General features: G+C 38.5%; 10 protein-coding genes and 1 long non-coding RNA gene across 18 annotated transcripts; 6 read left to right on the top strand and 5 right to left on the bottom strand.

Annotated features, from left to right (window-relative positions):
* Positions 1–7,820: 7,820 nt before the first annotated feature.
* LOC137712463 (uncharacterized) lies at positions 7,821–9,236 on the bottom strand. Its single transcript, XR_011065222.1, has 5 exons — positions 9,127–9,236; positions 8,827–8,871; positions 8,500–8,748; positions 8,289–8,343; positions 7,821–8,177 (listed from the first exon to the last, which is right to left on the bottom strand). It is a non-coding gene; the product is annotated as an uncharacterized lncRNA (long non-coding RNA).
* A 636-nt stretch (positions 9,237–9,872) lies between these two features.
* On the top strand, positions 9,873–12,374 carry LOC137713658 (GDSL esterase/lipase At5g62930-like). Of its 2 annotated transcripts, XM_068452986.1 has the most exons (6): positions 9,873–10,043; positions 10,115–10,192; positions 10,633–10,773; positions 11,320–11,396; positions 11,515–11,679; positions 11,979–12,374. In XM_068452986.1, exons 1-6 carry the CDS (start codon positions 9,945–9,947, stop codon positions 12,145–12,147), a joined length of 729 nt encoding a protein of 242 aa, XP_068309087.1. In that variant the 5' UTR covers positions 9,873–9,944; the 3' UTR covers positions 12,148–12,374. The 2 variants fall into 2 exon arrangements, with proteins under 2 accessions (XP_068309087.1, XP_068309086.1); XM_068452985.1 differs by lacking the exon at positions 9,873–10,043 and having other exon boundaries at positions 10,109–10,244.
* A 983-nt stretch (positions 12,375–13,357) lies between these two features.
* LOC137712459 (transcription factor MYB98-like) lies at positions 13,358–15,340 on the top strand. The gene is made up of 3 exons (XM_068451528.1): positions 13,358–14,028; positions 14,108–14,234; positions 14,693–15,340. Exons 1-3 carry the CDS (start codon positions 13,358–13,360, stop codon positions 15,338–15,340), a joined length of 1,446 nt encoding a protein of 481 aa, XP_068307629.1.
* A 7,809-nt stretch (positions 15,341–23,149) lies between these two features.
* On the bottom strand, positions 23,150–27,038 carry LOC137712534 (triose phosphate/phosphate translocator, non-green plastid, chloroplastic-like). The gene is made up of 9 exons (XM_068451614.1): positions 26,481–27,038; positions 25,975–26,097; positions 25,751–25,903; positions 25,406–25,491; positions 25,182–25,266; positions 24,671–24,790; positions 24,512–24,580; positions 23,710–23,839; positions 23,150–23,584 (listed from the first exon to the last, which is right to left on the bottom strand). The coding sequence occupies exons 1-9, from the start codon at positions 26,871–26,873 to the stop codon at positions 23,508–23,510; spliced, it is 1,236 nt and encodes a 411-aa protein (XP_068307715.1). The 5' UTR covers positions 26,874–27,038; the 3' UTR covers positions 23,150–23,507.
* A 4,827-nt stretch (positions 27,039–31,865) lies between these two features.
* LOC137713670 (uncharacterized) lies at positions 31,866–34,882 on the top strand. Of its 4 annotated transcripts, none has more exons than XR_011065325.1 (7): positions 31,866–32,345; positions 32,439–32,552; positions 32,655–32,735; positions 32,978–33,150; positions 33,313–33,384; positions 34,065–34,097; positions 34,184–34,882. XR_011065325.1 is itself a non-coding variant. In XM_068453001.1 (7 exons), exons 1-7 carry the CDS (start codon positions 32,031–32,033, stop codon positions 34,187–34,189), a joined length of 819 nt encoding a protein of 272 aa, XP_068309102.1. In that variant the 5' UTR covers positions 31,866–32,030; the 3' UTR covers positions 34,190–34,878. The 4 variants fall into 4 exon arrangements, 3 of the variants coding, with proteins under 3 accessions (XP_068309102.1, XP_068309103.1, XP_068309101.1); XM_068453001.1 differs by having other exon boundaries at positions 33,288–33,384; positions 34,184–34,878; XM_068453002.1 differs by having other exon boundaries at positions 34,065–34,882.
* A 5,642-nt stretch (positions 34,883–40,524) lies between these two features.
* Positions 40,525–43,528, top strand: LOC137713750 (uncharacterized). 2 transcript variants are annotated; one of them, XM_068453098.1, is made up of 8 exons: positions 40,525–40,658; positions 41,476–41,839; positions 41,989–42,022; positions 42,107–42,340; positions 42,445–42,534; positions 42,677–42,742; positions 42,852–42,943; positions 43,051–43,528. In XM_068453098.1, the coding sequence occupies exons 2-8, from the start codon at positions 41,508–41,510 to the stop codon at positions 43,214–43,216; spliced, it is 1,014 nt and encodes a 337-aa protein (XP_068309199.1). In that variant the 5' UTR covers positions 40,525–40,658; positions 41,476–41,507; the 3' UTR covers positions 43,217–43,528. The 2 variants fall into 2 exon arrangements, with proteins under 2 accessions (XP_068309199.1, XP_068309198.1); XM_068453097.1 differs by lacking the exon at positions 40,525–40,658 and having other exon boundaries at positions 40,671–41,839.
* Positions 43,529–43,946: 418 nt separating this feature from the next.
* Positions 43,947–48,905, bottom strand: LOC137713278 (uncharacterized). The gene is made up of 5 exons (XM_068452568.1): positions 46,906–48,905; positions 45,450–46,433; positions 45,080–45,305; positions 44,783–44,925; positions 43,947–44,567 (listed from the first exon to the last, which is right to left on the bottom strand). The coding sequence occupies exons 1-5, from the start codon at positions 48,631–48,633 to the stop codon at positions 44,340–44,342; spliced, it is 3,309 nt and encodes a 1,102-aa protein (XP_068308669.1). The 5' UTR covers positions 48,634–48,905; the 3' UTR covers positions 43,947–44,339.
* A 1,309-nt stretch (positions 48,906–50,214) lies between these two features.
* On the top strand, positions 50,215–54,259 carry LOC137712700 (M phase phosphoprotein 10-like). Its single transcript, XM_068451834.1, has 13 exons — positions 50,215–50,911; positions 51,012–51,064; positions 51,326–51,509; positions 51,625–51,735; positions 51,861–51,998; positions 52,315–52,383; positions 52,487–52,528; positions 52,678–52,746; positions 52,832–52,903; positions 53,012–53,065; positions 53,190–53,331; positions 53,724–53,798; positions 53,881–54,259. The coding sequence occupies exons 1-12, from the start codon at positions 50,249–50,251 to the stop codon at positions 53,780–53,782; spliced, it is 1,656 nt and encodes a 551-aa protein (XP_068307935.1). The 5' UTR covers positions 50,215–50,248; the 3' UTR covers positions 53,783–53,798; positions 53,881–54,259.
* A 208-nt stretch (positions 54,260–54,467) lies between these two features.
* On the bottom strand, positions 54,468–57,292 carry LOC137713707 (uncharacterized). 3 transcript variants are annotated; one of them, XR_011065328.1, is made up of 6 exons: positions 57,082–57,292; positions 56,597–56,701; positions 56,194–56,449; positions 55,936–56,013; positions 55,663–55,850; positions 54,468–55,325 (listed from the first exon to the last, which is right to left on the bottom strand). XR_011065328.1 is itself a non-coding variant. In XM_068453047.1 (5 exons), the coding sequence occupies exons 1-5, from the start codon at positions 57,127–57,129 to the stop codon at positions 55,717–55,719; spliced, it is 621 nt and encodes a 206-aa protein (XP_068309148.1). In that variant the 5' UTR covers positions 57,130–57,292; the 3' UTR covers positions 55,367–55,716. The 3 variants fall into 3 exon arrangements, 2 of the variants coding, with proteins under 2 accessions (XP_068309148.1, XP_068309149.1); XM_068453047.1 differs by lacking the exon at positions 54,468–55,325 and having other exon boundaries at positions 55,367–55,850; XM_068453048.1 differs by lacking the exon at positions 54,468–55,325 and having other exon boundaries at positions 55,367–55,850; positions 57,100–57,292.
* A 1,127-nt stretch (positions 57,293–58,419) lies between these two features.
* LOC137712360 (uncharacterized) lies at positions 58,420–59,884 on the top strand. Its single transcript, XM_068451449.1, has 3 exons — positions 58,420–59,245; positions 59,436–59,489; positions 59,785–59,884. The coding sequence occupies exons 1-3, from the start codon at positions 58,420–58,422 to the stop codon at positions 59,829–59,831; spliced, it is 927 nt and encodes a 308-aa protein (XP_068307550.1). The 3' UTR covers positions 59,832–59,884.
* Positions 59,885–59,913: 29 nt separating this feature from the next.
* Positions 59,914–62,952, bottom strand: LOC137713625 (anthranilate phosphoribosyltransferase, chloroplastic-like). Its single transcript, XM_068452947.1, has 10 exons — positions 62,607–62,952; positions 62,349–62,492; positions 61,474–61,635; positions 61,300–61,383; positions 61,002–61,190; positions 60,815–60,905; positions 60,652–60,711; positions 60,454–60,572; positions 60,227–60,361; positions 59,914–60,141 (listed from the first exon to the last, which is right to left on the bottom strand). Exons 1-10 carry the CDS (start codon positions 62,817–62,819, stop codon positions 60,112–60,114), a joined length of 1,227 nt encoding a protein of 408 aa, XP_068309048.1. The 5' UTR covers positions 62,820–62,952; the 3' UTR covers positions 59,914–60,111.
* Positions 62,953–66,559: the final 3,607 nt, after the last annotated feature.

Genomic DNA, 66,559 nt, shown 5'->3' with positions numbered 1-66,559 from the left:
TTGAATTTGAGGGAAAATCAACCGGGAAATGGCCAATCATTTCGGATATCTTGAGAATCTTCAAAGATAGGATCGAGGTTTTCAGGGATTTGGGACGCACGATTGCATGCGGCGACAGTTTTAATGCATTAATAAGGAAGAGATGTTTCGACGAGCGCATGTTTTCAAGGGCCATGATTGAGAGTTGTTAGGTTTATCAGATAATTAACACGTGGCAGTACGTCGGGAGTAACAAAGATCGTGCAATCATATTCCCTAAATGCGCATGGTAGTGGTTATTGAGAACAATTAAGTCTAAAGGCAAAAGATGTTTTTGCTTCTTCAAGGTCGAGATCCGACCAAAGGTTGGCGGTTAGCGGTCGACGACCTCAGAAGCGAGGGGGCAATGTTTCGGCCCAAAATAATATTGTTGGGCTGAGTGTAGGCTTGTGCTCGGCCCAAAGCCATGTCAAAAATACTATGGGCTGCCTGATGATTCCGGACCATTTAACAGGGATGGTCGAGTTTTATCGCAAGAATGAGTAGTTCAGATAAGCAAAGAGGGTCGAGGAAGTCCTGGTGCAATTAGGATTCTCGACCAACAATGAATAGAGCCCCAAAAAGGGGTGAGTTCAAAGTCCTAATGGGAGTAGGGTTGTTTGAAGCAAAGTTGGAACGAAATAAGAACTCACAATCTAGATAGGAGTTTAATTCAATCTCAAGAAGGAGTTGGTGCTATAAATACAAAAAATCATGCAACAATTGAGGACCTTCAATCCAACACACAATTGCCCTGCGCAAAACCTCTCAGACATCTTGAGATTTTTTTCATTTTCTTTTTCTCGCCGACACATCTTCAGTTTGGATAAACAGCACTGTGGAGGCAACCGGCGAACATCTTCAGTTTGGATAAACACTGTTGCCGTAGAATTAGCCGACCGATGAGCACCTTCAGCTTGGATAAACAGCACTGTGTCAAGGCCGACTGGTTACCAATCCAAGTCTCGGCCGAGAAAGGTTTTCGAATCCTTGTTGGCGGAGGTCATCTTATTAGCCTTTCGGCGAAATAAGGTGTTACGAGCTACGACATTCGAGGTACTAGACGCCGAGTGATTTTATGATTGGATACTCACAAGTGAGTTTCAGAGTTCAGCATTCTGACGGCCGAACCACATTCACCATCAAGACATACATCACCTTTGAATACTTGTGTCCGTACAGTCTGGTGTCGATTCGACGTGCTTATACTCTTATGAATATAATCACGGTGACCGAATCGGGCACCGACGATTTGTGAACTTCGCAGAACTAGCAGCCTTGTCTTCAGGCTCTAGAACCCAAAGACCGAGAATGTTCCTTCCTTGGTCGCAGTCGCAAGATAAAGAAGTTAGCAACACGCTCAACGCAACATCAACGAATTTTATTCCTCGGCCAAGCTCGACCGACGAGTTGGCACGCCCCGCATTCAACCGAATGACTTAGTTAGCTTATTAGTTACTCGGCACGTACGCCGCATAGGTTTTGTAATTTTTAGATTCAACAAATGGCTACAACCATGTTCGCATAGACGAATCCAACATGGAAAACTGTGGAAGTTTATGTCAATAACATGGTTGTGAAAAGCAAGAGGTGACCACCTAGAAGATTTGGCGGAGTCATTCGACCTACTTTGAGTATCAAATGCAGCTTAATTCGGAAAAATGCATTTTCGACGTCCAAAGCGGAAAGTTCCTGGGGTATCTGGTAACGCAGAGAAGGATTGAGGCCAACCCTGACCAAATAAAGGCAATCATCGATATGCAGTCCCCTAAGACAGTGTAGGAGATTCAAAGCCTCATAGGAAGAACGGTATCACTCAACAGATTTCTCTCTAGGTTAACAGATAAGTGCAAATTTTTTTAATGCTATAAAAAAAAACATGGGGCTATTGTGGGATGAGGAGTGCAAACAAGCATTCCATAAACTTAAGGAATATTTGTTATCCTCACCACTTCTTCTCTTGAAACATGTTCCTGGGAGGATTTATATTTATATTTGGCAGTATCTGAGGCTACAGTAAGTGCTACTCTAGTCCGACAAGACCCTGAAAGGCCAGAAGCCAATATATTATGTGTCGAAGGCTCTTTTCAGACCAGAAACAAGATACCAAAAAATGGATAAGCTAATCCTAGCACGGGTCACGGCAACAAGAAAATTGAGGCTCTATTTCAACTCATTTCGGATCATGATCATGAAAAGGTTCCCATTCCCACGACCCCGATAGTTCTACAAGAGTCAACAAATAAGCCATTGGGTTGGGATAACATATACTAATCTACAAACCAAAGATTGCCATCAAAGTTAAGCACTCGCAGATTTCATTGTTGAGTTCACTCTGGAGTCCACAGAAGTCCACATAAATAAAGGGTTTCATTCTGCAAGTCTTTGAAACTTGCAACAGATGGCGCTTATATGTAGGCAACCCCAGATGGGGTAAGTCCTCAATTTTCCTTGCATGGAGAACTCGTGCTGGGAGTAGGCAACCCTTGTGGAGGTCGACGCCACAATAGAGTTGTCCAATTCACATGCATCCAGAGCCAAGTAACTTTGTCCATCACCAGAGTGACTATAAGGTAGGAATCTTGCCCCAGAGCAACGTTACATCAATGTCGTTTATTTTTTGGAGCGATCCCAAGGGAAAGAACTGCCTTTTTCAACAAGGACAGTCCGACTACTAGTAGATTCCATATCATAGACTCCTTATTTTCCTCCTTATTGAGTCTGCTAGCTTCTACGGATTCAAGTCCTACTCCAACAGTTTGACCTTTTCACACACTCAATATTCACTTCGCCAGTAGGATTGAGCATTAACTTCGTCAAACCCACCTCACCTTCAACACGTACAACTTTTTCACCCCCCTCAACAACCTCGGTAACCTTAGCATCATTAGCAACACTAACAGCTTCAACCAACTCAACTTTCTTTCTCTTCGATTCGCAACGACCACATTGTTGCTCCTTTCAAAGTTGTATGAAGTTGTATTTTCCTTAGAGGTACGTGATCTTCTAGATTCGCTTCTTCTCCTCCAGCAAGTCTATACTCTAAGGCTGGCAGTTCTGCCTCTAATTCTGCACCACTTTCCACAACGCCACCTCACTTACACAAATTAACTTCCTCATGAACTCTTCCTCTTGACGATTTACCTTTTCTCCAAGAAGATGCAACAGTTTTCCTATTCACGACCTTTGACTCTGACTGATCATCCCTAAAAGCCTCAATGACCTTATCCAACTTTTTCATATAAAGTAGTCACCAACCCTTTCAAGCACCATTTCTTCTAAACATCGCTTCACAACGTCTTTCAAACCGTCAGGCGAATCCTAGTTTAGATGGACGATCTAGGACCAGTCTCAAGGATGTTAGCGAATTGGATAATTTCATGGTGGCATCAGCTTACATTAGAGCTGCAAGCCCGTACCTTCAACCTAGTGAGGAAGATAACAGACTTGCCATACTTGGGATTTCATACTTGGTATTTGGTAAGTTTCATTAACTCGTCATCTTGCGTGTCTATTGCAGAGTATGTTCAATTTATTCCTTTCACTTTGTATTTTGCAGGCAAATTTGTGTAATGAGGTTGAATGGATGAATTATCAGCAGAACATCCGTAGGTTGGAAGCAACGCTGGCAAAATTGAAGGAGGAAATGGTGGCATACGAAGCTGAGTGCGAGCACTTTGCCAAGAGCTAAACTCTGCTAAAGTGGTCGCAGTGAATTGGGAGAAGAGAAGGTTATTCGTGAAAATAAGTCGCAACTTCAAGCCTCTGTAAGCTAGATCGCAAAGTTTTGGAAGAACTCTATGTAAAAGCTGTCGAAATTACAAAGATAAGATTTCTTGAAACGCCAGGTTGGGGAAACTAGAAAGATCTGTGAAGATTATGCTCGTGAGAAGATTTTAAACTTAAATGAGCACTTAAATCAATACGAGGATGTTGCCGGCTTCTTTTCAATCGAGCTTCAAGGGACCTCCTAAAGGAATACCGCCACGTTTAGCTGTTCTACCTCTTCGTTACCGCAGTGATAGTCTGCTGGCTCTATATGGATGTCGCTATGATTACTTTTCTGTTATGTTTTTTAGGTTTTTTTTTTTTTTTTTTTTTTTTTTTTTGTAATGGCTTTTGAACATTTTATATCTCACTACTTCTTGTTTTGGATTTCAGGCATGGCTTTAACTATGGTACCTCCACTGACCTTAATGTTTATTTTTCCTTTTGGAATGGATGTCTCTTATTAATTATTGGGTTTTCCAACATTTCTGTGGTTTTGCCCCATTCCGTATTTTGTTAAGGTAGCTTTGCTCTAAAATGACCAGTTGGCTAGTGACCCATTACCCTGCTTATCCGGAGTGAATAAACCAGATTGACTCCACATAGACAATTTGGATCCTCTACTTGGGAAATTTTCAGTTTGCGATAAAGTGGGGTGGTGTCTTTCTTGCCCTTAGACAGAGTAATATTTTGGTGCCTTTAGGCTATGTGATGACTCTCGCCCGCTAAGTGGAGAGACATTTCTCACCCTTAGGCGGAGTAATGTTGCCACGCCCTAAGAGGATGCAGTCACTCTCGCGCTTGGGCAGATCATTTATAACTTGTTACCCTTTTTGTAAAAATGCATGTGCCTAATAGTTGTGAGTCAACATTTCATTTTTAAAGGTAGACTTCGGCTTCTAGTGTTCTTGTCACGAGGTGGACTCCGAGCGAAATCGGACTGGACTCTAACTGCTATAAAGGTGTCTATCGAATAAATTCATCTTGTAGGGATTCGAAATTGCTTGTGCTCTCTTTGAACCTTGTCGAGCAAGCAGACAAATGCCACAAAGATATTCATGTGGTGGTTTAAGATGAATTCTACTTGCGCAATCAGGATTGGACCCAACCACCTTCACCTAGTGCTGGAGAAGTTCCCTTAAAAGATGCGGTCTGCGAAATACCTTTTAAGGAAAGCTTTCAGCAAGGCTTGGATCAAGTATGTGCGCTTTAGGAAATACATATGAATCATACACAATTATTTTTTACAAAACTTGACGTATTAGACAAGAAAGAATGGTATGTAAAACCTTGCGTACCCTCCATAGCTAGGTCGCGATTACAAAAACTCCCAAGTTGGCATTGAGAACGCACTGTTTTTATAGGTTGTCCCGGAGTGCATGCCTTGGTTAGCCTGGAGTAATGTTTTAGCTTGGAGATTCCAGCATTTCTGTATGGGTGATTCGTCGAGAGTGGCGAGGTTGTAAGTTTCTTTGCCTCACTCCGACAATTTGATAGGGTTTTCCTAGTTTGCACCTAGTTTTCCCTCTCTTGGAGTTGGGTGTTCTGAAACACTTCATGCAGCACCAGGTGTCGGACTTAAAATATTTGGGGTTTAACCCTCTTGTTGTAGTAGGACTTGACTTGTTGTTGGTACGTAACTAGGCGAATCTCGGCAATCTCTTTTCTTTTCTCTAGGAAGTGCAAGTTTTGTTGAATGATGTCGGCATTTTCCATCTCAGTCTACTCTGCAGTATGGAAAGTTAGAAGGGTTCTTTGAATGAGGATGAAGGCCTTGATTTCGAATGCTGGCGAGAAAATCGTATCACATATGGCTTTGCGCACCGTTGTTCTATGCCCGTAGAAGTCCGAGTATTTCATCTGGCCATGCACTTTTGCTTGCTTCGGGCATCTTCTTCAAACATTTGAGGATACTTTTTGTTCGATACCTAGGAGTCAAAATGAGGCGTCAAAAACCCATTATCGGAGATGATGGTGTGCAGGACATCGAATATGTAAATCTCTTCCACATAAAAGCTTTATGGCAGCTCTAGTGATTCGAGAGTGGCTCAGCCTTGATTCACTTGGTGAAATAGTCGGTTGCAACCACCAAACACTCTTTATTGCTCCTGCCTTGCTTGAAGGGTCCAACCAGATCGAGTCTACACTGTATAAATGGTCACGTACTCATAATCGGATTCAGCTCATCAGCTGGTTGGTGAGTTATCAAGGAGAATCTTTGATATTTGCCACATGTTTGAGCACAGTCCTAAGAGTCTTTGATGGCCAGTAATAACTAGTTGTGAAGGCTTTTTAGGCAAGTGTTAAGCCTGCGAAGTGACTACCACAAACTCCAGAGTGTATGCCCATTAGGATGCTCAGTCTTTGCACTAAAATAACACAAAGCAAGTGTGGTCGACCTTCCTGGATGCCCTTTGGACAATCTTCCTCGCCAGGCCCAATCATCTGGAAGGGTGCCATGTCGAATGTAGGCTAATATTTAGTCCATCCGGCTCTCACGCATGTCCACCATTACGACTTATTGTGAAGTTGGCCTCGTAATACTTGGAGCTTCAAAGTATTCAAAGAGCATGCTTTGGCGAAGCCGGTGGCCTACAGAGGATCCCAGGTTAACCACTGTGTCTACATGGCAGTTTTCACTTCACGGGAGCTGATGAATATCATACTTGGTGAACTTAGCCCATAACTATTTGGCCTTCTCTAGGTACATCACCATGATCGGATTTGTGAGCTATGTATTCACCCGTGACTTGGTTTACCATTAACAAAGAGTCGCAAAGATAACTATCTATTTTACCTGAAGCTTGAGGGTGGCCTTTAGTCCTGCTAGTAAAGCCTCGTACTCAACTTCATTGTTATTGGCACAGAAACTTCAGTGCTTGCTCTAGAACAAATCCATCTACGGTGAATAAAACTAGCCCAGCTCCGACGTCATTCGGGTTGGTAGACCCATGAACATATAAACGCTAATGCGCGTTGGCTTGAGAGGGCGTTGAGGCGGACTCTTCTGCAGTCTTGGATTCCGGAGTAAACTCAATAATGAAGCCTACGAGTGGTTGTCGTTTAATGGTGGTTTTAGATTTGTAGATCAACCCATGTTGTCCCAACTCAATAGCCTACTTGTTAACTATGGTGGAGCCGTCAGGACTGGTGGAGAATCGACTAGAGTAGGAATTCAGTCATTACCATGATCCGAAATGAATTAAAGTATGGCTTGACCTTCCTTGCCACCATGCTAAAATCAACTTTTTCTATCTTGGGATATCTTGTTTCTGGTTGGAGAAGAGCTTTCGAGACATAATGTATTGGCTTCTAGCCATCTGAATCTTTTCGGACTAAAGGCAATCTTTCGACGGCGGATGGCGAGCTCACCAAGGCGCATGTCAATGATCGAATCGGTCAGGTTCTCGAAGACAAAAGATGATCTTTCGGCGACGAATGAGATTCGTGTGTGGTCGTCTTAGTAGATGTTGGAATGGATGGTGTGTATGGAGCAGCCAGTTTGGCGATGGATTTTGGTGGATAAGGGAAAATAGAAGTTGCGGGTTTGCAACGAGGAGTGGTGGTTAGAGCAAGAATGGGAATCTTTAAGAGAAACCATTCTCAAAGCTTGGATCCTTACAACAAATTTCAAAATTTTTCATATGTGATTTAAGTTTTTGGGGAATTTGAATTGGGGTTTTGTATTAGAGGTACTATGGAGTAGAGAAGGAATTCATGGTGCAAGGAAGTGTAGAATTGGGAGGGAGGGAGAAAGAAGATTGAACATGTTTTCATATAAATTTTGTATGTTTTAGAAGAGATTTGAGTGTTGATCGGAGTCGAAATTTTTTGACCTTCTTCCTTGTTAGAATCCAGTTGTGATAGTGCAACCCACGGGAAGAAAGGAGGGAGAGTTTATTTTTTAATGAATTTTAATTGTTAAATAAAAAATTAATAATTTATGAATAATTAATTAATTTTTTATTCCAATTGGCGAAAGGGTGGGCCTCGCTTTTGCCCCTTCATCATTTAACAACCAAATTGACAAAAAAATTAATGGAGGTCTAACATTGCAACGAATTCATAAGTTAAGATACGACATTGCAATGTTTAAAATACGAGGTATGAGATTGTGGTTCAACCCATAGTTGAGGTAGTTTTGTGTAATATACCCTTGAAAATAACTAATAGATCTTAAGACTAGTGGAGATAATTGACATATGAAGGCTATTTTGTTCTTTTTCAGATTGCATAGAGAAACATGTATCGAATTCACAGGAACAACATACTACACAATCATGTAAATAAGATAGTTACAAGGAAAGGGCACGCTAGGATTTAACATTCTTACCAGGAAGGATCTCCTCGATGATAAATTCACAGTTCTAACGGCTGTGCCCATTGAAACCCTAAAAAGATACAAAAAATACAATACTAGATCAATGCAACAGCAAGGAGCTTTAAACCTGCACACATCTTTATTAGCATCTATAGTTACCTCCATCTGTATGCATATATACCATTAAAGCAGCTGTGTTCTCCCGAGTCCATACTTGGTTAACTGCTGCGTAAGTCCTGAAATTAAAAGGGGCAAACAGATATAATTCCTCCCTACAATCTAGATGGTTGCCAATAACGAAACCTTAATGTTCTAAAACAACTTAGATATTGATTAAAACCATAACATTCGGTAATCGAAATGAAATTACACAGGTTTAAAACCTCAATTACCTGCTCCCGACATCGGCTTTAGCAGTGTCACTTTCTGTATAAAGCTTAAAAACTTGGGACATTAACTGCTTAAAAAATGGGAAAACGACGTCAGAAATTAATAAACAAAGAATTGCGGTTCCGCACCACTTGCCCGATCGTACAAACTTGGGACTACAACAACTTGAAACCAGCAGAAGAACCAAGAATTCCGGTTCCGCACCACTTGCCCGATTCTGCCCTATGCCGCTTCGCAGATGTCAGAATTGCCTTCACCCAAAAGAAACACCAGAGAAAGATCAAAGATTGTTAACCAGGAATCGAAAATCTTAAGGGGTTTTATCTGACCTTAGCAGCCAACATTTTGCTTCGCTTTTCAACTGCCAGAGCGCTCTGTCGATGATCCAATTTCCAGAATGACCCAGAGAATTCCAGTCAATTCAAGCTAACATTCAATCCAGAAAAGGAACGCTAAATTTGTGAAAACTAAACCCTAATTTTTTCAAAAGAACTTCAATTTTGTACAAACGGTAAAATTCAAATTTCAAGACGCATCCCTGATTGAATCGATCCTTTGACTAAATTCGATTTATAAAGAATTAAATGGAAACGATAATTTCTTGCATAGATTCGTTGAAGGAAGCGTACCTTCCACGACGTCGTCTGGAGATATCTCTTGCTCTTCTCGAATTCTCATCTTCGGAGTTGAACAGTCGACCGTTGCAGAGGTATGTCTGTTTGATTCATCCTGTTATTTAAAGCGGCGGCCTTCAATTCTTTCGCTTTTTGAAATAAGGATCCGATTTTACGTTACTAACCCTTTCCTCATTTGTTTGGTCAACTGTTTTCTTCTTTACTTTCTTTTTCAATTTTGAAAACAAAAATAAAAACTTTTACATAATTTAAACTCACGTTAATAAAATTTTCATTGTCAACCACAAAACAAAATCACAGGCGATAAAATAAATTCACACAAACCAAATTTTATAGTTTTTTTCCAAAGTCTCACTCAAGAGTGATCATAACATCTTCTAATTTTGAAAAATACAGTATAACAATAAAAACTTCTTTCTCTAATCCACATTCATTTTTTCCCCTTCCATTTTTTTTCTTCTAACAAACGATATTATGTATACTAAAGGGAATGGGGTGGGCTAGTAATAATATTGTTCAAATTCGTTTTTAATACTAAGTGGCTGCCAAAGGCGAATTTGAACCAAATTATTTCTAACTCATTGTGAGGCTAAACCCACCACTTCCCCATTAGCGTAGATAATATCGATTGTTAAAATAAATACTACTAAATTGTAGTACTAAGTGACATTCCCATTTTAAAATTAAAATTATATTCACACATAAAGTTTGTGGCATATGCCGGTATGAAATAAACAAAACAAGAGTCTCAACTGTCACCCGAGCGAGTCAACAGAAAAAAGCGTAGGAGCAGAGAAGAAGAAGCAAGGACGATGAGGCCTGAGATTATGTTGTTCGGAGACTCAATCACCCAACAATCCTTCCGATCAGGTGGCTGGGGCGCCGCTCTAGCTGATTCTTACTCCCGCAAGGTCTCTCCCTCTTTCTAACTGTTAATGTAAATCAGGAAATGTTGGTAATTTTTTGTGATGGTGTTTGATAGGCCGATGTAAAAGTTCGTGGGTATGGCGGGTACAACACGAGATGGGCACTGTTCTTGCTGCAGCACCTCTTTCCCTTGGTAAATTCTTATGCTGCATCCTCTGCAATTGTTTACTGTATCGTCTTTAAAGGTAAAAGCTTTTCTGGTTTGTTGGCATTGGAGTGCGTTTATTGGGTTTTATTCGAATTACTTTTTTGGTAGTTAAATTGGGTTTTTGTTCGATTTCTCGCTCTATTGCTTCACATTTCTGATTGTGCGTTTGATTTCAGAAAGTCAATGTCTTTGTTTGCTAGTATTTGATAGTATTGCTGATAGATCAAGTTATCATGTTGAGATGTTAGATTAGATATGTGATCAGTATGCATATGACTCGTATGATATGAGGGAAATAAGTGTAGGTTTTGGAAGCGTATGCGAAAATCGTAGAAGTGATGGCCGCCATTATGTGACAAAAGGATAGGATTTGATTGATGCGGAAACGTTTATGGAAGTGACAGTATCCCACTTTGAATGTGCAGGATTCTAAGAAACCTCCTGCTGCTGCCACAATTTTCTTTGGGGCCAATGACGCGGCTGTTTTAGGCAGAACAGGCGAACGGCAACATGTTCCCGTTGAAGAGTACAAGGAGAATCTCAGAAAAATTGTTCTTCATCTCAAGGTTCAAATTTGTTTACCTTTCTTAATGAATATTTTAGTTTTGCCAATTCAGTCTTTATCCTCATTGTCTGATAGATGCTATTTTATGCATAATACCGACATTGTGGGTAATTTACTTTTGGAAGGACCGAAGGAGCTATTTATAACTACCAATGGTATAAGACTGATAACGGAACTTCTACAATTTCAAGCATCAGCTCGTTATCTTGCCTGTGAGTTGTATTCACATCATCGCTTGTCCAAGAAACCATAACTGCCGCCGTCTCTTTCTAAGTGTTCTGTCAATACCATAATCTCGAGTAGAATATGTCTTATAGTACTGAAGTTTAGGAAATGCTTAAGGCTAACCAATTGCTTGGACCTTGTTTTTGAATCACACGTAGAACTGCTAATTCATTGCATATGATCACATATTTCTTCCCGTGAATTCAGGGTCTTTGATTTCCAGAATGTGTTCATATATGATCTTGGGACTTTCTAAGGGGCAACTGTTTTCAGGTCAATTGTTTAACCTATTTCTCATCGAATATAGGAGTTTTGATTGCAGGAGTGTTCTCCCACCATTTTGATTGTGCTTATTACTCCACCACCTGTTGACGAGGATGGCCGTAATGAATTTGCACGGTATGATTTACTCTTCTCATTTCAGAACTTACTACACACATAATTGTCTTATTGTTGTTCTTCGCAATGTTCATGTGATTGGTTCCTAACATTTTGATTGTTTAATTGGGTTTCACAGATCTTTATATGGTAAGGATGCTAGTGGACTTCCAGAAAGGATGAATGAAGTGACAGGAGTTTATGCGAAGAAGTGCATTGAGCTGGCTGAGGACATGGGTCTACGCTCCATCAATCTTTGGTCCGCAATGCAGGAAACGGAGGGTTGGCAGAAGAAATTTCTAAGGTTTGCCATCTTATAAAGCTTCAACTTGTATAGTTTATGGAATAATTGAGCATTAAGTGGTTGTAACCAGATCTTCCCATGCAAAAGAAGCACTATTTACTGATTAATGTCTTAGATTCGGCCATGATAGTCAGATCAAGATCATCTAATACTTTTGTGATCATTAAATGGGGATCAAAGTTATACGACGATAGATATACTCTAAATTAGTCCTAGAAATACTTAATTTACATCTGATAAGTGTTTGACAGTGTGAGAGATTGAATAATCTGTCTTAATCCTTTTTTTTTCCGTCGCAGTGATGGGTTGCACCTAACACCAGAAGGCAATGCTGTTGTCCACCAAGAAGTCATCAAAGTTTTCAGCGAAGCATGGCTTTCTGCCGCGGAAATGCCTTATGATTTCCCTCACCACTCAGAAATTGATGGGAAGAACCCTGAGAAAGCTTTCCAGCAACGATGCATATAACATAAACTCTTCGATTGCTTCAAGTTTTACAATTTTTCACAAGCAAATGCTATATTAGCATTCACCCGAAACACATTGCTGCTTCTGAAGATGTGACATAGAGAAGTGCCATTATTCTTTTCGCTATTTGCTTGATTAGTATGTACAACAAAACTCTCTTTGGGAAACTTGAAATCTTTCCATATCTTGTTCATTCAAAATTGTAAGAGTGAATTCTTTTTCGTATTCGGAGATTGAGTTGCGGGTTGCTTGGCAATTTTTGTTGGTACAAGCGATATTGGGGAATCCGAACAGAGGCCCTTGGGTCAAGGTAAATGCTCTTAGGGAAATAGTTTCGAACTCCATTTTTCTTCCCTGCACTATGCTCTTTTGTTGTGAGCCCTCGATTCTCCTTTGATTTATTCAGTCCAAGGGGCTTAGAACAAAAGAGAAGAATGAGAAAGTGAAACGGGGGCGCAAAGTCATTTTCCGCACCCGTAAATGCAAACCAAACTCATTTCTGTGACATTCCTAATTTTTAACTTTAAATTTAATAAAAAACAGTCAACCAAAAGAGGCAATAAAATGCTTGGCGTTATGCAAACCATTACAATTAATATATTTGACAGCTTCTAAGAGTGAAGTCTTTCTTAACGACTTTTACCAAATTAACTTCATTAATTGGAGTAAAACCGATTTTTACTCTTAAATTTGTCCTAGTTGACTTTGACTTTCTTTGGCCATGAACCAAAAGATGACTCTCTTTTCTTTCTGCACACTCGTGTTAATTTTAGTCCGTTAATTCTCGTTTAATGTATTTAATCAAAGGGCCAAAAATAAAATGGGTCACTAAGATGAGAAAACTGGGGTGTCAAAATCATTTTCTGCTAAATAAACATCACATAACGCCATTACATACTTAAGAACTTGAGTTAATGGATTTAATTACAGTCGGGATAATATCCAACAAATTAAGGAGAAATTTATAGGAGTCAAATTTTGAGACCAACAAAGAAAACCCTAGTGGCAAAAGTATGTAAATTTAGCTCCCGCGACCAATCTTGACCGTTGAATGAAGCAAGATCAACGGTCACGATCTATATTTATAATAAATGCATTTCCTCCTTCACCTTTTAAGCAAGCAAGAGTACAATGGGGACAGCTCCCAAAACAGAAGCTACCCCATTTTCCCACCACTAAACTCTAGCATATTTTGCTTAGAGCATCTTTAATGGAGCTCAACAATCTCAGGGAAAACCTCGTCTCTCAAATTTACGTTCCGTTGCTCGCACCGGAGAATTATGTCAAACCTTGTACCACAAAAGACGAGTTGCTTTTTGAAGGGTCTTCGTCTTCAAAAGGAAACTACAATTACCTTCAAGATTTTCACCACCTTGATCATCAATTTCAGCTCAATGTCTTCTCGTCAAACCCTATGTTTGGGACCCACTCCCCATGTTTTGATCCGTACAACGACACATCCTACCCGTACGATCAAAATTCATCACATCAAGATGTGAACTTTTACGAATGTAAGCCTCTAAATGTTGCAGAAAACAATGGGGCCCATGGCCAAGTTTTGGACAACTTCCAAGGTGGGTCCTACTTGAAATTCTCAACTCATCCCAGATCATCAAATCCGTTAGATCATGTGGTGGGAACTTTATCTCATATGACTGCCACTAATTTCCTGCCGTTGGATTGCTCTCAAGATATTAAACCCGTGAACTTTTTGGTGCCGGATGAGGTCTCCTGCATAAACAATGCAGACCAAAATGCGTACTACAGAAAATTTGGGATGAATGGTAGAAGCAGAGTTACCGGAGTAACAAGAGGGTCAACGGTGAAAGGTCGAAAGAAGTCAAATGTGGTCAAGGGTCAATGGACAATTGAGGAAGATAGGTAAAAACTGATTAAAACTTTAATTGCATTTTTGGGTAGCTTAAGATCTCTAATTAATGTGAAATTTGTGTTAATACAGGCTCTTAATTCAACTTGTTGAGCAATTTGGAGTGAGGAAATGGTCTCACATTGCTCAGATGTTGCCTGGGAGAATTGGGAAGCAATGTAGGGAGAGATGGCATAACCACCTAAGGCCTGACATCAAGGTATTCGATAATCGACTGACTTATACTTGTTTAGCATTGTTTTTAGAAGAGCGAAAAGCGCTTTATAACAACCAAAAGTACTTTAGATTATGTTTGCTTGAAAATTTTATGGGTCATAGGATTGGGAAGTACCTGTCACGGAATTACTTCCCAAGTGCATCTTCATGAAGTATTTGAATTTTGAATAAAAGCGCTTACAAGTGTTTTATAAATAAGCAATCCCAAACATGAATGATCATTATAGAACTACACATGCTAATTACATGAAAATTGTTTTTAGGTTGCAATACACTTGGCGAGTAATGCTACATGAATCACAAGTACATTCATGTCTAGTTGCGTACCGCGAAATTACTAATAGTTAGTGGTGTAGTAACGCGTGGTACAAATCTAATAAAAGAAAGTGATGCAGATGGTTTTGTTTTGTTTTATTAATGTCAACTTTATTCGTTTTGCAGAAGGACACATGGAGTGAGGAGGAGGACAAGATACTGATACAAGCTCATGCAGAAATAGGAAACAAGTGGGCAGAAATTGCAAAGAGATTGCCCGGAAGGACCGAAAACTCCATCAAAAACCACTGGAACGCAACGAAAAGACGACAATATTCCAAGCGAAAATGTCGATCAAAGTGCGCTAGAAGCTCCGTTCTGCAGGAATACATCAAGAGCTTAAACCTAGACTCGGCAAGCAACAGCACAGGGCGGCAGCGAAAGAACAGTTCAGCTAACAACAACGGTGTCAGCACCAGCACCAAAGCAGCTGCAGCTGCTCATCAGCCACAAACCAACCTGGAGTTTTCATCCGCAAATGATCAGTTGGTTCCGAGCTACAACGATTTCAATGAGGACCCCAATTTTTGTTTCGACGAGAACATCTTCGAGGAAGGGTGTAGCATCGACTCTCTGCTCGATGACATCCCTTGCGCTCCCGATGTTGGTGAGAAGAACAGTAACTTTGATGGTAAAAATCAGATTGACTACGGTAATGTTGACAAGGGTAATTTTGATGAGAAGGATTTTGATGTCGAGATGCAAGTGGATTGGGAGAGTAATGAAGTGAAGAAGGAGATGGATTTGGTGGAAATGATATCTCAAGTGAACTAATTAAGCTAAAGTTTCATAGAGTTGAAGAAAGAGAGAGGGAGGCAATCATCTTTGAAGTCGATCGAGTTTTGGTTATCTGTGTAGAATTTTGAATGTAACGAGGAGTATATTTCCGTTTTTTTTCTCATCGTATGATCATCACATGATGAGAGATAGAGAGAAAGAGGAGTAGCGGGATTACACGGTTTTATTACAATAACATAATACAGAGGTTAATATATGGTTTATGCATGGAGGTGAAGAAAAGTATACTTTTAATAATGATTAATGAATATGTACTAAAAAAAATAAAAATAATGATTAATGAATAAGGGATACGTGATTTTATTCATAATATATATACGTACTCTTGCTGATAGCTTTTGCATGTGTATTATGGTTTTGAGTGTATCACGTACGTGTTCTTGCAGTTGTAATAATGTTTTCAATTATTAATTAAGTAGGGTTTTAAAGTGTTATATGTTTACTTAATTGAATTTTTTTAGGCCAACTTGAAGTGACCTTAATTTGTACTTGTGCCACGTCAGTCATAAGTGGATCCTAATTATACCACATAAGTAAACTTAACAATTATTTGGGCCATCTCCAACCGATGGCTGGTCAGAGGGCTCGTTTTAGCCCTCTGGTCCTCCAAGATTCTCCAAGATATTAATATTTTAATGAACAGTACAAGGCCATATTTGCCGCCATCTCCAATCGAGAGCCAAAGGGCCATAGGGCTCGTTTTAGCCCTGTCACGAAAAACCGTCTCCAACCGAGGGCCAAAGGGTCATAGGGTCAAACATAATTCATTATTTAAATTTAAAAACTATAACAACTTAAATTCAAATCCAACAACTTCAATTTAAAAACTACAACGATAACTAGCCCAAAAAACCAAAAAAATTAGAACTAAAATTTAATGAATGGTTTAGGTATTTATAGGGAAAAAAAATTAGAATTTTTAAGAATTTAAAAAAAAAAAAAAAAAAAAAAAAATTGGCCCAAAAAACCAAACAAAAAAAAAATTGAATACACTGGCTAGCTGACTAGCCGTTGTATTCAAATTTTTTTAAGCAATTCTGTTGGTTATAATCGACAGGAATGCTCTATTTTCTGGCCAGCCCCGGGCTGGCATGCAGCCAACCCTCCAGCCCTCTGGCCTAGCCCTCGGTTGGAAACGGTTTTCTGACTATTTTCGGCCCTCTGGACAGTTCAATTGGAGATGGCCTTAATGGAGTAAAGTGAAGACTTTTGAGTTTCAGAGACCAAAGTGTGATTGAACTAGAGTTCTAGGGAGCAACATGGTGACTGTTGAGTTTCAGGGGTAAAGTGAGATCAAAGTCCAACTCTTGGAGCAAAGTGACGACTTTGGAATTTTAGGTGCAAAGTAGGATCAAAATCGAGTTCTAAAGTGCGTAGCTAAAAATAAGCCTGAGATTAAAGCAAAGTTCCAAGGAACATAGCAACAAAGAAAGCCAAAAAGTAACTCATGATGTGAACTGCCTGCTTTGTTTTGGGACAAACTGTTTGGTTAATCTAGGGTTTGCTCTAAGTGCACCGTGACCGTTGGATGAAGTAGCAGGAAGCCCAATTAACGACAATAAAAGCAAAAACAACCCAAAAGATAAGATATAAGGCAAACAAAGCAAAGCAGCCAACAACACGACGGCTTGACGAAGAAATTAATGTTTCGTGCATGTCAAGTAATTAATACTTAATTGTAATCTCTTTAGGAATCTTTCCACAAAAGAATTTAGCCTTACTCTATCTATTGTAAACTATCATACACACATGAAGTAATTCAAGGAGTCATATTTCTACAATTTGTTTTGGATCGATAAAAAAGTTTGAGTTGTTTTCGGGGTTTAGGGTTACCGATTCGAGTAGGGTTACCGATTAGATTGTTTGGTTAGTTTTGTAGAAAATATGGAAGAGAATGCTTTTTCTCATTAATTTTTCTCTACAAGATTACAAGGATATATATACATGATACAAATGTGTAGGTAGGACAAGGTAGCCGTCCTAGTGTGTAGGTAGGACAAGGTAGGACGGCTGTAGAGGACAAGGTAGCCGTCCTAGTGTGTAGGTAGGACAATGTAGGACGGCTATAGGACGGCTTGACGGCTGTAGGACGACTTGACGGCTGTAGGACGGCTTATTCTTCCAATAATAATATAATATACAATTACACAAGGACTCCAACCATATTCTTTATTTGTCTAACACTCCCCCTCAAGTTGGAGAGTGGATGTCAAGAACTCCCAACTTGCGTAACATACCCGAAAACTTTTCTTTCCCAAGAGGTTTGGTAAACAAGTCTGCCAACTGTTGTGCCGTACCCACATGCTTGGTCTCTATTGTGCCATCTACAATCTTATCTCGCATAAAGTGACAATCCATCTCAATGTGACGAGTTCGTTCATGAAAAACAGGATTGGCAGTTATATGTAACGCTGCTTGATTATCACAAAATAAAATGGAAGGACCATCCAAAGGAATGTTCAAATCCTTCAACAAAAAACGAAGCCAAACTATCTCGCAACAAGCACCTGTCATGGCCCTATATTCCGCCTCTGCTGAAGAGAGCGAAACGGTTTTCTGTCGTTTCGTCCGCCAAGAAATCAAAGAACCGCCCAAGAATACACAATACCCAGTAGTCGAACGGCGAGTGATAGGGCAACCTGCCCAATCAGAATCACAAAACGCAGTTAACTTGGTCTGGTTGTCAGAACGAAATAATAAACCTTGACCTGGAGTAGCCTTCAAATAACGAACAATACGAAGCGCAGCATCCATATGAGATATCCTTGGCTCGTGCATAAAACGGCTTAGAACATGCACAGAATAGGTGATATCCGGCCGAGTGATAGTGAGATATATTAACCGACCTACTAATCGTCGATACTTTTCAGAATCCTTGAGAAGTTCTCCTTTATCAGATAATTTTGTGTCATCCATAGGAAAAGCAATGGGTCGTGCTGCCAAAAAACCATAGTCCTTGAGAATCTCTAATGCATACTTGCGTTGAGAAATATAAATCCCTTGTTTGGAACGAGAAACCTCAATACCCAAAAAATATTTTAAATCACCAAGGTCTTTTATCCGAAAATGATCACGGAGAAAAGACTTCAGAGAATTAATGGCACTAGCATCATTGCCTGTAATCACAATATCATCCACATAAATGAGCAAAGCTGTGAAAGAAATACCAGACTTTTTAGTGAACAATGAATAGTCAGCTTTGGATTGTTGAAAACCGGCATAAATGATGGCACTAGTGAATTTGGCAAACCATTGGCGAGAAGCCTGCTTAAGACCATAAAGTGACTTGTGAAGGCGACACACAAGATTCTCCCCCTGTCGCCGAAGACCAGGAGGAGGAGACATATAGATTTCTTCATGTAAGTCACCATGTAAGAAAGCATTATTAACATCAAGTTGATGAAGAGACCAAGACTGACTAGCAGCAAGAGCAAGAAGACAACGCACCGTAATCATCTTAGCAGTAGGAGAAAAAGTGTCAAGATAATCAATACCTTCAGCCTGAGTGAAGCCTTTAGCAACCAAACGAGCTTTGTAGTGGTCAATAGAGCCGTCGGAATTGTGCTTGAGTTTGTACACCCACTTACAACCAATGGGAATTTTGCCAGGGGGCAAGGAAGTTAAAGTCCAAATACCATTAGCATGTAAAGCTTGAAGCTCCTCAGTCATAGCACGTTGCCAATTGGGGTTAGTGGCAGCCTCGGCAAAGGAGGAAGGCTCCACAGTCCGACTGACAGAGTTAATGTAAGAAAAATGCCTGGGAGAGTAACGGTGATAAGAGAGAAAATTACAAAGTGGATATCGCGTACCTTGTGTAGAACCGGGTTGCGAAGTCGAAGATGGGTGGGATGGCAGAATCACCTGCGAGCAAACGTAGTCTTTTAAATAGGATGGAGGTTTATGGGCACGGAAAGAGGTGTGGGGAAGGGGAGGATTAGTAGGTAGTGGGGGGGTAGGGATGTCCGTGGGTAAAAGGGTGAAAGGTAAGGAAGTAGCAGGGGGGAAGGAGGGGATGCCGAGAGGGCAGGGGCATGGGGAGGAACGGGTAATGGGGCAGCAAGGGAATCTGTGGGAGGCGTGGAAGGGGAAGAAGGTGGTGGGTTATATGTAAAGTCCAGAGGGGGTGGGATGGGTAGGGTAGGCGAAGAGGATGGGATAGGAGGGTGAGAAACGGCATAAGGGAAAGTAGTTTCGTGAAAGATGACGTCTCGACTAGTGAAAATGCGGTGATTGTCGAGATCGTAAAGGGTATAGGCCTTTTGTCCATGAGGATAACCGAGAAAAATGCAACGATGAGCCCGAGGGGAAAATTTGGTGGTGGGAGTGACAGAGGTGGCATATGCCAGACAACCAAAGACGCGGAAGTGGTCATAAGATGGGGTTTTCGAAAAGAGAACCTCAAATGGGGATTTATGATGGAGAAGACGGGTAGGGAGACGATTGATGAGATAAGTAGCGGTAAGAACACATTCCCCCCAAAACTTGATAGGAAGATGGGATTGAAAACGAAGGGCGCGAGCGGTTTCAAGAAGATGACGATGTTTTCTTTCAACAACGCCATTTTGTTGGGGGGTATAAACACAAGAAGTTTGTAAAAGCACCCCATGATCAGAGAAAAAACTACGAAGAGCTAAAAATTCACCACCATTGTCAGTACGAATGCATTGGATGGTAGTGCGGAATTGGGTAGTGACATAAGCAAAAAAATCCTTAATTAATTGTTGAGTGTCGGATTTATGTTTCATGAGGAAGACCCACGTAAAGCGAGAAAAATCATCCACAATGGTTAAGAAATAATGAGCACCAGAAAGAGAAGATTGACGATTCGGGCCCCAAATATCACAATGAATTAAAGCAAAAGGGAAAGTTGATGAAATTGAACTCAAAAGAAAAGGTTGACGAGTTTGTTTTGTCAACGGACAAACATCACAAATATGACTAGAATCAAAAGTACAATTAAGAGAGTTAGACGCTAAAGCTTGCAAACGAGTGGAGGAGGGGTGACCAAGACGCCTATGCCAGAGAGAGGAAGGGATGGTAATGATGTTGCAGAGAGGTTGACGGGTGGGGAGAGAAGAGGTAAGGGCCACAAGGTAATACAGATCGCCACGTCGCTTACCCACACCAATCATCGCCTTCGAAATCAAGTCCTGCAAAACACACCAAGAAGGAAAGAAGGTTATGGAACACAATAATCCATCTGTAAGTTTACCAACCGATAAAAGGTCCACTCGGAAATTAGGGACACATAAAACATCCTTCAAAGTAACTGATGAATTTAAAGGAAGAGTGCCGGTAAAAGTAATGAGAGCGGAAGCACCACTAGGCAAAGAAACAGGCGGCAAATGTGAAGGAGAACGATTAACCAAACATGAAGCGGAAGAAGTAATATGATCCGTAGCAACACTGTCAAGAATCCATTGACCATGACGAGAGGTGACAGGTAACAAACCTTGGGCAAAATCAGTAGTGAGAACGGCATTGGCCTGAAGAGGGGTGGTGGTGTCACGTAGAGCAGCTAGAACACGGAAGTGCTGCTCGGCAGAGAGGTCAGGCATGGCAAGCTGCAAGTCATGCAAAATGGGCTGGGCCCCGTGCACTTGGTGGGTCGCTGGAGTAGAAGAGGAGGCGGGGGCCTGGGTGCCTTGCACGTGATGGGCCTGGGTGAAATTATGGGGCCGGGAAGCAGAAAACCGTGGCTGCCGGGGAGGACTGGAAGGTGCATGGCTGCGGGAAGAACTGGAAGCAGTGGCACGGCGCGGTGGTCGCCACGGTTGGCTATGGAGGGGATGGCTAACGGGATAGCCATGAAGTTTATGGCAGGTGTCTCGGGTATGATAATCAAAATTGCAGTAGGTGCAGTGGAGGGGAGGACGAGCAGATGAGGGACGGCACGGGTCATGAACAGCCATGGGAACGGCAGAGAAAGCTGCCGAAAAAAAAAATTAGGGCTAGGGTTATAAACCTGCTCTGTATACCGTGTAGAAAATATGGAAGAGAATGTTTTGTGGAAAATATGGAAGAGAATGTTTTTTCTCATTAATTTTTCTCTACAAGATTACAAGGATATATATACATGATACAAATGTGTAGGTAGGACAAGGTAGCCATCCTAGTGTGTAGGTAGGACAAGGTAGGACGGCTGTAGGACGTCTTATTCTTCCAATAATAATATTATATACAATTACACAAGGACTCCAACCATATTCCTTATTTGTCTAACAAGTTTCGGGGTTTAGGGTTTCCGATTCGATTTGTCTGGTTGATTCTTTCAACTATCATATTATTATTAATGACGGCGATGAGCCAAAACCTAATAGGTTTCCCGCTGTTTCACCAAGAAAAAATAAAATAAAATAAAATCCAATATGCAGTATATCGTATAACAGAAACATGAATACTATTAGGGCAACAAATATTAGGCCCCCCTGGTTCTGGTTGCTGGAAATATGGAGAAAACTAGATCATTATGTTCTCCAACAGCAGATGCAAACTTTGTTGCAGATTCTGGGATTCTGGAATTGCAGGTACCGCTGCTTCTGCTACAGCTTCAACCTTCTGCGCCCGCAAGGTAGTACTTTTTTTCTTTCCTCAACTAGCCTCCGCACGTGTGGCAGATTTTCAAGCCTACATGTGGACAACAATTGGTGACGTGGAGCGCGTGTGGCCGTTTGGCTTCACACGAGGACAACCCGCTCTGATACCATGATGAAATTGGGGTTCCACCGTAAAACCAATTGGCAATATGAGGAGTAGCCAAGACCATATAAGCACATAACAAACCTTATCCCTCACCGATATGGGACAACTCTCAACACTCCTTATCCTGTGGATCATCCCATGAATATTGCTCCTGCCGTTTCGCCGTGGATTAACAAGGAAACGAATGCCAAACTGCATCTTGTGAGAGTTGTTACTGCTTTCGAGCGGCTCTGGTTTGGTTATTTCCGTCAACTACAAAGATTGGAGGTGCTTGATGGGGGCGTGGCCAAAATTTACGGTGCAGTTGTTGAAAGCAAATCCGGCAGCAGCGATATGAGGCTGGTAAACTTTCTGGGAGTGGAAGGTAACTGTTTTGTGCTATATATGTTAATTAGCTTGTTAATTCATCATTACAAATTTAGTTGACTATAAATGTTAACTCTGACGTCCAGCTACAGTATCAGGTACTTAGTGTTTCCAAAGAGAGAGGCTACCGCCACCCACCTTAGCTTTTGGCCTTAGTGTCGGCGGCAATCCTTTTTGTTTCTTTCTTTCTTTTTTCTTTTTTGCTTTTAGTAGTGGTCATTGTCTCGCTTTGCTCAAGAGAGCTTTGTGGTCGTGATTGAGGCCACTAAGCCACTCTCTTTTTTAGGAGAGCCTCTTGTAGCGGTTAGGGCTGATTACTTAATTCCGGATCAAATTTGAGGTTACGAGGAAAAAAACTCAACGTTTGTTGGAAGTATTTCATAACAAGAATTATTGCATCAGTATAATTTTGCAGTAATAAACAAAGCAATCGATTCCAAAATTTCCAATATATTCTGATAATCCAAAATTTCGAAATTAAAACATATGTAATTCCAAAACCTTGTTGAATCAACATTTGAATGCTTGTTTCCGATCCAAAAATCACCCCTTGCCCTAGACTATGAAAAATCGAGTGAGAACTTGAAACGAACCTTGTACACCAATGACGATTAGCGTTTGGAAAGACTAAAGCTTTTTTACAAGATCGACTTTCAAGTGTGACGGTCACATTATCATAAGCATGTATACTTACGCTTACTTTTATCACACAACCAATTAACGAAGCCATGAAAGTTAGAGAAAATGGATTCCAACAACTACATTCCTACACAACCCCTGCCTTCTTCTTCAATAACTAATCCTTTTTCGGGATTACGTTCTACAATCAAATCGTGAACCCCTGGAAAAATTCAGTTACAACTTGAAACCAGAAGACAACCGAGGACAGGATACTTCTCGTCACATCATGCGGTCCAGAAAATATGAAATTCTTAAACAAAAGCAAAATACAAGAAGAAACCAACATGAAAATATTAAAGGCCAAACCACTAATTAGGTTCCTGCCTGACCTACAATTAAATTGGAAATTTTCATCTAACTCCATCATCAAAGAGCAAAATCTCATCGCACTACATTAAGCGCTCTTCGGCTTTGCTTTAATACGCTTCACCCTTGAATACAGGAAAACTCCGGCAAGCGCCAGTCCAGTGCCTGCATTACATTGAAACAAGATTATACACTTCTGTCCCAAGAAAGACTTTGCTCGTAATTAAACTCAATATCCAAGATGCAAAACCAATATTTAAATCCTAGCGAAAACCAAGCAAGCATTTTACCGAAAGAGTTAACAGCTGAAACAGGTGTCTTGAAGAAGAGAACCGAGCTGACGATAACCACCACACGCTTCACACAATTACCCACAGAATGGGTAACAGGTGATACCCTCTGCAATATCATGTATGAAACCTGCATTGTTCACCTCACCAATAGTCAGCAACTTACATGAGAGTACTATGCTGAAAACAAGACGAAGCATCAATGTTTAGGAAAATCGAGCATCAAACAGGAAGCTTTCAAATACAGTTAATACACTTACAACTATCCCTTGCATTTTTTGCACCCAGAATTTGTTCGATCTGATTTCGTATTTTTACTCTATTCTAATCCAGAGTACCAAATATCTAAGGTCTTATGCTAAGGGTGGCTCCTCAACCCCATCCCATTCCCAATTTTAGCAGCCCCAAAGAAATCAAAATTTGAAGTCAGCACGAGCACAATTCTGACAGTGTTTCAAGATAGTTCATAAACAATCCTTGAAGAAAACATAAAAGGTAAGCAGTTACGAAGAAATTTCTGGTCAATTTGACTTGACAAGAGATTGAAAAGAAATGCACAGTGCACACGCTGTTAAAGCGATATTGAATATAGTGACCAATTAGAAAAAATACTAGAATGTTTGCTCAGAAACATGGATTAGTGACTTTCCGTTACCTAAAAATACTTTTTCAGTACTTTACTACAAGTATGCTGAACATCACAATGAACTCAATGCAATAAACAAAAGCTAATGAGAAGCCCAGGAAAATTGATAAATAAATGAAAATGATATTAAACCACGGAACTAGAAAAAAGTCTAACCTGCTGATACGCATGGAAGCAGAGTGCAGCAATGAGAGACCTAATATATACTTGTTTTACATTCAGACCCTGTAATTGGAGAGAGAGCTAATTAGTTTTGAGTATAATCTACAACAACTCTGTTGCAATGCAAGCTTTCGCTCATAAAAAGATACTCACAGCGGATTGCATGACAGTTGGCATAAATTTCACTCCTTCCATGAAGATGGCCACAGGAGTTAACAAGAAAAAGGACATGACTGTTATAATTGAGAAGAGTGTAATGTTGTCCATATTTGCCTGCTCAAAACAAACTGAAGGTTACGATGCCAATTGAAGACAAGTAAGAAACACAAAAGAAGTAAAGAAATAAAAGAAGAATGCAAGGCAGACATGTGAATCCATTCAGTCAATGAGTCCAGTTCTCAAGTGACCAAGGATTCATGGTCAGCCACCCTAAGATTTGATATCAAGAAATGGGATTAAAACATTAACAGCATATCCATTTAGTCTTCACCCTTGATATCAAATCCAAGGGTGAGTAACCATGCATTCCTTGGTCGCTAGGTGACCTGGAGAACATTTCTTTTCAGTCCATTTTCTTACCAATCATAAATTACCACATCACTACCACTACAACAATAACCAACACAACAGTACTTCTGACATAAAATATGGAAATGTATATTACCTCTTTCTTAACCATGACCTTTTTGCTAAGCACGTTACGAGATTGGTTTGTCAAGTTGGAAGCCATAGCACTCCAAAATCCAGCCCTGTTCACAAACAAAACAATAATTGTATTAAATAAACATTAATGCATGCACAAAATTATTGATTCATCAATCAAATCTAGACATTGTGGTTCTTTGTCTCTTTTTTTGGCATGATTTTGAGTATACTATAATTTCTTACCAATTAAACGAGGCCTCAGTAATTGATGCAAGTCCCACTCCACCAACGATTGGTATCAAGGAAGCAACCACCCATGGAGTAGGTATCTATATGAGCATCAAGACATATAAGATAAATTGGACAACCCAATTGACTATCAATTGAAAAATAGAAGTCATAAAATCCTACAATTGGATTCTCATGGTTGATTATGCTTGGATACAAAGTCATCACAATTCATACAAATTTTTTAATTTAGCATTTGCACTAAACAAAAAAGTTAAAAACTGCTCAACGTACACACAATGAAGAATTTTAAAAGAGCATATAGACAGATAATGGGGCAAAACTTTATGAAATCCTTACCTCCCCGAGGAACATGGCAGAGAGGATAACTGAGAAAAAGGGTTCACTAGCTTTGATCGTGTGGGTAAACGAGACAGCCACTTTCCCAAGACTCATATTAGTAAAAAGGTTACCCAAAGTGTGCACAATCGCCAGTGGAAGAATTGCTGCAAGCTGTTGACAAGTTGCTTAAAATAAGAAACAACCCATTTATCAGACACTCATTTGATCAAACTAGTACGTACCTGTGCACCGCTAACTTTTGGCTTCTTGTACAGATTCAAACCCCACATAAGCAGAACAACTACAGTCCCAACAGCAAATTGTATTCCGGTGACAGTTACTGGGTATGGGAACACCTTCAAGACCTGTAAAGAAGAAGTTTCCTTAATCAAACATAATGTACTCTTATCTGAATCGTTATATTTCGGACTTGTTCAATTTTTTTAATGAATTGAAATAAATTGCATGCTAAAAGCTACATATTCCCTTTTTACCACCTTAAACTAAATCACCTTCTATTCAGTAAATGAATAAAGGATCCAGCTTTTACATCTTCTTTCATTTTCTATTCAAAAATGAAACTCCGATTTCAAGCAAACTTTACGCCAAGCCAAACAGAATCTACCCAAAAAAATATGGATTCTAACAATGCATTTCACTAAAATCAAACAAATCTACAGCAATAGCACATCAAGCAAATAAGAACACAAGAAATCAAACAAGCAGAAGCAAAATACACAAAAGCTACCTGCTTGTTGTAGATATTGAACCAGATGTTGAAGAGGTACCAGAGGCCAAATAACGCCCCGAGCTCAAGCGTTTTGAATATGCTGCTGCCGGACTCGGAGCTCTCGCCGGCGGTTTCCGCAGTGGCGCGTACCTCAAAACGCTTTGTTCGGGCATCGGAATCGACTAACGGCACGGAAGTCCACGGCCTGAGCTTGAAATCAGAGGAAGACGAAGAGAGAGACCAGGATCGGCGCGGCAAAGAAACGGAGACCGCATCATTGAAATTGTTCGGCTTCGAGGAGGCCGAAACACGTATCGGATCGAATCTAGTTTTCACGGCGGAGCTCACTGACGGCCTCCGAAGCTTCGGAAGGCGGAGTGAGGGCGTGAGAGTGAAGGCAGCGCTCTGCATTTTCGAAGCTCAGAAATGGAGATCTGAGAGCAAGATGCAGAGAGAGAGAGAGAAGGGGAGACGGAAGGCCTCGCGGAGTCCGTCGATGGATTCAGAAATGGAGGCTTCTGAAAATGTCGGATTAGGAAAAATAATTTATTAAGATTTTTAATTTCAATGGAAATTAGAAATTGAATTAATATTAAAAATTTATGCTGAATCCGAAATTCTTAATTGTCGGATATTCTATGCGGCAGTTAGATTTCTGGTAGGTGAAGCGCTCGTGCTTATAAATGTTTTGAATTTTTATGTTTTTTCTTTCTTTTATGTGGTTTTTTTTTTTTCCTACCACATGATGTTGTTGGCTTGCTTTAAGAAAAAATAATGGGGCATTTTGGTGGGGGTAGGTAGGCGTTTGGTAAATTAGATTTGACTAGCTATGAATTTTAAAATAGTATAAAATATGTACTATGTAGTTTGGTATTGCTGTATTTAAAAATTAAAAAAAAAACTGATTCTGATGTGCTATAAGAATAAATTCATTTTTGCTGTTTCATGTTTTCATCTTTTTTTATCCAAAACTGTGAAAAAAAAATTGTTTTTAAGTGTTTACCAAACACTTTTTGAGCTCAGCTTTTTCTTATATTCACTTTTTATAAAAGTATATCAGTACCAAACCAGTACTTAATTGGAGCGCTATAGAGAGATACGGTAAGTATAGAGAAAGAGAGAATTGAGTGAATTTCTGTAGTCTGATTTCTCATCTCATCATGCATTTATTTATAGTTGTAGGAGGTAAATTCCATACCAAATAGGTATTACAACTTAAACATGATATTATCTAAAAGATATGATAGAATCCTATAAGGATTTACTAATATTTACACAATAACATTATTAACCTAATCAAGACTGCAACACTCCCCCCTGAGTGTATAAATATTCAAGTAAATGGTGCATCAAGTCTTAAGCAATGAAGTAAGTTCGGTTGATAAAGTCGTCAATACAATGAGCAAATGCGGGCCTCAATTCAACAAAAGAATGCATAAATTTAAAAAAGAAAATGACATTATTTATCCTTGAAAAACAAAATAACCACAACTACCACATAACACTACAAACCCTAACCTCTTACACTACCATTGTCATTACCACCTTCATTGTTGCCACCACCACCATACCACAATCGCATCACCACCACTACAACCACTACCACAATCATACCCGCCACCACTACCAACACAACTAACATTATCATCGTTGCTGTCATTGCTACCACCACCATCACCACCATCACCATTGTCATCACAACAATAACCACAACCGCAACTGTTACCATCGTCGTCCCCACCACTTTTGTTACCTCTGAAACCACCATTCCCCTTTATTGGCACCACCACTACCACCATCAAAACCATTACCCTCACCACCATTGTCGTAATCATCACCCACACTGTCATGTCCATTTTTTATTTTATACATTTATGACTTTTACATTAAAGTTTACTTATAACAACCCGTCTCAGAGTTTACGTTATAATTGTATAAAATTACAAAAAATGCCCCTAGCGGTGAAAATGTTGACTTTCGTTGACTCTAGTGTCATGATATGTAGGAATTATTCTTTTAACATATTCACATTGCCCTTGTCAATACAAACGCAGAGGCGCGAGCAGAATTGAATTCAGAGCTAAAACGAAGTTTTTACGAATTTTTGAACGTCAAGGGTATTTAGGTAATTTCACGTTTGAAGATATTTTCTCAATTTGGACCCCTCATTGTTTGACATGGGGCCCTATGTCCCTATTTTTCTGGTTGTTTTCCCTTTGTCTCGAGAGTTCCTCTCTCTTTTTATTTTCTCACTATTTTCTTTCCCTCACTCATCTCTCCCACTACACTCACTCGCCTCTCTCGTGTTCTCTCACCCTCCCTCGCCTCTCTCGTGTTCTCTCACCCTCCCTCGAACTCCCCCTTTCCTCTCGTACACGGCAGATCACCACCATCACAACTACCTTAGCACTACGGCGAGCACTGGACGAGATCACTCTCTTTTCCTTATTCTATTTATTTGCACAATAATGCCTTTACTATGCAACCTTTTCTCCGAAGAGTTATTGCCGTCTCTGGTGAAGGTAAGCCATGAAACTCCTTCGATCTTCCTCCCTCGTGGTCTAAAGTACATGATTATTGAATAAAAATGGTTTTGGTGAAGGTTTAATCACGAAAATTGCTTAGATAAGCATTTTCCAGATTCCGGGGAGTTCCCACTATGGCTGTTTGGCCACTTTCAAGTCATTTTTTCTGCCAACTTTGATCTTCATTGGGTCTCGAAAGGGTATGAATCTCGTCCTCACATTTCTAACTTCATTTTGACGTTTGAATCACTTGATTTGGAGTTGTATCGAGCTCGGAATGAGCTCTGGAAGTTGGAAGAAAATTCGAAAAAAAAAACTGCATAAATCGGGGAGGTGGCGAGTACCCTTGTATTCATGGCGCGTGGGGGATGTTGTGCTCGACGTGTGAAACATATGCACCTCCATCGAAGGTACTATGCTCCGCCGCCATCCACGACGGCGACCACGGCGGCATCAACGACTATTCCAGCCAACTTTTCGATGACCCAACTTGACGAATTCGAATTCGGCATCGGCAATTGTTCCGATCAACTTTTTGACGACCCAATTCGCCATATGTTTTCCCAAATTCTATTGTTTCAGTAGAGTTTTAACAAATGGTGCCTAATTGTGTTTAGGTGCGTTGGTTGGAAGTGATCCTATCATCCCTAGTTCGAACGGCTCTTCGGTAACAGAATATTTATGAGTGAACCCCTTTTCAAATTGCATGTTTTTATAAAAATATTAAGCTTGCATTCATTCTACCAGACCACCACCACCCTCTGAATCTCGTCGTCTCGAACCCAAGCCAAGGCCTTGGGGACTCCGACAATGGCAGAGGCCACTGTTCATCCTTTCTCGATGAACCCCCGAGGAGTTTTCGCCATCTCCAGTGCAAGTAAGTCCCTAGAACCTTTTAGATCGTATTTTAGTGTTAGATTAGAGTAGTTTTTTAAGTGATAATCACATGTTGGACGCATAAACAACTCGGGAAGCTAGTTCCCAATTTTTTGGCGAGGACCACGATTTTTGCAAGTGTTTTCCGGCCAACTCCAACCACGACTCAGCCTCTTTTCGGTACGAATCTCTTCTCCCCATTCCGAGCTTCATTAACATCAGTTGCACAAATGTTAATCTTAAAATAAATAAATAAATAAATAAAACAAAACAAAACATTAAGCTATCATGTCCAAAATACTTCCTAATCCAAAAAATCGTCCAAAATAAATGTGAACATTTTGGAACCAAAAGTTTCAATTGTTGCTCGAAAATTTTCTATTGATTGAATAATTTATTTTAAAAAATATCCTAATTCATGGGGTTTGAAATAGGGTTGTCAAAAATAGAATTTAGATTAGTTTAGTGGGTAGGTTAGAGGTAAATAGATGTGTAGAAAGTCTAAAATACCCTTGAATATAACAGTTGTTTAACGGAATAGGGTGAAGTGAGACCAAAAGAGTTGAAAATTACAATTTCAGAGGGAAAGTGAGATAAAACCAATTTCAGAGGGTAAAGTGATACTAAATGACAGTTCCAGAGGATATTTAAATTAATAAGCCTTATTTTAATTAAGAAAAGACATTATAGTATTTTTATGTTAACTTTTGGTTGGCATTATAAAAAGTTATAATGATTTGATTAGAATTCTATTCATGGTTAATATTTGGATGGCTTTCCAAATTCCCAAAGGATACAACCTTCACGTAATTTTCAATTTGAATGTCTGATGATTAATCTTAGAGAAAACTAATGAAAATAGCTTGAAAACTTTGAGTTTTAACGATAAGGACAAAATAAAGGCTAAAATGAATAGTACCAGGTTTGATTTTTTAGTGTAAAAATGTGGTTTTTCGTTAAAGTGAACAGTACCGCAGACTTTTCTTGCAATTAACATGGCAATTCTTCCTAAATTAAATAGGAAGTTTTGAGAGTTACATTTTGAATAAAATCAATAAGGGATTGATGAGGGGTGATAAGAGAGATTTGAATAAATACCATATTGATCACTTTTGACTCTTCCTTGATTGAGCCGTTATTTTCTTTGCATACGCATGAGAATCTTGGTGTGCCTCGAGGGTAATTTTGTTCTTCTTGTCAAAAAATTCACGTCTCACCTCCACAATTTTTAAGATTATTTTTTACTCCACATTATATGCATTAGGTCAATCATTGTGACAATATCTTAAACTAAATACATTATTATATGGAAATAAGTGGCATTGCATTAGACATTTAAAGTATTGCCACGTTACTATTTAAAGTATCTCCATATTAATGTATTGGTATTCTAGAGGCATAAATAAATCCCTCATCTTGCAAGACAATGACTTACACGACATGATTATTGCCACTAACATAATAGTTTGTGCCAATTATACAATGAAATATATAAGTTTATCTTAATAGATTGCATCATTGATATAAAATGTTTTAATCATAACTTATCCGTGCTATCTTGATAGAGCACGTGCAAGAGAAGTAGTGTGAAACCCAAATACGAAGATACACCAATTGAACACACATGTAACATTTTATTTAAAGAAAAAAGTACGATATTCATATATAACAAGCAGAATACATACATCATGGAGGATTGAATGCATTCAGTGGGCCTCGTCCATAATTAGCAAAACAATCCCCAACCCCTCAATCTGAGGTCCAGACACACTACACCTCAAATATCACAAGTGGCAAAACCTAAAATATCCCCTAATGTCAAATTCTCCAAAATACCCCTATAAGCTGTCCAAGGTGCAGCCGTCAGCATATTTTAGTAGGGCTAGTTTAGTAGTTTGAAGTCCAAAAATAGAATTATGGATAAAACGAATTAGTTAATATAGAAATTAATTACGATTTTTTTAATGAAAATTAATTAGGATTAAGCATATCCTTAAAAACACGTGCAAGCAGTGGGAATGTAGCACCGCTCCAATTCCCCTCAGTTTTCGCTCCAATACGGAACCCTCCAATCCAAATCGCTCACTATACAAGTTTTCCCGAGAAAATCTTTCAAATTTTCCAAGCGAGAAAGAAAGTGAGGGAGAATCGGAGGTAGAAGAAGATAATGCATTCATTAAGCCTCAAAGTCTGCAGTAATTGCTGTCCGGGGACGACGAGGACGTGTTTGCCGGGGCGGGGGAGCTTCGGCGTCGCGAATTCGGAGGTCCGGAAGTTGAGAGTCGGGTCGGGGCCTGTGGATTTCGGGAAATCGGGTGGGGTCGTGGCGTGCGCCGCGGAGAGGAGCGGGGGGAATGGGTGGAGTGGAAGTCGGAGTTCGAGTCCGAGTTCCGGTGCGGGTCAGAAACCGAGTTCGTTTCTGTCTCGGAGTCAGAGCTGGGCTTTGTTGAAGCAGCAAATGGAGGTCGCGTCGAAATCTGAGGTGAGTAAATTGTAAATTTTAAACTTTCTTCACTTTCCTTCGTTTTCTCGGAATCCAAACAGAGGATTATGGTTTTTAAGCTTGAAATTGTAGGATTACGAGGAGGCGGCGAGGATTCGGGACTCATTGAAGTTGTTAGAAGAGGAAGAGCCGGTTTTGTGGCTCCGAAGAAGGATAAAGGAGGCAATTGCTGAAGAGAGATTTGAGGTAAATAAATTGAGTTAATTTGGAGGGTGTTTATTGCTAATTAGCATTGAGCTGAAAAATACAACACCAAATTCATTAAAAGTCTTGATTTGATGTGCCCAGGACGCCGCGAAATATCGAGATGAGCTAAAGGAAATAGCCCCTTACTCTTTCTTGAAATGTTCAAGTGATGCAACAACTTTGGTATGAGAATATGCAGTATTTCATCACATAATTACATTTCTGTTTTGATTTAATTTGTTTCTTTGACTTTTAGAACTGTAGTTATCGTGACTGCGTGCATTAATTCAATTGGGAAATAAGATACCTTTAGAGCGGATAACGTGAATTTTGGTAGAATGTGAGCAAAAGAAAAATAATTTGATGGAAAAGTTCACATGCTAATTTAATTGGATGAATTTGAAATGAAATCTTTGTTTCTTCAGGGTATTCGGGTCCAAGTTAGGAGTGTGTTCATAGAGGGCAGAAGTCAGCCTTCGAAGGGGCAACACTTCTTTGCATATAGAATACGAATTACCAATAACTCAGATCGCCCTGTTCAACTTCTTAGAAGGCATTGGATTATCACGGATGCCAACGGAAAATCCGAAAATGTCTGGTGAGTTAGTTTTCTTTTCTGTGATATCTCTTATCTCTTCTGGATTATCTTATTTTTGGTTTCCTGCTCGCAGTTAATGGTAGGATATTTCTTCTTCTTTTACCAAATATATTGTGTATTACTTTCGCTCATCGTAGGGGGATTGGTGTTATTGGTGAACAGCCAGTTATTCTTCCTCAAACGAGTTTTGAATACTCATCAGCTTGCCCATTAAGCACTCACAGTGGTAGAATGGTAAGCATGAAATCATATTCATAAAATACATTTAATTGGTTTTGTACTTTGATACAATCCGAAATAGAAAGGCTCGAACTTTATTTAATGTGGCTTGTGCGGTGAGATACCCTTTTCAGTTGCAGATTAAGGCATATCTACGGTGAAGTTTTACATTTATTAATATTTCAAATAAAGCATCTCTATAGCTGGAACATTGAGAAATTAAAACGAAAATGTTATTTTCTTTGTGAGTTTTTTTTTTTTTTTTTTCAAAATACTTCCAACAGTGCATATATACGATTAGAAAGAATTTCAAGATGGTACCTAGTTTTTTATCAATCACATTATCACTTCCAATTACAGCATTCACTGATTTGCCTATCTTTTGGGCATATGTATGATGGAGTACAAATCCATCCATTCATAATTGAGTAACCTATAGGTGTGAACCCCATCAAAAGTCACTTGGCATGTTGCACATACGAGTCACCTCCAGCAATGCTGTGTCGTGAGGCTGGCCCCTGGTTTTTCTTCTCAATTATTAGCTGAAGCTTCAATGTTTTCTTTTTATGTTTTGAACTTTTGATGCAGACAAACTTAAATTAAACAGACATACATAGATATCCTTTGTTTTAAATCCACAAATCCAAATGCAACTTTAAAGAAATTGACGTACATTTTGTTTTCATACAATGCAGGAAGGTGAGTTTGAGATGAAACACATCAATAGGGTAAGTTCACAATCGTTTAACGTGGCAATTGCTCCCTTTGCCCTCTCGATATTGGAAGATGACATTGACACCTTTTGAATTGTCAGAAGTGAGTCGTGGCATCCCTACGGAGGACAGCGGAATTTTATTCCGTATTGTATCCAGTAATTTAAGTGTAAAAATCATTTCTGTTCCTGAGGAATTGGCACATAAACGAGTAAAGTTCTACGTAGCAGATTTAGGACAACGATTAATTTGTAAAGATGAAAGTATATAGGTTTTGTGACAGTTTTGTAAGGGAATATGTTTGTGTAAGATTCTCAGTAGCCTAGAGGTTGGATGGATACAAGTAGTTTGAAACCAAGCTTAGGTATCTAGTAGGCTTATATGACAGTCATTCTTCATTGGCATCTTACGCTCGATCGTTCTTAATGTTTCGGTGGCATGGTGCATGATGTGAACACAAAAGTGCCGAGTATGTTCGGAGAATTGCAGGATGAAGAATCAGGTTTGTTGTTTATGCAATGTCGAGTTTAGTTGGTCATCTGGTATCACGTATGTGTTTAAGTTCTGTTAATTTGTTTGACTTGTATCCTATGATGCTGTTGCTGGTGTGATGTTGTGTTGCCTCGCGCTTATGAGTTATGTCCTTGCAATGTAGGGTAGTGCTATCCACTTACCCATTTTTACTTCTCACACACTCCTCTCAATTTTCGGCTGGCGGATTGAATGTATTGAAGAAGATAAACGGCTAAAAATCAATAAAGGTGTGTGGGAGGTAAAATAGGACATTCCTCAATATATTCATGACAGAGACAATAAGTCACCATGTATTTACTGGTTTGTGGGGAGCTCATGTTTCCTTTGGAGTCAAATGATAAGTTTTTACCATTCATATTTTTAGCTCCATTTTAAAAAAAATATTCGTGTCGAAAATGAGAATATTGGGAAATGATAATCACACCCTATCTCTCCTCCTACACGTTCCTCTTTGTTTCCGACCATCAAATTGATTTAATCAAATGAAGCAACGAATATGGTTATTTGGACAAGGTGGATGGGGGCATATAGGAGAACAACTGACCTACACGAGGGTGCATACGTCTTTTTCTCGTAAGACTCAAGTTACGCAATGAGTGCTACATTAAGAGAGTATACACCTAGGGACATGCAAGTGTTTTTCGTCGCATAGGTTAGGTTTTAATAAGTGTAGTGTGAAGAGGCTTTTGAAACACCAAATTTCCCATAAAAGAGGGATAGACAAGCGTATGGAAGTCCCATCTTCTGTCTTTTAACATTCTTACACTCAACAATTATTGTCATCAAATTCCGCCCCTTTTTCATGGTCATGCAGATTGTATTTATAACAGCATCCTACACCTAACCAATTGAGAAAATTTTCAAGTTATCAACCATTTATATTATTACACTTGGTGTATCAGGTCCTATTTTCAGCACACTAAAAATTTTCTCTAACCAATCATTTTGCTAGCCTTCCTTCTACAAATACTACCACACTTTCCAAGACCATTTTGTAATCTCTGTAATATTAGTCACTTGTTTCAACTGATTAACTCATCGGCTGCTTCTACCAAAGCACTTTTGGGATCCCTCATCACCATGAGAAGCTTCATAATCGGTCTGTTTCTCTCTCTCTCTCTCTCTCTCTCTCTCTCTCTCTCTCTCTCTCTCTCTCTCTCACATTGTTCTTTGGTTGGAATATGCATCATGTTTTGAGCATGGGTCTGGTATTGAATCACTTGCACTTGCACCCATTAAGGACAAAAACTAGGTTGGAAAAGAAGATTTGTTAGATTTACTGAACTATTATCTGTTATATTTGAAGTTTGTTTTGAGGTTGTATCACGCTATGAAATTCGAAAACTCGCAGATAAATGAGTTATGCTAGTTGGTTTGGGCTGTTTGCTCATCTCATTGCACCCAAGTTTGAATCTCTCACTTCGGTAGTGTAGAACATTAAAAAATGCTTAAAAAAGCCACATTTATGAATTAGATTAGTTGGCTCAGGCAGCATACGTATGCATGCTTTTTTAACCCCGTATTTGAATATCTCTTTCCGTAGACTAAGAGTAGTTTAGAATACCAAAAATATGACTTTAATCCCTCAAATTTAATTTTTTCCATATAAAATCCGACATAATTTTTTTACTCAAAAAAAAAAAAAAAAAAAAAAACCCCAATGACTAGGATCCATCTAAGTGAATTCATTAATTAAATATTAATTTACACATTTTACATTTTTTTGGATGCCTAAAATACCCCTATTGCATATTTGATGTGCACAATTAATTCTATGCAGATTGTAAGGAGAGAGTTAATGATTTTGCAAAAAGAAAAATAAGACATTAATGTTAAAAAATTCATTGCATATTAATATCAAATATGAGAATTGTTGGCTTAATTCTATGTATCTGGCATTATGTGTTCATAAATATATTTTTACAAACAAAAAAAAAACCTAATATATGTAATAATACATAAAATAAAATAAAAAGTAATTTACCTACCATGTACAAAAATCTTATTTGATTCAAAATGTGTATAAATATATATATATATATATATATATATATGTGTGTGTGTGTGTGTGTGTGTGTGTGTGTGTATTTATATAATTAGACCATATTAATTTACCTACCTACTATTTGAAATGTTCATTTCTAATGATGCAAAATATTGTATACCAACAACAAAATATTGCATAAACTTAGGAATTGGATCATGCTTATGATTGTATCTTTTTACCTACAAACAATTATATACATATTACCTTATATATGTTTACCAAAAAACGTCCCTAATAGGCTAATATATGTAATAATACATGAAAAGTAATTTACCTATCATGTATACAAAAATGTTATTTGATTCAAAATATATAATCTAGGTTTTCTCAAAAAAAAATATATATATATATATATAATCAAGGTGTAGTATATATATTTTTTATATAATTGGAACAAATTAATTTCCAATAATTTACCTACGAAAAAATTATACCTCATGTGTAATATAATATCTTTTTTTTCACTAATACATGGAGAATAATTTACCCATAACAAGAAGAAATGTAATTTGATGTATTATATTGAAAAATATTATGTCATATCTATATTTATACAAGAATAAAATGTGCCTAATATATGTAACAATACATGAAAAATAATTTACCTACAAGTTAGAGAAGTATTATTTGATTCAAAATATATAATATGGATTTCGTATATTTTTTTTTTAAATAATTTGGAGCAAATTAATTTACTTCCCAATTAATGCAAAATATATATATCACAAAAAAGGTAAATTTTTGGTATGATATGGATACAATTAATGCAATACAACAGTTTGTATATTTTATTTCACTTTTTCTACAACTTTTAATTTGGAATAAATTTAGGGATTTGGAAAACTGGCATGGGTGTAAATAAATTGTATTAGAAGGTCTATAGTATTTTGATGTGGCTGCATATTTTAAATTTGGACTTTTATTGGACGTTGATATGTAGATAGATTTTTATCTAGGAATCATTAATTAATTGTAATGGTCAAAATCTAAAGCATCCTTCAGAATATCGGGAAAGAAAATTACTTTAAAAAAAGCCTAGTGTCCACCAATTAACCTCAATTTTGCTAACCTATCCTTTTGGCATGAACTAACCGAAGAGGAAGAGGAATCTTCTGTTTGAACTAAACTAGGTGTGACGTGTGTAGAATGAATGATTTGTTTGCCACCTGAATCATATTCTAAAACTTCATTAGCATAATTAACAAATTTGTATACTTTATCGATCCACCAAAAACAAAACAAATTTGAACTATTCAGTGTTTTCATTTCGAATAATAAACCAATTAGCCTGCGGTGACGACAATGGGTCTTGAGGTGCGGCATCTAATCATTTTTTATAGTCTGTAAGTACTTAATTAGTACTTTAATTATAATGTTAAGTACCATACTTAGTTGTTATAAACCAACATGTTCTCACTCCTCATCCTATTCTAACCCTTGTGGGAGAGGGAGGAGGGTTATCTTTCCTCCTAATATTTCTCTCATTTTCTCATCTTCTACTTGAATGGCTACAATTAAATCATGTCAACATTTTATATAATTTTTATATAGAGACAATAAGATAAAAAGGAAAGTGTGAGAGAATGGGAAGAAATGGGATGAGAATAGAAGAGGAAAGAATCCTACTCAGTGTGGGAAACGTTCTTCTGTCCGAAAATCAGAGCAATGACAATGAAAGAGAGAGAGGGCGATGATAAGTGTGTGAGCCTTAAAATTAGGAGCGTGATGTATGTGTGGTGTTTTGTGTTTTTGACACTTTAATACACATGATCTAGATGCTAGATTTTGTAATTTATCTTTTTGTGGGCACTTAAAAGTTGGAAAACTTTTTCATGTTACATAGTTTTAAACGCTACAAACATTAAATGATCTGAATTTATTGCCCATTGTAATTTTATAACAATATATGAGTGAAATCCCCTGATTTATGGTTGCCCATTGTCCAAGCAATTAGTGGTGTCTGCCTAAGATTTCTACTTGCTTGCCGACCACGCTTGTCACCGCCTTAACTAAACGACTATTTTCTACACCTTCTTTTCAATGCACCTGTCAATTTTCACTTCATATCACGTAACGCGTTAATCAAAAGCCTATATATATATAAACTAAAAAGAAATGCTCTGCAAAATTTTATTTTTATTTTTATTTTTCTTTTGTATTTTGTTTCTTCGGTGTCTTTTTCTTTCCTTTTTTTTTATTGTTCTATAGCTTGTGATGAAAGCTATAAAGCCATTCAGGGCGGTGAATTTTTGTTCCATTTTTAAAAAACATAACAATCCGTCAACTAGTAGACACCACATTCTTAAGTAGGTCTGCCGCATAGGATGGTTTTACGGGCAATACTAGCGTGAGATCAGATAAAACTAAATACGTAGTGGCGTAGTTTCTTATCGTTTTATGATATTGGTTGGAATAGGGCAGAATAAAGGGGTGGGACTAGCATGAACTCGGATGAGATTGAAATGTCGAAATTCTCATTCATTTGTAATGTTAGTCCGACTATTCACATGATTAGTTAGGCAACTTGATCGAAGATTTTTTCGTGAGAGTATAATTCTCTCCCCTCTAAATTTCATTCCCTCCCCTCCTCTCTCACTTTGCTATTTTTCTTTCTTTCTCTATAAAAAATTAACAAAATATGTTGATATTGCTTAATTGTGGATGTTTAAATAAAAGAAAACTAAAAAAAGAAAATTTAAAAGTGAGAGAATCTCATGCTAACCAATAAGACGAGATATTGTGATTAAAATAGGTGGCATTTTCTGGTCTAACAGACAAGTCAGGAAGGTCACACAATCTGTGAGGCTATGAATCTCATGCTTCAACTGAAAGCTAACACAATCATTACTCTTTACACATTAGAGACCCCACCCATAAAGGATTCAATTAGCCATGCAAGTTTCTGAAATTAATGGGTCCTACTACTCCCATGATATCTAATTTGATTGAAATAATCATGACTTCATGGGTCCCAAATCATTGGTCAAAACTAAGTTGAAATCACAAATCATGGCAACTCAATTAACCCAATTCCTTTTAACATACATTTACTAATCCAGATATATTAGAGCTGGTTTGAAATTGCTATGTAAAAAACACTTCTTCTTGTATGTGCTTTTGTTAAAAGTTTTTTTTCTCTTTATAATAATGTTTATTTTAAATCTAAGTGGCTTTTAAAAAGTACTTAAAAGTATTTTTTCTGAAAACATTTCTATTACCTCATAATATTTCTAATTTAGAGATACATTATAAGAAGAGAACATTTTTCCTCATCACCATCAAGTGATGAGGGTGGTGTACATTCCACCATTTGAAGGTGGTAATTAGCTTGTAACACGATCATGTGCATTAAGTGTCATAATATAATTAATTAGACTAATATTATCGACATATTGAAAAATCTATCAAGAGTTATTAGCAAAAATGCACCTATAGAAATTAGAAATGGTTACTTTTTTTATGTTTTTTTATAAGTTGCTTTTGAATGGGTTAACTGACTCAAATCCACCCAAATACAGTTTGCTTTATTCCTTGATCTAAAAACCAGTCTTGGTACTCAAAAAGAATATCTTCAAGCATTAATTCCAAATTCCAATAAAAAATTCAGACAATTGTTCCCTGGTTGGTCTATTTTTAAATATTGGTAACTTAAAAAGGACATAATATTAATAAAAATATAATTATCCAAGAAAGTTGATGAAAGCTGACATTTTATCGGTAATTTAATATCTGCATGGAAATGTAGAGAGAGAATTAAGACTCCAGAGGACTTTGGTCTTTTTTGCAAGATTTTTCTGAATATATATATATATATATATATATTATATTAGGAAAGTGAAAGCCTCGTGCCTTCTGCTCGAAGCATTCCATCCTTTTCCTGTCTCTCTCCCTCCCCACCCCTCCACTTTCTCTCTAGACGTCTCTCCCTCCACAGCAAAGAAGCAAAGCATCTCTAATACCTTTCAAACACCTCCAAGTTTTGTTTGCTTTCCCTTGTAAGTATCAACCTTCCTTTGCTTAGAATTTTGCTGCTGCTGCTTCTTTTCATCCCATTTTTATGTATAATTATAGTAAAATTATCGAAAAAATGTCTGTTTTGTGTTGCCTTTCTCTGCAAAAATCTACCTAAAGTTTAGAATCTCTGCTTAATCTCAATCCTTAATGTGTTCATATATGAGTAGGGTTTTGTTTTCTGGCTTTTGAGTTTGCATTTGATCCCATCAACAACCAAGTTCTTCTGCAAATGTGGTTTCTTTGCAGTAGTACTGTATTATCTTGCTTCTCTCTTCTTCCTCTCTGGATCTGGATTTTCGTAAATTTGTTTGTCATTTGGTTGTTTCTTTGCGCATTTCGACTTTAACTTTTTCATCACCTTATTTATTCCTCCACTTTATTCTTTTATTTTATTTTATTTTTTGAATTATTTTGTGATTTTTGAAGCTCTTTGATTTCGAAAACATCTTCTGCCTTTTGGGGTTTTTGTAGATTTCTTAAAATTTAAATTATTTTATTGAATTTCTAATTTCCTCAGCTGTTCTTATCTCTCTCTCTCTCTCTCTCTTTTCTTTCCCTGCAAGTTTCCCTCTTTTTTTCTTTTTTTTTTTCTTTCCCAGCAAGTTTCCCCTGTAAAATAATTTACAACAATTCTTTATTTTGTAAAACTAAATTTTGTTTATTTACCAAGTTTCAACTTGTTTTCTTACTCTTTGACGATTTGAAGACAAATTTCCAGGCAATCCAAATCATTGTTTAAGTGAAAAAACGATCAGATAATTAAGTAAAAAGGTTATAACATCATGAGTTTAACACCAGGAGTTCCAAAAGGTTCTTCTTGGCAGCCAAACATGACTGCAGACACAACAACTCCAAGTTACTGGCTCAACTGGCGGGTCTTGCTCTGCACCATGTGGATTTCGATTGCGATGACTCTTTCAGTGTTTGTGGTGTGCAAATACGAAGCAAGAACGGGCATTTCAAACCGCGGTAGCGGCAGAGAAACACAGCAACAAACGCCTGCAGGATCATTGTTTGAGGATGAGACCTGGAGACCTTGCCTCAAGGGAATTCATCCGGCTTGGCTTCTGGCTTTTCGGGTTTTCGCTTTCTTTGTGCTCTTGATTCTGCTCGTCGTCACCGCTTTCGTGGATGGAGGCAGCATTTTTCTCTTCTACACACAGTAAGTTGTCATCTCTTAAGCCATTTGATGAACACAATAGCATTTTAGTCTATCTGTGATTATACAAGTCCAGCTTTTCCGAAAAGTGCTTCTCCAAATCTTTTAATTATTTGGCTTCTGATTAGTGATGTTATTTTGGTTTTCGACAGATGGACTTTTACATTGATCACAATTTATTTTGGGGTAAGTTCCTTTTCTGCTTGAATGTTCTTGTTCTCCTTTTTTAAGTATCTTTCGATTTCTGCTGATGTCGATTTTCATGTGTAGCTTGGATCGTTGCTCTCCATTCGGGGATGCTACCGCTACCATAAGAAAACTGCCGGCGATAGGGTTGATAGTTTTGAGGTGGATACAGAGCAAGGCTCTACTCGTGCGACTCCTTCGCACGTAGTTTCTTGTAGTACTTCAACCACAGAGAAATCCTCAGCCCCCCATGTCGAACAACCTCAACCTCGCCAACCTGCTGGCTTTTCGGGTTATGTCTTCCAAATAATTTTCCAGGTTATTAAAATGTTTTAGGACTTGTACTTATCACTTGGTCTTCAAGAATGTGCAGCATAATCTTGTTTAATGCGCTTAATCGCCATGTTTTTACATGTAAACAGATGAACGCCGGTGCTGTTCTTCTCACAGATTCCGTCTTCTGGTTCATACTTGTTCCATTTCTTGCAATCAAAGATTACAACTTGAATTTTGTAAGTGCAATAAGCCATATAATACTCTGCCCTGCTCTTCTCTGTCTGTCGTAGATTTTCTATCATCTCATAATCTTGTGATTAGTTTACGTAATCAGTGATTATGATACTAAACGAACATGTTTAATCCTTTCTTTGACAGTTCATTGTAAATATGCACACGATCAATGCAGTTTTCTTGCTCGGCGATACCGCTTTGAACAGCTTGGTAAGTTGCCCTTCTCAGCTCAAATTTCCAATTCACTGCAGGGTAAGGGTTTCGAGTTCTTATCATGAATACATTGACGATTAATATCGATAAATTTCTCGATTTTCAGCCCTTTCCCTGGTTCCGAATCGGGTATTTCTTCCTGTGGACAGTCTTTTACGTAGTTTTCCAGTGGCTCTTCCATGCTTGTGTCAAGTTCTGGTAAATTCATCATCTCTTTGGATTCCCATATTGCAGACTATTTTCGTATCATTTCACTGCACCATAAGCTTCTACTTGTAGTGACGATTTTCGCCCCTCAAAAACAGGTGGCCGTATCCATTTCTAGACTTGTCATCACCATATGCTCCGGTGTGGTACTTGTCCGTCGGTCTACTGCACATCCCATGCTACAGCATTTTTTCTCTGATAATGAAGCTCAAACACCATCTGTTTTCGACGTGGTGGCCTGAATCGTATCAATGCGCGAGGTAGTTCAGGCGGCACGCTGAAGCCAGACACCGTACAGTATCCCGAAAGAAAATATACTGCCCAAATTCTTTGTAGAAGGAGAGCAAACAGAAGTCCAGAGATGAGACTTTAGAATTATGGATTCAATGCCTTAAACAGATTGAAGGAAAATGTTTGTTTGGTGATTAATTTTTGGATGCTCAAAGCATTACCCTAATTAGAAGCATATACTGGTAGGTTGCAACTTGCAACTGCATATACTTAGGCATATCAGAAAGAAATTATACTCCATATATCTTATTCCTTATACCATTCAATTAATCTGCTTTTGTTAATTCCCCACTAATAAATCTTTTATTTATATTCTTGTTCCATGAGAATTCTGATGTGTTGTTGGCGCTAGTCGGGCGGTAGTCTGGGGTCTAGCGCCTAGGAGAATTTAAGTAAATCTATTATATTTCGTGTAAATAAGTGTCTGTTTATACTTACAATATATATAATTTCATCATAAACTACAAAATATAATGACATATATATTATAAAATATTGGAACATAATGAAAACATGAGGAACAAACATATAATGTACGTTTATTTAAGTATTCAACAAGTCTCTTACAATTTATTGAAAAAAAATAAAAAAATAAAAGTTATCTATTTTCTATCCAAGTGAGTCGCAACCTAGGTGGGTCTGGGCGGGTTAGGCGGGTGCCTTAACAAGTCTAAGCATCATTTCTTAATTTTTAAACGTCTAGGCATTAATCGGGACGGTGATTAGCTGCCTAGCACCTAGGCGGGGATTTTTAGAATAGAACCAGTTGTATAAAGTTATGTGCCTATCATGGTCAGTGAAACCGAAGAATCTCACCCAAATGACAATATTTAAAGGGCGGGTTTTACCGCTAACATTACAACAATCGAGCTGCAAACTCAAACGTGCTAGATTTACCTAAAATTAAATTGAAATGTGTGATTTACAATACAAGGACCAGCAAACAAGAATATATTGTTGTCCAACCTTAAGGATTTAGCTACACAATGTTGGCCCGTTGTCCTTTGATTATTCAATACCAGGTGCAAACAATGAAATTTCCATATTTCAAAACAAGCCAAAATGAATATATAAAACACAATGCAGATGCAGGTGATTATAAAGAAGTGCTTGGTAACGAACCCATTAAAACAACGTTGTCGCTGTCTTTATGTTCCTTTAGCTTCTCTGGCTTCACCTTCGAAAATAGACCTGAGAGTAATCCGGAACCTGACCCTCCCCCAAACAAGTCCAGAAGTCCACTGATCTCAGCACTGACCCCGGAGGTTGCCCTCTTAATAGGCTGTACTGATTCGCAAGACGGACACCTTTCAATTTCATCCTCCTGCCAATAACTTTTAGTCAGATTATAACAACTACAGTTACTAATTCATCACGCAATATATGGAATTCAAGGGTTCCTGGTAAGGGAAACAAAATATTCAGTTGGTTTGCAAAATGAGGGAACACATAAGAACCGAAATACAGACAAACACGAAAGGTCTTGTTATCCACATGAACAGGAACCATATATTGTATAATATTACTGCTGATGCCCACCTGAAAGGGGAAAATGAGAGATGAAGGGTCACTGCATGCTTGTCGTGCTCCACAGGGGACTCCCACGTCACAGCATATGAGACACTGCTCCGTTATATGGTCCAGAATTTTCCTCAAGGCAGTCTCCACAATCACGGGCAGCACTGCCACAAAGATAGTACGTCAAAAAATATATATGTGCACACATACATATCAGGTCGGGCTATCACAGGTAAATTCATAAATCTGTCTTATTTCCGTTATAAGAAGGAAACAGACATGCATGATACGAGATAAAGCTTGTTACTAGAATCCAACCTGCAAAGGCTCCTTTGGAAAGATCAATGAGGTCTCTCAGTGCAAAAAAATCATTGCTTTCTAGAAGATATCTTCGAGACCTGAATCCATTGTTGATTGACCTACGGAATGGGCAACGAACATAAGGAAGAATGGTTCCCATTTTCTTCTTCACACCCATAACATGAAGCAATGCTGGAACCTTCGAGAAAAGGAAGGGATTAACTGCACTGACGCAGAGCATGGGCTGCAAAACAAATGATCATATAAAGATTAAGTTGGATGTAAAATGTTAAAAATATGTCAGTATATTGCTTACTCATGTAGTTGCAATTCACTGACATAACATTTACATAATTTAATCACAAAGGTGTGCTAGTCTTCATAGTACCTGGTCATGTATAGAATCCAGATAAGATTTAGCATATTGTGAAACAGGATATTGAGTAAAATCCCAGTTATGCAACACTCTTGCTGGTATGATTGCAATTTCATTTGTATGGCACGAAGAGCAAAATAATTGACCAGTATATTCACAAAGTCGAGGCTTGCCCCATCCTAGTGTCTGTGCAAAATCCTGCATCAAAGTCCTTCCATCATCAAAATGCTTGTGGCATCCAGCACAAGTATAATGTTGTGCTTCTAGCATCTGCTTCAAAGATTTGGATTGTCGAATTTCAACAATAAGTGATATGGTTTTTCCCAAAGTGGATATATCTTCTGTGTCTGCTCTTCTAGTTAGAGACTCAGGTGTATATGATTCCAGGGAGCTAGGAACTGAATCTTGGGGAGAGAGAAACCATACTAATGCACTCGGCGGACTGGAAAAGAACCTGTAATGGAGAACGGACTGTAGACATTCTTGGATGAGAACACTTCTCTCTGCAATAACATCAGGAGACGCATTTCCAAAAATCTTTCTGGATTCCTTTTCTACAGCAGACCAGGGAGAAGGTAGATCCCAGCCGTGGTCGGAAAAAAATGTTTTTAATCGACGATAGAGTGTAAAGAAATCGCGATATCGACGTTCCACCTCACATTGATCCTCGCCACTCAATACTCTTATTTTATACACAGTGTATTCTTTAACTCCCACCAGTCTTTCACTAAATGAGACATCTCCCTTCTTCTGCCTTGCACCCACCACTTCGACCCCATCAATTCTCAACGAATGCTGATTGAACAAATGAGCATCATCTGTACCAGAAGTAGAAGCAGTCGACCCACCATCTCTTACTAGCAGAGATTGCTGTGATTGTAAGAACCTGTTGCCATGAGTGAACCTTGCCCCTGGGGACTCAGCAGAGTCGAGCAGAATTTCCTCCATTTCATTAACAACCTCATCGTAGAATTCATTAAGCTCAAAATTATCCATCTGCAGCATTAGCAATACAGAAAATGAGATACAAACAACTTAAAAGAGAGACACAAAAATATTCTTATACGGATAAAATCAGGCCGTCATAGCATATAACTACAAATGTCATTAACCAGCTATTCACTTGCAAAAGGTGGTACAACAACTAATATACACACATTGCTGATAACAAGCACCGGTAAGCTCCACTCACAATTGAATAAGAGTATAACATAAGCTACCATCCGAGTAAAGACTTGAAATTCTTCGAAGACAAACACTGCTATATGTTTCCTGAATACCAAGAACTGGACAGAATATAAAAACAGAGATACTTCTTGGAGTATCACAACAAGCACAATATGCATTCAATATTCACAGAGACATGAAATCGCACATGGCTTAGACCAATCAAATGCAAAAAATAGTTAAGTTGAATTACAATAATTTAGTGCCACCCAAAAGAAAAAGTGTATTGAGCATGACTAACCTTAACTGGCATAGGATATTCTTCAAGGATATCTTCTAAAACAGGACTTTTCGTAGTATTATTTTCAAAAATTGATGGCAGTGTACTTGGCTTATGGTCCTCAAGGAACTCTGTCTTCATATTTCCAGAAGTTCTGGTTGAATAGATGCTAATTTGATTAGTTGAGAAATCCGAAAGGGGGTCCAATTTAACTTTTAAAGTCCCCAACTTTTTCTTTTCTAAATCTTGGCCGTGATCAGTCCCAAGGACCTCCCCAGTATTCATATATGTATGCACGTCAGAAACACCATTATCCAAAATGCTCAAACCCTTTTTGTCAGGAATTTCTTTTGCTTGTGGATCCGGCTGAAGTTCAAAGACATTGCCAACCAAGGAATCTTTATTATGTTTTGCTGATTTGTCAGAACCTGGAACTTGATTATTTGTCGAAGGAATATCTCTTGAATCTTCTAGCTCTGGTTCTTGAACATTTTGAAAACCAGTCGGGGTAGTAAAAGAACTTTTGGTAAACTCAACCAAATCAGCAACAGCTTGAACTTGATAACTGGCCACAGGAGTGTCCTTCACATCTTCTACTCTATCGGTTTCAAGAAAACTTGGAGAACTAGCTAGCTTCGTGGAACTGTTAACATTTTCTACCGATTTACTATCAGCTTGAACTTGTTTGCATCCAGGCTGCACATCTGTCAAGTCATTTCCTTGCTCAGTTTGACATGCATTCTGATGCTCAACTGAAGTGATGGAAGTGGAATTCGAAACTTTCCTTTTGGTTTCAACTTTCTGTCCTCTCTGGTCCTCAAATATGTTCGTGAAAGAATCTAAGTTATTTCCTCCAGTCTCTTCCATGAAATCATCCCAATCATCGGAACCAAAGGCTACAGATGTGTTAATAAGAAACGGATTTTCATTCTGGGGTTTTTCTTGTTGATAGTGGTGGACATTTCTCTGCTGACTAAAACCACTCTTGCACTCATCATCAAAACCGTAGTTGTACACGGACCCCTCGTCCTCTGAATACTCATTAGAGGTCCCCCCTTCCTTCCTACCCATCCCTCCTCCATCAAATTCTTCAACTTTGGGTACAAACTGGTTCCCAATTCCAACCTCTTTCGAATCATTGGTCTCTTGGGCAGCCACACCAACTCCAACACTATCATTTCCCACAACTCCCCTCCAACCTTCCATACCTTTTTCACTGTCCTCGTCACTATTATCCGAACCATACTTCACATCCAAACCCCGCCTCAAACCCGACGATCCACTCTCAAGCTTCCAAGACATCAATTCATCCACATCATGAGCTCCACCACCATCCTCATTGCCATACAATTCCAACCCACTAGACCCGTAATTCGCAGTCCCCCGTCCTCCAATACTACCACCCTCCTTCCCAAACTCAATCCTACCACTACTCAAAACTCTCCGATCCTCTCGATTCCTCTCAATCCTCCCTCCCAAACTAATATTATCCAAACCACCACTCTCCTCCCCAAGTCCCGAACTTTTCAACGACCCGAATTCGGGCTCCGGGAAATCATTGAAAACCGTGATTGTGCTACACATGCTCTGCGTGCCCATCATCGAGTTGGTGCTACAATAGCGCTCGTACTCGGACTCCCCGAACGAGGAGTAGCGCGGCGGAGGCGATCCGGGCGAAACATCGCCATCGAAATTGCCACCGTCACCAACACCGTCCGATTTGGGATCGAGCGGGATTGAATGAATCATAAATTTGAGTTCGAAATTTATGAAATTCAGAGAGAGAGAGAGAGAGAGAGAGAGTGGACCTGACAGGAAACGACGGTTGTGATTGGATTGGGAGGTGGAGCTCCGATGGACGTTAGCGCAGTTGATGGAAGCCCAGATTGTGGAGTGAGTTTGGCATCAGAGAATTGGTTGCAGAGGATTGAATAAGTGGCGGGAGAGATAGAATTGAAGAAGAAGACGAAGTTAGTTTTTTTTAGTTTTTTTCCGTTTCAGGTGTGGAGGTGTGTGACTGGTTTAACTTGTAATACAAAATGATAGATATGCACTTGCAGCCTCTTTTGCTCTCCATGCCAATTTTCTATGGTTTTATTTTATTTAAAAAAAAAATTACAGTAAATTTATTTTTTATTTATACAGTAGAGAACGAGATTCGAACTATTTGATTATAAAATTATCATAAAACATTAATTTAATTTACACATACTATCTTTAGGTGAAAGGAATTTTTTAGTATGCTGATAAACAAAGTACAATACAAGTGTCATAATACAATTAGTTGAAATATTTTCTTTTCAAGTTTGTAACAAATTGTACTATTACATTTGGTGTAGCAGGCTGTGTGTCGGGCACACTGAAAAACTTCTGCACATGAGAGAAACTTACTCTATACTCAGAATGTTTTGCTCAAAGACAATCTCATCTAAATTTTTTATTTTCTAGAAGAACAAAAACTCAAACAATTTAGGTGAAGACGGCCAACTGAGTTTGAGTTTTCTTGTTTTATGAGCGTTAGAGATGTAGAGTAATTTTACAATTTTTTTAATCTTGATTTCTTGAATATTTTATAGCGAGGCTTCCATATCTGCGACAATTCTTATTTCCTCACCTACCATTCTCATGTCTCTTTCATCAATTGTTTAAATGTACGAAGCCATAAACCTTTCTTGTGTTTGGTTCTTCACATATCTTTGGTTGTTCAATCAAATTATTATGTGATTGATTTTTTGCTATTTAAGATGCTAATTCAATATTATTTAGTAAAATTGATGACATGCCGGCATGATAATTCTCACTTAATATCTGACAAAATTATCTTCCTGCTCAGATTCACTGCGTTGGTAAAAAAAACCCGTCACTTGTTTGTAAATGATTGATTGTGCATATTACTTCTCAAAAGTACAACTTTAAAATCTATTTTCGACATTAAAAAAAGAAATACTACTAAATTAAAGATTTATATATATGTATTTTTTATTTTGTAATTTTTTAGGATTTCATAAAAAGGAAATGGATCACAAGGGCAAAATATTCTATCAAAAAAAACAAGAGAACTTTAATAAAAAAACTCTCGATACTGTTTATTTTAACGAAAAATCATATTTTTACACTAAAAGGACAATTTTAGTACTATTCATTTTACCTTTTATTTTGACTCAAAGTTTTCAAGCTATTTTAATTAGTTTTCCTAAAAAACAATGGCAAAATATTTCGTTTTTGATTTTATGTTTACAGTGGCCAAATATTTTGCAAATTAATAGCGAATGAGATATCGACACGTAGACAATAGCTGCTCCCTCCCGTCTAAAACCCTAAACCCCGAACCGGCTGTCAGAAACAGAACACAAGTGCTCCATCCATGGCGATCAATAGCGACGCCCTGAACTCCCTGAAAGCCACAGAACCGACGCAGCTACTGGCGCCGAGCCCCGCGCTTTCTCAAACGGCTCGAGCCGCCCTGCAGGGCATCTTCTCCTCCATCAGGCCTTTCACGCCCAAATCGCCGTTTGATCAGCTCTTGGTCGACGGATTCGACGCCGAGCAGATATGGCAGCAAATCGACCTCCAATCGCAGCCGCTCATCTCGACCCTCCGCCGCGATTTGAAGCGGTTTGAGAAGAACCCGGACGAGATTAAGACGCTGAAGGTGGTCGTGCAAGGGGAGGAGAAGGTTCTGGAAGCTCGGAGCCAGGGTTTGAAGGCGGAAATCAGGGGCTTTGACGAGGAATTGGATGGATTTGACGACGATGGTGACGACGAGGAGGCGGAGGAGGAGGAGGAAGAAGATGAACGGAGTGAGAGTGAGGAGGTAGATAGAGAGGATGAAGAGGAGAGAGAGGAAAGTGAAAGCGAAGGGGAAGGTAATAATGCGATAGAGGATGGGTTTTTCAAGATAAAGGATTTGAAGAAGTCTTTGGAGGAAAGTGAAGCAATGGAATATGGGCTAGATAAGACTGATAAGAAGAAAAAGAAGAGAGGGGATGATGACAATGAAGACGACGAGGATGAAGAAGATGAGGGGGTGAGGACGTGCTTGAATTTTATGTTTGTTGGGTTTTGACTCTATGAATTTCGCTGAAAGCTGTCTTTTTCGGTTTCTAACTCTTGTTTTGTCAATTTAGCTTGGAGATTTGGCCATTGGCAACGATGAGGATGACGAAGACAAGTTTGCAAGGTGCTACATTTATCATTTGTCCAAATTGCTTGCTTTTCGTTTCTATGTTTATTGTACGATTGTTGATAATATGCATATGGATCAGTAAGTAATTGATTGCAAATTTATGGTTCATCCGCATTTGTTTCTCTGGTATACTGTATGCAGTTTATTTCGTTGTCTGTGCATCCATTATATGTGATTCATCTGTGAATATGTATTGTGAGCATGTATGTCTCTATTAGTATATGCTTAAGCTTAACCGTTGCTTGCGTGCGACAGATATGAAGACTTCTATGGAGGAAAAAAGGAAAAGCCTTCTAAACGGAGATCAAAGTTGGTTGATGAATCAGAAGATTTGGGGACAAACGACGGAGAAGAAGATGAACAAGACGAGGAGGAAGATGATCAAGAAGAGGAAGATGATAAAAAAGAAGGAGATGAAAATGAACAAGAAGATGACAAGGTACTTTCAAACCAAGTAGTGTAACGGAATTTGAGAGCATGGTCTTGCAGTTGTGGATTCTCCATATTTTCAAAAGGAGTTTCATCTCATTTGTTTTCATATTTTTATAATATAGAAGCAAACAGCCCTTTCGACCCATGAAAAGAAGCTTAAGAAGCTTCAATCCCAAATAGAAGAGATGGAAAAAGCAAATCTGGAGCCAAAAAGCTGGATCATGCGGGGAGAGGTAATTTTTCTGTTTCTAAAGTTCTTTTTTTCTTGCCGGACAATGGTCGTATTAGTTATGTCATTGTCATGATACCATGTATCTTTAAATGAATTACATATATCGATTGTGGCTTTGGGAGACAGGTAACTGCAGCGACAAGGCCAAAGAATAGCGCGCTAGAAGTTGATCTGGATTTTGAACACAATGTTAGACCTGCCCCAGTAATCACAGAGGAGGTTACAACATCGATTGAGGATATGATCAAGAAAAGGATCGAGGAGGTAAACAACATCTTGAGTGAACACATTCCGGGGCTTTGTTTTCTTGCCATCTTTTTCTTATCTAAAATGTTCAGTTCAAAGTTAGCTATTTTTTATGAACCGCATTTTGATCGCTCACCTCCACTTGAAAGTTTTCGACAATTTATATTGATCCCTACAAGTCAGAAAAGAAATTTAATTCTCATACTTTTTCGATGGGCAATTTTTATTTCTTCTGTCACCATTTGATTTATATTGTTGCTTGTTTCTTCTACTGTGTGTGTGTGTGTGTGTGGAACAGAACCAGTTCTAAAACCGCAGTTAATGTCTTTTATAGGGGCGGTTTGATGATGTTCAAAAGGCTCCTACTTTACCCTCTAAAGCACCAAGAGAATTTAAAGAGTTGGTAAGCATTGTTTTTTGCTATATTTGCGTTCTAATTTCGATCCATTGTTTCTTAAACGAAGTAACTTGTTCAATTTGTCTGATCCTTTTTGTTCAATGTGCAGGACGAGAATAAGAGCAAGAAGGGTCTAGCTGACGTCTATGAGGTGTGGTGCTCCTGATGCAAAATGCATCACTTGACAAGCTGCCCAACATGCTTCCACTTCCAAGTTTTGATCTCGTTAAGCTGGATTTCCGTCCATCTTAACATCTAATTGAGAAACATAACAATCTTTTGTTGTTCAATTTTCTGCAGGAAGAGTATGTTCAAAAGACGAATTTGGCTTCTGCTCCGTTGTCGTTAACAGACAAACAGAAGGACGAGGTGCATGCTTTTATCTTTTATCTTCTATCTTCTATGTTCCTAAAGGTGCTAATTTACTAACCTTGCGGTCACTATCTTTGATCAGGCAAGCAAGCTGTTCAAGAAACTTTGCTTGAAGTTGGATGCTCTCTCTCATTTCCACTTCAGTCCAAAACCTGTATGCTTCCCAGTCGTCAAATTTATTTATTTATTTACATGCATGCAGTGTATACTTTTGTAGTTTGTGAATTGTTTTTTCTTGGACTCGATGTACGCTATCTGATAGGTTATCGAGGATATGTCGGTACAAGCCAATGTCCCTGCTCTAGCAATGGAAGAGGTAATGTGAACTCTACAGTTCCTTTATAAAAAAGGGTTCTCATGAATCCTTTGAAAAATACTACTTTTTCTACTATAAAGTCGACAGTCATAACTGAAGTGTGTGATATCTCTTCATTGGGCAGATTGCACCTGTGGCCGTGTCTGATGCGGCAATGCTGGCTCCTGAGGAAGTGTTTTCCGGCAAAGGTGACATCAAAGAAGAAACAGAGCTTACACAGGCGGAGAGAAAGCGGAGGAGAGCTAACAAGAAAAGGAAATTTAAAGGTAAGCTTGGACGACAAAAAGTTAGATTATCCACTCTTCCGTTTTCTTTTCTTCTTCTGGGTGACAAAGACTTGTGGCCTTACAAGCGAAGCTCAAACCTAGGCATGCCCCACGAAAGGGGTAGTTCGTAACCACTAGTGCCCCCATGGTTGTCCTGGGGTTACTGGTGGTTAGGAACATTCGACTCTTTCGGCCAGATGACAGCTTATGTTCCGCACAAGCTGAATAATCATCTGGTCGAATGACATGCTATGACATGCTGAAGAAAATATGTCTAGGATTGTCTTTCAATTGGTGTAGTAGCATTTATTTTACTCTTGTAATGTATATCTTCTTGTTCATCCTTAGTTTTATTTCCTAGTATTCACCTTTAGTTATGGACAACATTACAGCTAGGGAAGTAAAGAGGGCGATGAAGAAGCCCCGGGACAGCCTGAAGGATGTGAAATAAGCCGTCATACAGCAAGGTGCTCTCCACAAACGAATGAAAATGCTTTCGTAGTTTGATTAGTGTTGCTTTCTCGGCCCTAACCGTTCTGTATGTTGCAGCCAAGGAAGGATAATGAAATGTGCTTAAGTTAACTTACGCCGTGGTCGCGACTCATTGATTGATTAGAGAAGAGAAGAAAGAAGACGAGGGATTGGGGGATTGGGGGATTGAGCAAAAATGGCGTCTCGAGTCCCCTGGTTGCAACGACAACCCATCTGCAAACAATTTCTACGTTGACGAATTCATTTTGTGGGTGGATTGCATTGGATCTGGAATAGCTCAAAATACAAAATTGTAGTTTAGACTTTCCATGACGAAGAAATCGGGACGTAAATCAATTTTGTGATGAAAAATATTGCATTAGGTAATGAAAGCGTTTTACTAATATATATCTTTACATGTAAACTGAAAACATACCTGCCCAAACTTTCTGAACTTCGTCTTTGAGGTGTTCAAGCTCTTGATCCCCCAATATCAAAGTACGTTCAACTAGACCTGGCATTTTGAACCTGGCCCCGTTAACCCGACCCGACCTGTTAATATTAGTATTTAGGTGGATGCTTAATGGATCGGATCGCTAATGGGTGAACCCGTTAGCACTCATTAGTTGATGATGTTTTAGTAATTTTAGTCAAGTCTTGACAACAAAAAATAAACTCTATGCAAAAAATAATAATAATAATTGTTAACGGGTCAGGTTCGGATGATCCATTAGCTTAACGGGTTGAGTCGGATGACCCGTTCACATGTCTATCGACCCTCGATCTCAGTTTTAAGTACAAAACCTTCGGTCTCTAACTGCATCTTACTTGCTGCCCTCTGAAATTCATCTTTTAAGAGACAATAATTTGACACGAGCATCTCTAACCAATGCGTTAAATTGCCGGATGGATATTCAAAATTATGAAGAAAAAATCTGCAGTGTGGTTAAGAAACATTTGGAGGAGGTGAAAGCGAGTGGTATTAAACAAGAAGGCAATTCAACTCGGGTTGGATGCTCTCTTCTTCATCAGATCATAGAATATTGAATAATCCGGATGTCGGGAATGCGGCTGAGCATCAGTGGAAGGCAACGGTAGAAATCTGGAAGACGTACATTGTTCATATGGGTTGAAACCTTTTATGTCTGGACAGAGTGAGTGAAGAATCATAGAAAGGAAAGATGGTCAGGTCAGTTGATTTCAGTGCAAATTTATGAGAACAAACCGTATCAAACTTTGCTGTAGTCGACTGAACTTAGAACTGATCGGAGGATTCACGCTGCTGTCGAGTGGCTGCTACGACCATTTGCTCACTCTAGCCATTTGCTCACTCTTTTGAACCGTACCAAACTTTGCTGCCGTCGACTGACCTTAGAACTGATCGGAGGATTCATGCTGCTGTCGAGTGGCTGCTACAACCATTTGCTCACTCTAGCCATTTGCTCACTCTTTTGAACCGTATCAAACTTCGCTGTAATCGACTGAACTTAGAACTGATCGGAGGATCGGAGTGGAGTGATGATCTGTCCACGATGAAGTAGATTGTTTCAGGATTAAACTTTCATCTTGAATATCTTTCCGCAGGTGTTTAAGTAGAAATTATTCATGGAAAGGGAATTAATGCAAAGAAGATCAAACAAAACCTAATTAATTCTGCTTGAACATAGTTGTAAACCAAAACAAAGATAAATCACAGATTCAAATCCATGATTGTGTTTGCAATTATCATAACATTATGTGGTAAGCAACGGTTCTTCGTTTTCCTAACAAAGAAACAATAAATTTTCACTGAAAACATGTTCAAAAAAAGTACTGCATAGTTCTTTAGCTCATCTTACTACTTTTTCTCGAATTTTCAACCTTCTCTTTTGGCGCGGGACAACGGGGAGGTCTTGCCTTGCAGAATTTTCTGTTCTACTTATTCAAGTTTTCTTCCAGCCTGTCAATTGCAGCGCCAACACCACTCCTTGCTTCTCTTTGATCTGAATCAGGATGTGCAGCCGCATTCCCTTCATTTGCCTTCTCTACCAGCTTCAAATGGGCCCACCCTGCCACGACATACATCAACCCATGTTAGCGACTATATGATCGATTAAAAGTACACTTGGAAAATGACATGGTTGAAAGTGTTACCAAGTGGAAAACCAAACGCCGCCCCTAGGGCAGCACCCAACATCACGTTTCTTGCTCGCCAAGCCAATGATCCGGGCACTGGTTCAAGTAGGAACCAAATGTTATATAATGAGAAGACATTGCATTCCATTGAATTACTTTTAATTCAACATTCTGAAAGGGCCATAAGCATCAATTCAGAAGTCGATGCTTTGGCACATGCCCAATGACAACAACCAGTTAACGAAAAGAAGCCCAAAGATCAGATATGAGTCATACTTATTAGAGCAAACGTAGCAGCAGTGGCTGATCCGGCTCCAACAACATTGAAAACATCGTGCACGCCCCTTTTCTCGGCAAACAGATTCTGTATACCACAAAAGGTTGCAGTAAACAATCCAAGACGCACTCCACCAACTATCGAGCCCCGAGTGACACGAATGAACCTTTTCTCCATTGCATCTCTCATGAGACGATATTGTTCACGCTTGTCTGGCGTGCTCCCCAGCTTCAACATTACTTCTGCATCTTTGCTCTGCCAATCAAATATGTCTGTCGATATCCAATCTTTTCGAAGATTACAACACTAATCAAACACCTCAGTTGTTCAAACATTGTCACGAATAACCACAAAGCATTAAACAAGCACTTCGGAACATTGTTAATTTAGATACAAACTTACAACTGAAGCAGCTGCTTCCTTGCTACCACCGTAAAACAAGCCTGCAAACACTCCGATGACAGTCGCCGTGCCCCAGTTGACAGTTCCTGATAGTTTCGGAGAAAGCTAATTCAAAGAAAACAATGCCATCGTCACTCTAACAGGAATTTCACCAAACACATGGTGGGCATTTCGAATATGATAAACCCCAAGTTCCAATAAGATTTAGCAAATCAAACCCAAGTTTCAAATTCTCCAAATTTAACATTTTTTGAGGACCCAATTAAACAAGTTAGGCTAAGATCAATGATCATAAACTTGACCCAGAAATGATGATCATAAATTTAACATTTTTTGAGGACCCAATTAAACGAGTTACGCTAAGATCAATGATCATAAACTTGACCCAGAAATGATGATCATAAATTTAACATTTTTGGAGAATTATCATATCAGAATAGCAGAAAAGTTGAATTTTTGAAAGGATTTTCAGCAAGTAAAGTTACCAAAGGATGATCCATTACGTTTGAGACGGGGTCTTCGGGAGCTTCCATTTATCAAACAGTATGCTCTTTACATGAACCATCCAAAGAGAAAGAGGGCCTTCTATAACACTATGGTGTTTGGTTTCCGAGAAAATTCTCAGCCAAACAGAAGATAGAAAGCTGAATGCAGTCAAGAGTTACTGTTATTCAGGGCAGCCAAACACAAGGTAAGAGGCAACAATAAACGACGCGTCGTTTTCTTCTCTCTTCTTCAGACGTTTGGCATTAGGGTTGAGCCGGTGGTTTGTTCACGCCATCAAGAGTATTTTAGCCATATCAAAGCTCATTATCCACGTGGTAAACTTTGATTGGGCATGGTTAATTTATGTTTCCACGAAGGACGTTATAGAAAGAAATTGTTGTTAGTACTTTCATCACGATAATGCTTGTATCCTTTATAAAATAACTTATTTGTCTCCCCACTTACGATTAATGAATCTTTACCGTCCGAACATTAAAATCAAAACTATTTATTCTTTTTATCATCTATAGACCATATATGCAAAAAATTATTCAGTTTGGAGCTTTTAATCATTAATAGATCTTTTAATCATTCATAGCATAAAACAAATGGACGGTGCATCATAAGAATGCTACTCGTCACTAAAATCTTTGATTGGTTTAACACGTATGGATGACTAAACGGTCTCCAAATTGAATATTTTTTTTTGCAGATATGAAGAGAATAAACGATTTCGATTATGATATTCAGACAGTAAAAATTCATTAATCATAATTGAAAGAATAAGTGGACACAAGCATTGGCTTTATTATCACCTTTTAGTTTTCATATGCTTCTATTTCAACTTCTTTGTTAAGTAGTCATGGAAAAGCCAAAAACAATGGAACATAATGCAACCCCATCGGAATCATTTCGTGCAATTTTATTACCCTCTCATGACCCAAAAGCAAACTAAAGCTTCTGCAATATTTCAATTTTTCAAAAGCATACACTAAAGTTTTAAAAACAAATAATTCTCCAACCAAAAAGAGGAGCAAAACCCATAAACAATTCACCAAAAGGTATTCTTAACGCAAATCATTCAAGCAAAGAGAGATTTTTTAGTCAATAGAAAATACAACTCGATATATTAAATGTTATAATACAAGTAAGTGAATGTTTAAAAAAAACAATTTCAATCACTTATATTATGACATTTGGTGTACCAGATCATGTTCTCGACACACTAAAATATTTCTCAAATCATCCAAGCAAGGTATCATTCATTTGCATTATCCACAAAGTCACTCATATCACTAACCACACATCTCACTCAAAACTCTCTCTCACTTGCATCCATGAGTAGCAATACTACAACAACTATGCTCATAATTTCCAGCTTCCTCTGTCTTATATTTTCTTCGTTTCTTCCATCAAGTTCGGCCAACACCTGCAGATCGTATTGCGGAAACCTCACCGTAGATTACCCGTTCGCCGTCCACTCCGGCTGCGGCCACCCGGGCTTTCGAGATCTCTTATACTGCATCAACGATGTGCTCATGTTTCACATCAGCTCGGGATCTTACAGAGTCTTGGACATAGACTACGCTTACCAAGCCCTCACGTTACACGACCCTCACATGTCAACATGCGACAACATAGTGCTAGGTGCCAAGGGCAACGGCTTCTCCGTCGAGCAATGGCGGGCCCCGTACATGACCCCGACCACCGACAACGTGTTCATGCTGATCGGCTGCTCGGCTGAGTCGCCGCTCTTCCAAGGCTTTCCGGGGAAGCACTTGCCATGCAGAAACGTTTCCGGCATGAGTTGCGAGCAGTACTATGGTTGTCCAGCGTGGAATTCGTTGGGCCATAGGAGGGTGGGCTTCTGGTTTGGGTCGGGCCCACCTGAGTGCTGTGCAGTACCGTTTGAGGCCATCAAGGCCGTTAATCTCACCAAGCTTCAGTGTCAAGGGTATAGCAGTGCTTACAATCTGGCCCCACTGAAGCTCGATGGGGCCCACGGGTGGTCTTATGGTATCCGAGTGAAGTATTCTGTTCAAGAAAATGATCAGTTTTGTAGAGCGTGTGAGGCAACCGGAGGCACGTGCGGTTACGGTACCGATGGCATTAAGCAATTGTGTATGTGTGGGAGCTTCAATTCCACATCAAATTGTGATTCCGGTTAGACATCCCCACCATGATTCTCCTTTCTATAACTTAACTACGCAATCTGTATATTTTAAATTATTCTAATTTATGAGTAAGCGTATTCGTATTTGAACGTTAAGAGACGGCTATGCGATCCTAGTCTGCTCGCCTAGTCATTTATTAGTGCATAACTTAATTGATGATCGTTTTGTCTGGTGTGCAGTAAAATCGGCATCAACAAGAACATACCCTATGGTGGAGAGTTACACATTGAGAGGTACTTTCTTCTGCTCATCATTATAGTACAACAATTCGTGTCAAATTTGTCATTTTAGCAATGGGGTGTGCCTTCCACACACCCCTTTTTACTTCTCACACACCCTTTGTTAATTTATGTCCGTTAATCTTTAATTCATCCGATCCGACGGTCAAAAATTAGAAGGGTGTGAGAAATAAAAAAGAGTGTGTGGATATCACACCCCTTTAGCAACCTTGTACACATGCAAATTTTCGAATGATATAACTTTGGTCTCTGAATATTAGTGAATTTTTTTTTTTTTTTTTTTTTGCAGGATTACTGTTGTGTATACTAGCTTGGATTACAAAGAAACATTATTGAAATGGATATCGAATTTAGCATATGTATGCATAGAGAGAGAGAGAGAGAGAGAGAGAGAGAGAGAGAGAGAGTGATGTAAACATAACTTTGAAACTTATTTACTTCCATTGTTTCATAAACTACACTTGGTTTTCGAGTTGCAGAGGCAGAATGAAAACACAGAGAACAGTAATTATACAAAATACAACCCTTCACCTTATTTTGTTCTCTCAACTGCTTTGACTCTACAACGGGTCTTCATCGTCGAATCTGATATCCAAACACGTACCAGACGTCGTCCTTAGTAAATAATTGTATCCTTAATCATTGTCTGCAGTCATTAAACAAAGCGGATTAACGAAATTGATACGTTTAATCATAAAATGAAGATACGAATACATGGCCAGACCACTTACATTGGAGATTGCTACCCATTGGTCAAGGATCCTAATAGCTTTCCCTGACATTTGTGTTTCACGAGCCAAAGAGATACCTTCAGCTAAGGTGTTCACCCGACCGCTGACCAAGAGAGCTGCTGCAGCGGTTAAGATCTGGCCAATAGTTTTGGTAATGAGTAGATTTATCAAACATAGGAAGAAAGTGACAAAGTTTATATTTTGTTGTAACGATCAAGGGAACATACAAATGCATCTGCAACGGGACCCTTCTCCCCTGACAACACACGCTTTAGTGCATCAGCATTATACTCCGGGCCTCCACCCCGCAAATCATCTAAGGTGCAGCGAGGAATTCCAAAATCCACTGTATACAGGGAAAATTACGAATTGATGAGAACATTGAGTTGAGCGAAAAATCATCCAACTAGAGATAAGATTCTCACATGGATCAAAGGAGAACTCCTCAATCTTGTTAGGAGTTACATCAAGGATATGCCCGGGTCCTATATTCAAATCAATCACGTAAAAGTGAGGCTTTATGTTAAACTAGAAGAAAAATTGTGATGATATTGTATTAGCTCAGACGTAATCTAATATAAATTTTACCAAGTGGACTCATTTCGTCCAAGCCTTCGGAGTGAACGACTAATGCTCTCTTCATTCCAAAGTTTTGCAAAGCTTTGGCCATCTTTAAGACCTATCCAGATACATGCAGCTCAGTAGTTATGGTGTAAAGTCCAACCTTCTCCAAGTTATCATCGTTAATGCTAAAATTCTGAGAATAAACACTCACCAAGTCATCCTTGTATACACCAACAACAGCAAAAGGTACTCTTGCTGGATTCAACATGGGTCCCAATATGTTAAACACGGTCTTTACTTTCAGTTTCTTTCTGACAGGGTGAACAATATGCATTGCTGGATGATATTTGGGTGCCATCATAAAGCCAATGCCTGCTTCGTTCACACATCTAGTTACCCCCTGTTTCAAGAACAATCCCAACCTGAATGAGCATCTGTCTGGCCAAATTTGAGATCACAACTGCACATTTATTCGAACACTTTAAAAATAAAATATTTAGTGCACCAACCTCAGGGTCCAAATCAATTATTATCCCCAAAGCTTCTAATACATCAGCACTTCCACATGCAGAGGAACTCGAACGGCTTCCTTGCTGAGATACAAACAATTGTCTGATAGTATTAACTTTGATAAGAGAAACAAAACACAAAAATATCACAATATCAATACAGATGGATGTTACCTTTGCAACTTTTGCACCACAAGCTGCAGCAAGTATTGCAGCCCCTGTGGAAATGTTTACCGTGTTTGCGCCATCACCACCAGTTCCAACAATGTCAACCACATCCCCTAAGTCTTCTATCTTCAAACTGTGCTTCATCATTGCCTTTGCCAATCCCACAATCTGTTTAATAATAATAATAATAACCATTAAAATAATTATCCAGGAAATAAGCTATTTAACGGTGTACTTGACCTACCGAAACAACAGGATCAGATCAGAAAAACAATGGAAACACCCCTGAAAAAACCAAGCCACCACAAATTCAGAACAGACCAACAAACTAATAAGATGGCACAACCAGAAGAAAAACTATCAACCCAAGTGCTGTTATCATGCACCCTCGGAACAGAAAGTGATGCGGGAGCAAGCATACAACTTGGAAATTGCTCGCATGCTTTGGAATTGGAATAATAATGGCAGTGCACTTTTAATTACTTAGAAATTAGTTGTAATTCATTTATGCTTCCCTTATCTTTGTTTCCTTTAAATTATGATGTAATACAATCATTTGGGGGAGAAAATGATTAATGAAAAATAGTTTATTTACCTTGTGATTATCAACTTATCACATGGATGCTTATTATTAGAAAAAAAAAAACATTCATATTTTTCCTAGACGAGGCTCTGTAGTAACTTACACATTCAATCACCAGTTCACAAATTTCACAAACAAAAGTTCACAGTTCTCTAATATGTCCACGACGAAAACACAAGTAAAAGAATGGCCCATGCGTGAGAATGGATGCATTCACATAGAACTGCAATCATATAATTTGATCTACTCAAAATTCAAAAGTTTCTTTGAAAAAAAAAAAAAAAAAAAGAATACTTACTTCTTCATAAGTCTCTCCTTTGGCTCTCAACAACACAAGAAACGCGCTGATCAAAGCCTCATTGGCATCATCCAGCAAGAACTCCAACGACGCTTCAGCTTCCTCCTCCGTCAAATCCACCCGACTAATCAAAGACTCGATCAACTGCACAAACCACACCAAAATCTCACAACCCAATTCATGTTCTCCCCCAAAACAAAAACTCAAATTCACAAAATCCACAGAAAATTTTAAAATTTAAAGAACCCCAATTGTCACCTCACTGAAAGAAGCTATCTGCGGCTTCGAATTTGGTTTCTCAGAAACGCTGGGCGCGGAGGAGAGAACGGCATTGACACGGCCAGCAGCTGAGCTTCTCTGCTCTGTTCTGATAACTGAAGGAATGCAGCAGCTGCTTCGGAATTCGAGCTTAGTGCGGTGAGTCAATGAAGCAAGACTGGTCACAGATTGGAGCTGCGTTGAAACTGCCATGGCAGCAAAACACCTGAGATTTTGGAACTGAGAAGAGTCCTACAATGCCTATAAATTTCAATTTCCAAGACGAAAATCCAACTGCCCAGATAAAAATTGAGCGAAATCTGGTGACTTTGAGGACTTTTGCTCTCCAAAGACTCAGTCTTTGGAAATTGGAGCCACAAAAATTTTATTTGAACTTATATAACATTTTTTTACACCCAATTTCCTTTCTGCATACATATTATTTTTAATTAAAGAATTAAAATCTCTTTAAACCCAAATTTACTACCTATGTGGCGATCTGTCCTTAACTTTTCATGTAATTTCTCTCCGAGTGTGTAAATTGACATTTATGCCCTTGTTGGCAAAGTGACATGGACGTGGTTATTCGGCTTTTAATTATTTTTCTTGTTATCGTAATTAAATGGTACTCGTTGTTATGACGCGTGAGCGTGAGTTAGGCTCGAAACAGACTTGTAACGAAAAAGTTACGTCTAGTTAAAATGCGTTAACAACGAGTGAAATTGTACACGCGGGTGTGCTAATTTATTAGTGTAAGAAATTACTGTTTTTTGATAGGGTACGTTAGATTTCATCGGATTTCACTTGTACAAAACCTATGTTTTAGCTCCTTTTTAAGGAGGTGGATTGTTTGCCCTCTCATTTCCATACTCTTATGTCCTCCTGTGATATGTGGTCACGGTTAAGACATGTTAACATTTTATATTAATTTTTTATAGAAATAATAGAACAAAAAGTAATAGAAATATAAAATATTGACGTGGTTTAATCGTAACCACACAAACAGAAAAGCATGAAGAAAGTATGGAAATGGAAGAGCAGACAATCCACCTTCCCTTTTTAAATGGGATCCGTTGCCAACGAAGCAAGACTGGTCACAGATTGGAGCTGCTTCGGAATTCGAGCTTAGTGCGGTGAGTCAACGAAGCAAGACTGGTCACAGATTGGAGCTGCGTTGAAACTGCCATGGCAGCAAAGCCTCTGAGATTTTGGAACTGAGAAGAGTCCTACTATGTCTATAAATTTCAATTTCCAAGACGAAAATCCAACTGCCCAGATAAAAATTGAGCGAAATCTGGTGACTTTGAGGACTTTTGCTCTCCAAAGCTTCAGTCTTGGGAAATTGGAGCCACGAAAATTTTATTTGATCCCATATCATATTTTTCTACACTTAACTTACTTTTTATATTTATATTTTTTTTAGAGAAGTGTTATTGACATTCCAAAATTTTTATTCTACACTCCTCACAAGGATATTTTTCTTTCTAAATATAGAAATTTTGAAGTGTAGAATGAGAATTTTGGAATACCAATAACAATTCCCTATTTTTAATTAAAAAATTAATATTTCTTTAAACCCAAACTTACTGCTTATGTGACGACCCGTCCTTGATTTTCTATGTAATTTCTCCCCGAGTGTGTAAATTGACATTTATGTCCTTGTTGGCAAAGTGACGTGAACGTGGTTATTCGGCTTTTAATTATTTTTCTTATTATCGTAATTAAATGGTACTCGTTACGAACGTGTGAGCGTGAGTTAAGCTTGAAACGGACTTGTAACAAAAAAGTTACATCTAGTTAAAATGTGTTAACAATGGGTGAAATTGTACTCGCGGGTGTGCTAATTTATTAGTGTAGGAAATTACTATTTTTGATAGGGTACGTTAAATTTCGTCGGATTTCACTTGTACAAAACCCTATCTTTTAGCTCTTTTTAAAATGGGATCCGTGTCTGTTGCCAAAATTAGATTAACCGAAATCAACTCAATTAAGTCCAAATTTTAATGCTTGAAGTGTATGAATCGTTAAGTAGTATAGTAGGCAAGCACAAGATTGTTCCAACTAAGGTTGAAATAATTCTAATTATCTAACTTAATTTGTATTGCACTTGAATTGAAATGGAAAAATTGATGATTTGAGAAAGAACTTTGAAATTGTAAATGTAAACAAAAATCAAATGAGCTTAAATAAATGACAAGAACAACAAAAAAAATCAAATTATAAATCAATTGCGAAAAACATTAGAGCATCCGATTCATCATAACCAATCCAACTTAATTCCTATAGTTAATTATTAATGAGTAATCATCCAAATTGACGGTCTAGTTCCTCTAATTCATATAGTATTCATGGCATCTATATTACTATGTATACTCATATGTGCTAACAATATATGGCATCTAGATTACTAAACAACACGAGTTCATTAATGATTTGAGAACTACTTAATAGACAGCATGAAACCTAGTGTATGGCATCTACATCAAGGAATTCATGGTACCATTTGCAATACACTAAAACCAAATTAACAACATGGCATCTGTATTAACTCGCATCAAATATACTCAACTCAAACCAAAGTGGTGGCCAATCACTAAGATTAAAATCAAACTCATAAGCACAGCAAAATAATACTCAAAGTGAATGAAACTTCATAAATAATTAAACTGAGAAATTAAGAATTCATAGTTAGGCTACATCGTAACCCTAGCGAAAAGAAATTAGTTCCCAAACATAATCGGAAATATTATTGAATTCATAAAATTAAAAGAAACATAAGTTTAGAAAAGCCTGAAAATCTCTTGCTTTGCCGTTGCCTTCTTCCCCTTGATCTCTACATGCCGCAACCTTTTTCCCCTTTTCTTTTCTTGTTGAATGATGATCAATTTGCCTCTCTTTAATTCCTCTTCTTTTTCTTTTTCTTTAATGAATAATGACCAGCCAATTAACTATATTAATCAGCCCTTTTTTTCTTTTTTGTCTTGCCCACTTTTGCTTCCTTCTTCTGCTTGTCTTATTCTTCATTTTCTTCTTCTCTCTTTCATTCATTTCTTCCATAATGAGTAGCCCCAATTATCTATAAATTAATGCCAATTGAACTCCAGCTGTTCCTTTTGGTTTCTTTTGTCTTTCCCCTTAGCTTCCTTCTTTCATTCTCCGTAACCGACGAATACTTAACATCGATTTATTGTTGACAGTAAAGGAAGACATAACAATTGAATTCCTTGATGGCCACTTTGTGCATTTACACACCTCCGTTTATTTCTCAATGAAGAAATACATAATCTCGTGCCTTTTACTTGCTGTTGATTGCTCCTTAGAATTTAATAAGATAACAACAGTTTTTTTTTCTCTCTCTCTCTTCTATGCAGATGAAACGATAAGAGCAAACTTTCATGAGCTTTGTGGCCACATGTTCTTCTATATTTCTCATCCTGCATCCAATTCACATTGAAATCAATTAGCACATAGTGGTCTTGGCTTTTAATATTTCAAATGAACAAATGGTTAAATAGTTAGAGCACTAGATAAATGGTTATTTAAAATAAGTACCAGACTTACTTGACTAGCTTTAAAGATCAAAGAGTTATGATATATTTCTCCATCATCTTATTTTAGCCATAAAAATACAAATGACATGTAATTGCTTACATTTAAATCCAATATATCACAAGTAAATGTAATTTTCGGGATAAAATAAGTATACAATTTGCGCTCATCAACGTCCCCTTTCTTCACACATTCACCAATCACAACCCCTAAAACCCTCACATTCGCTTGTTTTTCCCTAAATCCCCCCTCACCAATCAAACTCACCCTCACTCTCACTCAACCAATTATAAACATTGTATGTCACTTCTCTCTCAGTCTCTCTCATCTTCTTCTCACTCTCTCTATCCCGTAACTCTTTCCATAAATGCTTTTGAATTGATTTATGCATATCATGCCATGAT

The sequence above is a fragment of the Pyrus communis genome, chromosome 13 (genome assembly GCF_963583255.1).
Source record: "Pyrus communis chromosome 13, drPyrComm1.1, whole genome shotgun sequence".
NCBI classification, from domain to species: domain Eukaryota; kingdom Viridiplantae; phylum Streptophyta; class Magnoliopsida; order Rosales; family Rosaceae; genus Pyrus; species Pyrus communis.
The sequence above is the reverse complement of the archived record's forward strand: the minus strand, read 5'-3'. Positions and strand labels throughout refer to the sequence as shown.

What these genes read in the sequence shown, in the direction of transcription:
- LOC137712700 (XM_068451834.1), top strand. Translation starts at nt 50,249, where the DNA reads ATGGCGATCAATAGCGACGCCCTGAACTCCCTGAAAGCCACAGAACCG. An exon ending in GACGAAGACAAGTTTGCAAG is followed by an intron (nt 51,065 to 51,325) that starts GTGCTACATTTA and finishes TGCGTGCGACAG; the next exon opens with ATATGAAGACTTCTATGGAG. An exon ending in TCAAGAAAAGGATCGAGGAG is followed by an intron (nt 51,999 to 52,314) that starts GTAAACAACATC and finishes TGTCTTTTATAG; the next exon opens with GGGCGGTTTGATGATGTTCA.
- LOC137712534 (XM_068451614.1), bottom strand. Translation starts at nt 26,873, where the DNA reads ATGCAGAGCGCTGCCTTCACTCTCACGCCCTCACTCCGCCTTCCGAAG. An exon ending in CAAAAGTTAGCGGTGCACAG is followed by an intron (nt 25,904 to 25,974) that starts GTACGTACTAGT and finishes ACTTGTCAACAG; the next exon opens with CTTGCAGCAATTCTTCCACT. An exon ending in ACTGAGGCCTCGTTTAATTG is followed by an intron (nt 25,267 to 25,405) that starts GTAAGAAATTAT and finishes GTTTGTGAACAG; the next exon opens with GGCTGGATTTTGGAGTGCTA.
- LOC137713658 (XM_068452986.1), top strand. Translation starts at nt 9,945, where the DNA reads ATGAGGCCTGAGATTATGTTGTTCGGAGACTCAATCACCCAACAATCC. An exon ending in CTGATTCTTACTCCCGCAAG is followed by an intron (nt 10,044 to 10,114) that starts GTCTCTCCCTCT and finishes GGTGTTTGATAG; the next exon opens with GCCGATGTAAAAGTTCGTGG. An exon ending in TGCAGCACCTCTTTCCCTTG is followed by an intron (nt 10,193 to 10,632) that starts GTAAATTCTTAT and finishes TTGAATGTGCAG; the next exon opens with GATTCTAAGAAACCTCCTGC.
- LOC137713278 (XM_068452568.1), bottom strand. Translation starts at nt 48,633, where the DNA reads ATGATTCATTCAATCCCGCTCGATCCCAAATCGGACGGTGTTGGTGAC. An exon ending in AATATCCTATGCCAGTTAAG is followed by an intron (nt 46,434 to 46,905) that starts GTTAGTCATGCT and finishes CTAATGCTGCAG; the next exon opens with ATGGATAATTTTGAGCTTAA. An exon ending in TGGATTCTATACATGACCAG is followed by an intron (nt 45,306 to 45,449) that starts GTACTATGAAGA and finishes TTTGTTTTGCAG; the next exon opens with CCCATGCTCTGCGTCAGTGC.
- LOC137712360 (XM_068451449.1), top strand. Translation starts at nt 58,420, where the DNA reads ATGAGTAGCAATACTACAACAACTATGCTCATAATTTCCAGCTTCCTC. An exon ending in CACATCAAATTGTGATTCCG is followed by an intron (nt 59,246 to 59,435) that starts GTTAGACATCCC and finishes TCTGGTGTGCAG; the next exon opens with TAAAATCGGCATCAACAAGA. An exon ending in GGAGAGTTACACATTGAGAG is followed by an intron (nt 59,490 to 59,784) that starts GTACTTTCTTCT and finishes TTTTTTTTGCAG; the next exon opens with GATTACTGTTGTGTATACTA.
- LOC137713750 (XM_068453097.1), top strand. Translation starts at nt 41,460, where the DNA reads ATGAGTTTAACACCAGGAGTTCCAAAAGGTTCTTCTTGGCAGCCAAAC. An exon ending in TCTTCCAAATAATTTTCCAG is followed by an intron (nt 42,341 to 42,444) that starts GTTATTAAAATG and finishes ACATGTAAACAG; the next exon opens with ATGAACGCCGGTGCTGTTCT. An exon ending in AAGATTACAACTTGAATTTT is followed by an intron (nt 42,535 to 42,676) that starts GTAAGTGCAATA and finishes TTTCTTTGACAG; the next exon opens with TTCATTGTAAATATGCACAC.
- LOC137713707 (XM_068453047.1), bottom strand. Translation starts at nt 57,129, where the DNA reads ATGGAAGCTCCCGAAGACCCCGTCTCAAACGTAATGGATCATCCTTTG. An exon ending in ACGTAATGGATCATCCTTTG is followed by an intron (nt 56,702 to 57,081) that starts GTAACTTTACTT and finishes TCTTTGAATTAG; the next exon opens with CTTTCTCCGAAACTATCAGG. An exon ending in TGCTACGTTTGCTCTAATAA is followed by an intron (nt 56,014 to 56,193) that starts GTATGACTCATA and finishes TACTTGAACCAG; the next exon opens with TGCCCGGATCATTGGCTTGG.
- LOC137713670 (XM_068453000.1), top strand. Translation starts at nt 32,031, where the DNA reads ATGCATTCATTAAGCCTCAAAGTCTGCAGTAATTGCTGTCCGGGGACG. An exon ending in AGGTCGCGTCGAAATCTGAG is followed by an intron (nt 32,346 to 32,438) that starts GTGAGTAAATTG and finishes TTGAAATTGTAG; the next exon opens with GATTACGAGGAGGCGGCGAG. An exon ending in CAAGTGATGCAACAACTTTG is followed by an intron (nt 32,736 to 32,977) that starts GTATGAGAATAT and finishes TTGTTTCTTCAG; the next exon opens with GGTATTCGGGTCCAAGTTAG.
- LOC137713625 (XM_068452947.1), bottom strand. Translation starts at nt 62,819, where the DNA reads ATGGCAGTTTCAACGCAGCTCCAATCTGTGACCAGTCTTGCTTCATTG. An exon ending in TAATTGATTTGGACCCTGAG is followed by an intron (nt 61,191 to 61,299) that starts GTTGGTGCACTA and finishes TTCTTGAAACAG; the next exon opens with GGGGTAACTAGATGTGTGAA. An exon ending in AATGGGTAGCAATCTCCAAT is followed by an intron (nt 60,142 to 60,226) that starts GTAAGTGGTCTG and finishes TAATGACTGCAG; the next exon opens with ACAATGATTAAGGATACAAT.
- LOC137712459 (XM_068451528.1), top strand. Translation starts at nt 13,358, where the DNA reads ATGGAGCTCAACAATCTCAGGGAAAACCTCGTCTCTCAAATTTACGTT. An exon ending in TGGACAATTGAGGAAGATAG is followed by an intron (nt 14,029 to 14,107) that starts GTAAAAACTGAT and finishes GTGTTAATACAG; the next exon opens with GCTCTTAATTCAACTTGTTG. An exon ending in ACCTAAGGCCTGACATCAAG is followed by an intron (nt 14,235 to 14,692) that starts GTATTCGATAAT and finishes TTCGTTTTGCAG; the next exon opens with AAGGACACATGGAGTGAGGA.